General features: G+C 37.7%; 2 protein-coding genes and 1 long non-coding RNA gene across 4 annotated transcripts; all 3 read left to right on the top strand.

Moving 5' to 3' along the window:
* The first annotated feature begins 15,859 nt into the window (after positions 1-15,859).
* On the top strand, positions 15,860-34,302 carry LOC104096116 (very-long-chain aldehyde decarbonylase CER1-like). Of its 2 annotated transcripts, XM_009602428.3 has the most exons (10): positions 15,860-16,024; positions 16,729-16,955; positions 17,427-17,659; positions 17,751-17,970; positions 18,066-18,441; positions 18,564-18,671; positions 18,884-19,084; positions 19,162-19,263; positions 19,354-19,527; positions 19,611-19,957. In XM_009602428.3, the coding sequence occupies exons 1-10, from the start codon at positions 15,875-15,877 to the stop codon at positions 19,791-19,793; spliced, it is 1,974 nt and encodes a 657-aa protein (XP_009600723.2). In that variant the 5' UTR covers positions 15,860-15,874; the 3' UTR covers positions 19,794-19,957. The 2 variants fall into 2 exon arrangements, with proteins under 2 accessions (XP_009600723.2, XP_070033009.1); XM_070176908.1 differs by lacking the exons at positions 18,884-19,084; positions 19,162-19,263; positions 19,354-19,527; positions 19,611-19,957 and adding an exon at positions 33,973-34,302.
* LOC104103711 (uncharacterized) lies at positions 24,385-25,243 on the top strand. Its single transcript, XR_687960.4, has 3 exons — positions 24,385-24,569; positions 24,663-24,882; positions 25,092-25,243. It is a non-coding gene; the product is annotated as an uncharacterized lncRNA (long non-coding RNA).
* Positions 34,303-36,452: 2,150 nt separating the features above from the next.
* LOC138896992 (uncharacterized) lies at positions 36,453-37,987 on the top strand. Its single transcript, XM_070182947.1, has 3 exons — positions 36,453-36,641; positions 37,121-37,173; positions 37,405-37,987. The coding sequence occupies exons 1-3, from the start codon at positions 36,453-36,455 to the stop codon at positions 37,985-37,987; spliced, it is 825 nt and encodes a 274-aa protein (XP_070039048.1).
* The last annotated feature ends 29,194 nt before the right edge of the window (positions 37,988-67,181 follow it).

The raw sequence follows: 67,181 nt of genomic DNA, 5'->3' as shown, positions 1-67,181 counted from the left end.
AACATTCTAAATTAAGAAAGGAAACTTAAATTCTTCAAGCGGAAGGGATTTATTCTACAAAACAAAGTGTAATTAGTCAAAGGAAAATTAAAGAGGCTGGAGGGTTCTAGGAAGGGAACAGTATAGTTGAGTAGGATGTGATAGCATTAATGGAAAACAGGGATAATAATTTTTGTGTAGATTAGTAAATAGAGTCTTCTTCTTCCATCTTTTTATTTACTGCAATTAATTGCTTTATATAGGTTGTCAACCTGCTGTCACCTATATGTCTGCTAAGACGTAGTAATAAAAACAAATAGTAATACTATAATATCTTGGATATATATGATCCTTATATTCAATAGCAGTAAAACTTTTGTTGATTAAATTTATAAAGAATATCTGATGTACGTTGTACAATAAACTTCGAGGAATAAGTAAAATAATATTTTCGGGTCATTAATTCGTCATTATTAAGGAGATACACATATATGATATAATATGAAACATAATATACATAATTGGTTTTAAAGAAAACTTGTATGTTACCCTAAGATAGACTATGATTGTTACAAAGACATATGACTATAATATTAAAATAATCTGATCTTTAATGATCATTTTGCAAGGGCAAAAGCACACCAAAATAGTTTTCTAAAATAAATACCACCCCTTTCTCTTCTTTAAAAATAAAAAAATAAAAAACGCCCCACTAACACAATTGGTTCCATCAATTCCAGCGCTAACGTACGTATAATAAGTCCATCCAACAACATCCAGTTCTGTGGAGAGTACGATTGTGATCGTCCAATATATAGGACAAAAGTTACTGCATCAATTTGGTCAATTGGTACTGTCCTTTTTGTTCAACAAAATTTAATAACCATGTGACAAGTTAGCTTAGTACTCCAGCTATGTATATAGATTTCAATACGAGTAGCTAACGATGGTTGTGGTAGAGTGAGAGATGTTTTCGTCTTTAACTAGAGTTTTTTTTAGTTCGAATCCTGAGTGAAAAGTCGTCTTCATTAAGGAATACTTTATTCCATGTGAGATTTTCTGACATAAATTTAGATTTAGTCAAATCTAATGTGTGGATATCAAATATCGGGTGAAAAAATATTAAAGAATTCAATGTGAGTAGTAATTAGTTTCTCTTCACCAACACTCCAACCACCCCCTACTTCCCATCTTCCTATCGCCTTCGCATATTCTTCATCCCCTCTATAGAATTAGAACCCACTACCTCAAAAAAAGAACAACAATTAAAAGAAAATAAAAATATGTTTTTAGAATTAGGGAACATGTAATTAACGAAACGAATACAGGAAAAAAAAACGTGTTGTTATATTAGTGAAGACCTAGACGGATGATATCTCTTTCAAAGTACGTTGTACTCTTAACCTTAAATTAAATATTTTCATTTTCATGAAGTTAAAAGTTAATTTTTTGCTTAGTGAAATTTTCGTTTCCACTCCGTAGCAGGACACAACAAGTCTCACTTGGTTCTCAACTTCAAGTCAAGAAGGGATCTTTTAATTTGTCACTACTGAAACACCAAGCAGTATATGTTCTTTTCTCAAAAGTTAAGGGATATTTTCTAGACATTGAAACGGAAAGAGAGAGTAGAGAATAAAATATGAGAAATTACTAGTGCAGTTTAAGGAGGGAAAGGAGGGAGTCTACTAGACAGAATTAGGACCAGATGACAGAGATATAAGTTTCCTTTTCAAAAAAGAATCTTGGGTGAAGTTTTGTGATGAATAAATAGCCAACTAATGAAGTTTCATAGTAAGATCCATAGCAACATATGATTCGTTTCCTTTCGTATTTTTGTGTAATTACTGTTTATTAATTCATTTGTTCCATTTTGAAAACAAAGATTTGGCCATGTGATGAACATGGTCGAGTAAATTTGCAATAATAAATATAGCACGCACGCGTCTCATTAATTTCTAGGGGATCTTCACAAAATATCCCGCTAATTTTATAGTTTTATTTTCCTAGCTAGTTGACATATATAGATTATACATTAATTATACACGGTTATATATATATATATATATATATATATATATATCCGTCAACTATTTTTAATATAAATAGTTGGATGAATAACTACGCTAATTCGTATCTTTTTTTAGAGGTGTAAACAATATGGCCATGGTATATATGAGAAAGCGATAACACAACCGAGAATGACAAAGAAGAGCATAAATTCTTCTAGAAATCGTTAAGAGGGGGTGGTGACCGGTGATCACAAGGAGCCGAGTCCTATATATATGAGAGTATATCATGCTTGTTATTAAGTCGGACATAGAGTATAATAAAAATATCCCAAGAGATTTATGATTAATATAGTATTATTCATTGTCTGTGCTGCACTCTTTAATTACATTTATTTAGTAGATTAAAATCAGAACCCTTATTATCAATCTCTAGTCGCCAATCTTTCACTGCATACGAACGTTTGATAGAAAAGATTAGGAAAGAAGGAAAAGATATTATTAGAATAACATATAGTATCAGTAGTAGATTAAAATAAGGACTAGGAGAGAAGGAACAAATATTAATGTGAACAATGTAATGGAGAATATATTGTTCTCTGTGTGTACTGTAGTCTTTAAGTTTATTTAGTTGATTGAAACAAGAAGCCTTATTAAGCAATCATTTCGTATTCTTCTATCGCTGACTACGTTTTGGCCTGGTAGAAGTATAATTAGGAAAGTAGGAGAGATAATAGGTACTAGATGATACATGATACTACATATATATGTTTAGAATGAGTATTTAAATACATTATTTTCATTATTTTCATTTGCTTTCACTTTCTTCCTTTTCTAAGAAGAGGAAGCCTAATACCACTATTCCTAATATTATAAACTACTCTGCGAGGCAAAAATGCATCAGTTATCATGTGCTTGAGGGGCGGGAAGTGAAGGCTCATCTAGTAGACAACGAGCGATCTGGAAGTCGCTACTTCTATCATTATGAAAAGCAAAGCAGCACTTGAACTTGAAGAAGCGAGCCAATATTGAAGAAAGTCATTGCCCGCAAACAGTGGTGAAACTAGAAAATATTTCAAGGGTATTCAAACTTGAACAAGAAAAGTAAAAATTGTGGAGAGTGGAGCTCGAGAACCCGCGACCATGAGGCCCTCTTGACCACCCTTTGCCACTGAGCTATGATTCTTCATTGTTGTAAGGGTGTTCAATATGTATTACATGCATGTAAATTCAAAATTTTACCTATGTACACAGTGTTAATTTTCTGATATTTTCCGACGAAGGGTGGTCAGTTGACCACCCTTGCTACACTGTAGCTTCGCCCCTGCTCGCAAACCGCTTGTATATGGTGGAAAAATTGCACACGTCTAAACCACAAGCTTTCTTTGAAGCCCCTATAATATGATATATTTGAAGTCATTGGAATTTGAATAATGTCAATCATATGTCAATGTCAGTATTTTAAAAGGCTTTCTCGAGCTCCGGGCCGGGGCGCTATCATAATGCCTTGAGGCTCGTGTGTAGGGCTTAATTCTACGAGGCCTGACTGTGCGCCTGAAACACGTCTAACACTCCACGCTCGAGGTTCGCCTAATAACTCTTCACGCAAATCATGCATTGAATTCCCTAATTAGCATTGTTGATCCTTAAAATCATTAAAAATGAATGATTAAAGTTCTATTTCATATGTAGAAATATGAAGATTATATAGTAATTCTCCAAATAATTAATAAGCCATACTAGTGCATATTTACTAATTAAAAACATCTGAAGATAAATATCATTTGAATATTTTTTTCTGAATAGATAGCCAAGATTTACATTTTACATACTATAAATCTTTATATCTTACTTCTATATCTCTCAAAATTATTAGATTTACTATTTTTCTATTTGAATTAGTAATTTTATATTAACTCTAAAGATTAATATTTTAAATTGCAGTACTAATAAAGTTTATTAATTATTAACTTTTGGATAGGTAAACAATGTAGTTTGATAATATTCTTTAAGAGATTATATTTTTTTTAATTGTTTGAAAGATAAGACGATATAGCTGATCATTTTTATTTCATATTAAAATTTACACTATTGCATAATATATATTTATTAAAAAAATACTATATATTTAATTTTTTATGAGGATTTTTAATCCTTTTTATTTATTTTTTAAAATATAAATATATTTTATGTATTTTCATGGTTACTATACTATTTTATTAATTTATAAGATATTTATGTATCTCGAGACTTACGTCTCGCCCCATATTAAGTAAAACACCCCACTGTACGCCCATGCCTTTTACAACACTGGTGGGTGTATGACCCAAAAAATAGATTTTGTTTTATACAATTAAATTACTAGAAAATGGGGGTTAATCATAGTCAATATCAATATTCAAGGACAAATCTAGTATTTTATGATAAATATGTTAAAGTGTAACATTAAAGAAGATAACTTTAGATAATAAAAAAAGCAATAAAGACCTAAAAGTGCAAGTGATAGCAATAAATGATAATAAATGACTTCTAAATAATAAATAAAATAAAGACAACTTGACAAAGATGAGATTTTCGGATGTCTTACTGTCAATGATGGATAATGATGAGCAACCTGCTGTCCAATCCCCCTTCTGACATACATCTCTTCCTATTTATAAGAGCACATGTGCCACAAAACACTAGATAGTACAACAGAAAGGAATATTCATTAGAATATTCTCTAGGAAATCTAAATCCTAAAACTGGCCGTCACTTCGTACCGAAGGCGGATGCTCTTCCTCGTCCTCGTCTTCTGTTAAGCCATTTCGACCTTCAACAGTGATTTATCCTTCACATTTGACCTCGGTCTTTTGGAATAAGGTTGATATGTCACATGCTTCAGAGGCTCTATTACCATCAACTGGGTCAAACACTCAAAATAAAGTTTTCGCCCATACAGTCAGTCCCTCCACTTGTTGAGGTCGTCCTCAGGGACATGCTTGATAAGTGGATAATAGCGATCGTGTTCGTCATCAGAGGTGGATGATGTGGCGCTATAAGAGCCACATATATATTTCAAACTCTTGTCGTCTTAATTTTCCTGGGTGACCTTTGGAGAGAACCTGACGAGGATGAGATGTGACGTCATTCATCGTGATGACATCTGTTCCCAATGCGTTGCATCAGAACACGCGTAGCTCGTGGGTTGGCTCTGCCGTTTTGACTGCGGCTGCCATTATGACTAGTCACTTTGAATCCCAAGGTTCCTTCTTTATAAAAAGGGGGGATGATCACCCTTTTTGGAATCTTTCCTTCACTTTCATTGCTAGAATTATCTTCGTTCTGCATTTTCTTTTCTTGCCCACCATTCTCTAAAGCTTTTCTTCCAATAAACTCTCTTTCTTCCTAAACTCTATAAACCACGCAAGTATGTCTAACTTACCTTCTGGCAATCATGGTGGAAACTCCTCTAGTGTAAATGAGGAGGTTCTGGCCACCCCGCCGGTGGTTGCAGCCCCTGTCCGTGGGGAAGATGTCACCGCCGCCGTTGAAGCGGAGGTTCTTCCGTCGGTGAAAGAGATAATTTCCTGTAACCTTGAAGCAAAACTGGATTTGCAGCAACAACCGGAGGCGGTGACTGAGGTTTTTCGATCTTTTTTAACGTCCAAGCATTTGGCGAAGTTCAAGGCCAAGTACTACATTCCTGATCAAGAATAGCTCATACCCGCGCATCACCCTGGACGTTGAGTATACACTTCGTCTTTGCCCGCGGGTATGAGCTATTCTTGATCAGGAATATAGTACTGGCCAACATCAAGATCACTTGATCTCGTCCAAGTCACATCTCAAATTGGGGTTGTGAAGCGGTCAATTACAATAATAATACCCAACTAGGAGTCGGGATCGAATCCACAGGTATGTATTTGGTCTAAGCACGTGAATTGTCTAAGTTGTACTTCCACAAACTTTGTTTTGATTTTACTTCTAAAATTATACTAAGGATTGCAATAAAAAAATATAAAACTAGAGAAGAATGTTTTTGTTGTTGTTTTTCAAATATGTAAAAGGTCTAGGGCTATGACTTCCACCTAGGTATTTGCCTAACGGGTTGTGGGCTTTAGAGAGAGTTTCGTTGGTCGGGGTATATTATAGCAATCGAAACTCAAATACCCACTCAATACCTCTCAGTAAGAGAATGGTTTTACCCAATTTGACTTTCTCAAGTCCAAATAGGTGTTGAACTAAACAATTGACAAATTGCTCAAGTCGGGTTTTACTATCTCTAGGTTCAACACTTTAATTGGAACTATCAATCTCTTGATTTCATCCCAAACTCTTGTTAGTCAAGTTTTCCTAGACTAAGTCTCTCTTTATCAAGTAGAGACCAAGTCAAATAGGCTTGAACCAATGTTTGCAACCATTAATTCTACAATTATAGCAAGAACTAGGCTAAATAATACACACCCAACCATAAAAAAGCCCTAAATCAAACAACCATTAGGTTCCCACACTAGGGTTGGGTCACAACCCTATCTAGAAATTTAGCTACTCATAGTGGGTAATGAAGAAAATAAAGAAGAAAAACTCACATTGAAAGATAACTAGATGAAAATCCAATGTAAAATCAACAAGATAAGCTAAAGTTGCCTAAAAGAGTAAAGCAAAATGACTACAATCTTTATGGTAAAAACTTGACCTAATTTCCTGAAAGTAGTCTATTTATACAAGATGGAATTTTCGGATAAAATTGCCCTTTTCGGAGGTTCTACGGCCGCGCAATTCTATGTGTGGTCCGCACTTTGCTTCAGCTCTTGACAGGAGTTGGATATGCGCCCGCACAATTCTGCATTGCAGCCGCGTCTCTTGAGTTCTACATTCCTGATCAAGATTTTGTCTAAATTCGCCGAACTGGCCAACGTCGAGATCACTTGATCTCGTCCAAGTCACATCTCAAATTGGGGTTGTGAAGCGGTCAATTACAATAATAATACCCAACTAGGAGTCGGGATCAAATCCAAAGGTATGTATTTGGTCTAAGCACGTGAATTGTCTAAGTTGTACTTCCACAAATTTTGTTTTGATTTTACTTCTAAAATTATACTAAGGATTACAATTAAAAAATATGAAACTAGAGAAGAATGTTTTTGTTGTTGTTTTTCAAATATTTAAAAGGTCTAGGGCTATGACTTCCACCTAGGTATTTGCCTAACGGGTTGTGGGCTTTAGAGAGAGTTTCGTTGGTCGGGGTATATTATAGCAATCAACACTCAAATATCCACTCAATACCTCTCGGTAAGAGAATGGTTTTACCCAATTTGACTTTCTCAAGTCCAAATAGGTGTTGAACTAAACAATTGACAAATTGCTCAAGTCGGGTTTTACTATCTCTAGGTTCAACACTTTAATTGGAACTATCAATCTCTTGATTTCATCCCAAACTCTTGTTAGCCAAGTTTTTCTAGACTAAGTCTCTCTTTATCAAGTAGAGACCAAGTCAACTAGGCTTGAACCAATGTTTGCAACCATTAATTCTACAATTATAGCAAGAACTAGGCTAAATAATACACACCCAACCATAAAAAAGCCCTAAATCAAACAACCATTAGGTTCCCACACTAGGGTTGGGTCACAACCCTACCTAAAAATTTAGCTACTCATAGTGGGTAATGAAGAAAATAAAGAAGAAAAATTCATATTGAAAGATAAATAGATGAAAATCCAATGTAAAATCAACAAGATAAGCTAAAGTTGCCTAAAAGAGTAAAGAAAAATGACTACAACCTTTATGGTAAAAACTTGACCTAATTTCCTGAAAGTAGTCTATTTATACAAAGCTAGAATTTTCGGATAAAATTTCCCTTTCGGAGGTTCTACGACCGCGTAATTCTGTGTGCGGTCCGCACTTTGCTTCAGCTCTTGACAGGAGTTGGATATGCGCCCGCACAATTCTGCATTGCAGCCGCGTCTCTTGAGTTCTACATTCCTGATCAAGATTTTGTCTAAATTCGCCGAACTGGCCAACGTCGAGATCACTTGATCTCGTCCAAGTCACATCTCAAATTGGGGTTGTGAAGTGGTCAATTGCAATAATAATACCTAACTAGGAGTAGGGATCGAATCCACATGTATGTATTTGGTCTAAGCACGTGAATTGTCTAAGTTGTACTTCCACAAATTTTGTTTTGATTTTACTTCTAAAATTATACTAAGGATTGTAATTAAAAAATATGAAACTAGAGAAGAATATTTTTGTTGTTGTTTTTCAAATATGTAAAAGGTCTAGGGCTATGACTTTCACCTAGGTATTTGCCTAACGGGTTGTGGGCTTTAGTGAGAGTTTTATTGGTCGGGGTATATTATAGCAATCGACACTCAAATACCCACTCAATACCTCTCGGTAAGAGAATGGTTTTACCCAATTTGACTTTCTCAAGTCCAAATAGGTGTTGAACTAAACAATTGACAAATTGCTCAAGTCGGGTTTTACTATCTCTAGGTTCAACACTTTAATTGGAACTATCAATCTCTTGAATTCATCCCAAACTCTTGTTAGCCAAGTTTTTCTAGACTAAGTCTCTCTTTATCAAGTAGAGACCAAGTCAACTTGGCTTGAACCAATGTTTGCAATCATTAATTCTACAATTATAGCAAGAACTAGGCTAAATAATACACACCCAACCATAAAAAAGCCCTAAATCAAACAACTATTAGGTTCCCACACTAAGGTTAGGTCACAACCCTACTAAGAAATTTAGCTACTCATAGTGGGTAATGAAGAAAATAAAGAAGAAAAACTCATATTGAAAGATAAATTGATAAAATCCAATGTAAAATCAACAAGATAAGCTAAAGTTGCCTAAAAGAGTAAAGAAAAATGACTACAATCTTTATGGTAAAAACTTGACCTAATTTCCTGAAAGTAGTCTATTTATACAAAGCTGGAATTTTCGGATAAAATTGCCCTTTCGGAGGTTCTACGGCCGCGCAATTTTGTGTGCGGTTTGCACTTAGCTTCAGCTCTTGACAGGAGTTGTATATGCACCCGCACAATTCTGCATTGCAGCCGCGTCTCTTGAGTTCTACATTCCTGATCAAGATTTTGTCTAAATTCGCCGAACTGGCCAACGTCGAGATCACTTGATCTCGTCCAAGTCACATCTCAAATTGGGGTTGTGAAGCGGTCAATTGCAATAATAATACCCAACTAGGAGTCGGGATCGAATCCACAGGTATGTATTTGGTCTAAGCACGTGAATTGTCTAAGTTGTACTTTCACAAACTTTGTTTTGATTTTACTTCTAAAATTATACTAAGGATTGCAATTAAAAAATATGAAACTAGAGAAGAATGTTTTTGTTGTTGTTTTTCAAATATGTAAAAGGTCTAGGGCTATGACTTCCATCTAGGTATTTGCCTAACGGGTTGTGGGCTTTAGAGAGAGTTTCGTTGGTCGGGGTATATTATAGCAATCGACACTCAAATACCCACTCAATACCTCTCGGTAAGAGAATGGTTTTAACCAATTTGACTTTCTCAAGTCCAAATAGGTGTTGAACTAAACAATTGACAAATTGCTCAAGTCGGGTTTTACTATCTCTAGGTTCAACACTTTAATTGGAACTATCAGTCTCTTGATTTCATCCCAACCTCTTGTTAGCCAAGTTTTTCTAGACTAAGTCTCTCTTTATCAAGTAGAGACCAAGTCAACTAGGCTTGAACCAATGTTTGCAACCATTAATTCTACAATTATAGCAAGAACTAGGCTAAATAATACACACCCAACCATAAAAAAGCCCTAAATCAAACAACCATTAGGTTCCCATACTAGGGTTGGGTCACAACCCTACCTAGAAATTTAGCTACTCATAGTGGGTAAAGAAGAAAATAAAGAAGAAAAACTCATATTGAAAGATAAATAGATGAAAATCCAATGTAAAATCAACAAGATAAGCTAAAGTTGCCTAAAAGAGTAAAGAAAAATGACTACAACCTTTATGGTAAAAACTTGACCTAATTTCCTGAAAGTAGTCTATTTATACAAAGCTAGAATTTTCGGATAAAATTACCCTTTCGGAGGTTCTACGACCGCGTAATTCTGTGTGCGGTCCGCACTTTGCTTCAGCTCTTGACAGGAGTTGGATATGCACCCGCACAATTCTGCATTGCAGCCGTGTCTCTTGAGTTCTACATTCCTGATCAAGATTTTGTCTAAATTCGCCGAACTGGCCAACGTCGAGATCACTTGTCTCGTCTAAGTCACATCTCAAATTGGGGTTGTGAAGCGGTCAATTACAATAATAATACCCAACTAGAAGTCGGGATCGAATCTACAGGTATGTATTTGGTCTAAGGACGTGAATTGTCTAAGTTGTACTTCCACAAACTTTGTTTTGATTTTACTTCTAAAATTATACTAAGGATTGCAATTAAAAAATATGAAACTAGAGAAGAATGTTTTTGTTGTTGTTTTTCAAATATATAAAAGGTCTAGGGCTATGACTTCCACCTAGGTATTTGCCTAACGGGTTGTGGGCTTTAGAGAGAGTTTTGTTGGTCGGGGTATATTATAGCAATCGACACTCAAATACCCACTCAATACCTCTCGGTAAGAGAATAGTTTTACCCAATTTGACTTTCTCAAGTCCAAATAGGTGTTGAACTAAACAATTGACAAATTGCTCAAGTCGGGTTTTACTATCTCTAGGTTCAACACTTTAATTGGAACTATCAATCTCTTGATTTCATCCCAAACTCTTGTTAGCCAAGTTTTCCTAGACTAAGTCTCTCTTTATCAAGTAGAGACCAAGTCAACTAGGCTTGAGCCAATGTTTGCAACCATTAATTCTACAATTATAGCAAGAACTAGGCTAAATAATACACACCCAACCATAAAAAAGTCCTAAATCAAACAACCATTAGGTTCCCACACTAGGGTTGGGTCATAACCCTACTTAGAAATTTAGCTACTCATAGTGGGTAATGAAGAAAATAAAGAAGAAAAACTCATATTGAAAGATAAATAGATGAAAATCCAATGTAAAATCAATAAGATAAGCTAAAGTTGCCTAAAAGAGTAAAGAAAAATGACTACAACCTTTATGGTAAAAACTTGACCTAATTTCTTGAAAGTAGTCTATTTATACAAAGCTGGAATTTTCGGATAAAATTGCCCTTCCGGAGGTTCTACGGCCGCGCAATTCTGTGTGCGGTCCGCACTTTGCTTCAGCTCTTGACAGGAGTTGGATATGCACCCGCACAATTCTGCATTGCAGCCGCGTCTCTTGAGTTCTACAGACCGCACAATTCTGGGTGCGGAGGCACATTTGATTTTTGCGGCCACACAATTATAGTACGGTCTGCAGTTCTTGCTGGGCTTGGAGTTGGAACTCTCTAAACCTTGACTTTTGTGGGCGTACAATTATTGTACGGTCCGCACCTTACATTGCAACTCTGTTAATTCTTCTTCATGTTCAGCTGCCGCACACAGAATTCTGCGGTCCGCATTTTAGCTTTTTGTGCTTGATTTTTGTCCTTGTTCAAAAGCACTCCTCTTGAGTTTGATTTCATCGTAATGGATCATTTTCCAATACTTCTGTAGGTAAGCATATTTCATCAGTTTTCGGGAATACCTTTAAACCTTTTTCAACTAAAACAAAAGACAAAAGGCGCAAATAAGTAGTCAAAATCCCCACTTATCAACTCCCCCAAACTTAAGCTTTTGCTTGTCCTCAAGAAAATAAGGCAATTCTCGGCTCCACAAGAAAAGATCTATTCCAGCTAATCTAAGATGAAGCAAACACACATCAATTGGGAGCAACAATTACCCACAATACTTATGAATTATCAACATGGCAATGATTTGAAGTTTTAAGTACAAATAGTTCTAATGTGACACTTGAGCATCAAAAATTGACTTACTCATCAAGGAAGTTCGCTCTTTCATGTAGGTCACCGTGGATCCCAAACTCCTCCTTCTCTACTCTCTATTATCTTATCTTATTTAAGAATGAAGCACTCAATTCAAGGATTTGTGAAAAGTTCGCTCATCTCTCTCAAAAGAATATCACAAGTACGGCTCTAAGTACCATATGCTTGCCCCTCATGTAAATCACCACTAATGTAAGCTCACTCAACTTGAAATCACGTAGGGCTTTTTCGGCATGTAATGAAGGCTTTTGGACTAAGGTAGGAAATATTAGAGTAGAACGGGTTCATCTTTCCTTAAGCACTCTATTTTCTCTTTTTGGCTCATGCTTTGTAGAATCTTTGAGACATTTATTTTTCCTTAGGGAACTAGAGAAACTTGACATCACTCTTTCTTGGTCATGATATTCATTTTTTTCCTTCTTTGTTTCCTTCATGCTTTGCACTTTCGCTTTTCTTTGAATCTCTTCGACTCTTTAACTTATTCACTTTATTTTTGTATCTTTCTTTCTTTTTTCTTTGCCTTTCCTTTTCTTCATTTCTTTTCTCTTTTTGTACCTTGATACCACTTTCAAATTTCTCGTCTCTCCCCCAAACTTATGTTTTAGCCAATTGTTTCTCAAGAGTGTTAAAAAAAGCTCGGGTGCCAAGAGAGGATGACTACAAAATGGGTAAATGCTTGTAACATGGTTATCAAATGAGAAAGGTTTTAGGCTCAAAAGGGTTGGCTAGGTATAACAACATTGGTGGGTCATGAAAAATTTCAAAACGGGTCAAGGAGAGCCTACAATCACTTCTTAAGCCAAGCAAAACTTAGAATTTCACTTAGAAACACATTCAGGGCAAGTTCTAGACCATTCGCACGGGTACTTGGACTTACAACAAAACATCTCACCTCTCACACATCTGGATTGTTCAAGAGGATAGAGTCGAGGTCCCACAACAACCATATTCGAGATTGAAAATCACTAATGGTTCAACTAAACCACTCGATGATTGCTCAAGTCAACACAAGAGTCAAAAGGTCACTAACTAGAGCTATTACTTTCCAAGAACTTATTTTTAATCATAAGCATGTCTTTAAGTGTGTTGGTACCAAGTGAATCATGCTTGACTCTTCTAGTTCGACTCAATTAGGTCCTCTTATTTATTATTACTATTGTTCTTACCTAAACATCAAATACAGACTCAATCCCTTAAGAAGGTTGTCACGCCACCCATCATTGGGAAGAGTCACCCGGTTCACACAAAAATCACCTTTGGAAAGAACTGTGGCATTAAGAAAATCAAAGGCTTATTGATCACTTAAACATGAAAAGAAACTACTAAATTAAAATGAAGCTATTTAAGTAAATAAGAAGCTATTAAACTAAACATTGACTATTGAGAAAATAAAATAAAGAAGCTATGAAGTAAACTGCTGAAAGCATAAATGAATATACAAACTGAGAAAGGGAAAGAGAATATATACATCAATAGAGAGAAGAATATGTACATAATGAAAGTAAAAATAAAAAGAGAATGTTATCATTTATTACAGGTCAATGTCAAATGCCATATCAATTCAAAATAGACCACCCCCCTGAATACGAATAAGCATTGTCCTCAATGCTTAACAAAAATCAAAATAAGGAGGGGAAAGAGTAGAGAGGACTCCCTATATGGTCTTAGTGTCCATAGCAGTATCACCTCCCTCAGGCTCCTCCAATTGGATCTCATCATCCTCTGCTCGGAGATTAGCTGGGTTGGTGAACATATGTAGCACTGCCTCAACCGTATGGACAACGAGGTCTGGCTCCTCAGACTGGCTAGCTGGTTCCACTGGTACTGATGGTGCTGTTGGGTCTGCTGGTACTGATGGATCTATCTCCACCAGTAAGTCAAATGGAAGATCTCCAGCGGCTGCTATCTTGGTCACCTCTCGTCTCAGTTTGTCAACTGATTTTCTCGAGGCCTGGGATTTTCTCATCTTCTTCACCTGTTTACCTAGCTCCTCAATTGCTCCTCATGTGCCACCAAGGTATCAGTGATGGTCTTCTGATTATCCAATATCTTCTTCAATGTTTCCTCCACCGACGGAGGAACCTGTGGTGCTGGGGCAGAAGACTGTGTTGCAACAACACTGGATAGGTCGGACAACTTTGCAGTAGCTGTCTGCATCCAGTTGTTGAGACTCGTCAGTGTCTGGGAGACTCGCAGCGCAGTGAGTGGATAACTGGAGGAGGAAGTCACTGATACTGATGCTGATGGCCCTAAAGATGAAGGTGGTGGCATGGTAGCTGTATCGGTAGAAGGCCCGATTGCTGTGGAAGCATGGCAGCTGATTCTGCAACTACTACCGATGGCTCATCAGACTGGCCTACGGTAGTAGTCGACTTACCCTTTTTCTTCGTGTTCCTTGGTCCTTTAGAGAGTACTAGGAGAAGGGCTGCTTAGCCATAACCTTCGTATAAAAGCTCTTGGGATCCACCCCCGCATCCATGAGATACTCCGTGATAATGTTGGTATACAGATAAGAGCTTTCACCCTGCCTGACAACTAGAGACATGTTGGCCGACATGATGGCACCCACATTGATTGGGTACTCGGCCATGATGGAAGCAACTAGGACTACCCTAGGGATTGGGAGATTATTTTCATTCCGGCTTGGGTCTATGCGACTGCATGCAAATGTTTGCCACCCTTTTGCTTTAATGTTGAGGGTGTTCCACAGAATAGGAACCCCTGTTGTGATCCATGGTTGTGGTGGTCCTGGAGCTTCTAGTATCTCAGCTAGCCAAGGGCGAGCTGCATCACCCAGTGTGAACTTCTCTAAATACTATACCAGCTCCATATCCTCAAGCCCCAAATAAGTGTTCAAGGTGCTCTGATCAAATCATACTTTCAAGTTTCGCACCTTAGTCACCTTAGTCCCCTCCTTGATGTGCGCCACATTAGCGTAGAACTCCCGGACTAAGTGCTCCTTGGCATCCAATACTTTTTTCGTGAACCACTTCCACCCTTTTCTTTCCCGAAATTGTCTTAACACATTAAGGTTGTATCTATCCAAGTCCTTCAACAGGAATTGACGCTCAAGTGTGAGCGATCTCTGAGGCCACCACTCTCGGAACCTGTTGAATGCAGTCAGGCTCGCAAACCTATCTTCCTAAACTTCCTTCTTCTTTAACCTCTCCAGGCCTGCAACTCTAGTATCACCCCCCAACCGTCATCTGGAATATCATCATCATCATCATCAGCTGTGACTGGTACGGCGGGGGCATGAGTATATGTGGGCTCCGAAGCCTGGCTGTTCCCTTCCGAATCCTTATAAGTACTCTCAGAAGAGGTAGACTCATCTCTAAGTCGGTATCTTTCCTGGGGTAGTTGTGGCTGTGATTGCATAACAGGCTGCCTTTGCACTGAGTCACCCTCTGATGCTTCCCTAGACGGGGCATATGAACTTGATTCAGAGTGCTCCGATTGTCTACTTCGGCCTATTATTGCCTTCTTACTGATCGATTTTTGCATGGAGAGTGGTAGGGTACCCCTGCCTCGGCCTCGGGAGGGTTCACCCCTTCCCTTGGATGTATCACCACGTCCCCGTGAACTAACCATTGTCTGCATTACATAGCAAAAAGAATCAATTATAGTTAAGTTCAGGTAAGCATATAAAAACAATTAACCTAAATAGTTATATATAATATATGTATAATTTATATATAATATGTATATAACTATGTATAATTTATTTATACTAGTTAAAAAATTAAATAATGAATTCTATCCGGCTATTTATATATAGATTCCAAAAAGGAATTCTTTGCAAGTTGAAGGAGAAATATGTATTATATCGTCTTTAGTAAAACACACATGTATACTAATTGCATTTTTTAGGGAACATGTGCTTGTGCTCCTGGGTGGGTGGTGGGTGGGGTGGTGGGGGTGATTTTGTACGTAAGGCCATTAATTGGACGGTTAATAGATGTAATAGAGTTCTCTATATAATGCAGTGGAAGCAAAGGCTTTTAAGAGAAGACAGAGGAAGAACAAAACTACAAGGACTTTATTTTGCGAAGAAGAAGCTGTACAAAAGCATGGCTTCTAAACCTGGCATTCTCACTGAATGGCCATGGACATTTCTTGGAAACTTCAAGGTACTCTTTAATTTCTTGAATTCTCCAACAAATTTTTCCCCGTTATTCTTTTCATATCTTTAAATTAAGTATATTCAGACATAGACGGACGCAGAAAATTAACTAAATAAGTACAAATAATAGAATCCGAACCCAATAAATCAAACTCATAGAATTTCAAACTTGAATCCATAAATTTCAAATCCTTGATTTTTGTTAAAGTAACTTAACAACTTGCTTCTCTTCTTTCTTCTTCTGTTGTTGGACTTGGAAATAACTTATTCATTTAATGCATCAGATGTCTCCAACGTTGCACTGAGTTCTTTCAGTCCAACATTACGAGAAGATTATATTGTGTTTAATTGTTTGTGTTTTGCCTTTTCATTTCCGTATCATTTCTTTGAAAGAATATTCATGTTCGGGAGCTAGTTAGGGAGATGAACGGTTGGCCAAAAGAGAAAAAAAGAATTCTTTTGAGCCTTTTTATCTTTAATAAAGATTTACTAAATGTGACAAAGTTCCAGGAAAACATTGTAATATTTTCTTATTAAGATAAGTACGTAGCTAGTGTTTTATAAAGTTAATTCTACAAAATAATTACGGTCTGTTTTGGTATTAGTACTGGCAACTCATTACCTTTTTGTTTTGATTTTGTTTTAATCATTAATTTATTATAGTAAGGATTCTGCTAACTTTTTAACAATATTGATTTATATGGGATGAAGTACTTGGTTTTGGCACCATTTGTGGGTCACAGCATATACACATACTTTATGAGCAAGGATGAAAGCCAGAGGGACATTGGATACCTAATCATACTCCCACTTCTACTTTCGAGAGTGATTCACAATCAGATATGGATATCTCTATCTCGTTACAGGACTGCCAAGGGTAATAATCGAATTGTTGATAAAAGCATCGAATTTGATCAAATTGACAGAGAAAGCAACTGGTATGAGTACTTCCTAGCCTTACGCCTTCATTCATCTACTCCATAATACATAGTAGTAGTAAGTGACTTCAAACTAAAAGGAAAAAAATGACCTCACTTCTTAAGGTCAGATGTTAATTTTATTGTAATTATTTTAACTTTTAACTTTGCTCCACTAACACTAAGATATTATTATACCACTAAAAGATGTGATGGAGTGATAAGTACTTCTCAAGTAAAGATCTTGATATAACCCAACCCGCATGTATCCAACCCAATCCGCCCATTTGACATCCCTGCTCATAATATAAGCTTTAATTACTTATAGAATTAGTTTTGGACTCGGTAGGCGCATACCTAAACCTTGTACTCCATTTTATTATGTTCTTGGACTCTTAACTAAAAGGGTCGATCCAATAAAAGGCAAGCAAATGCAAATTTAATTGTACATGGCAGGCATGACTGATTTAAGGTTGAATATATGATTTGTAGGGATGATCAGATCATATTTAATGGACTGATATACTATATTGGATACCTGTTGCTGGAACAAGCTCATCATTTGCCTTTGTGGAGAACTGACGGCATCATTATTATTGCGTTGCTTCATATTGGTCCTGTCGAGTTTCTCTATTATTGGCTTCACAGAGCTCTGCACCACCATTTTCTCTACTCTCGTTATCATTCGCATCACCATTCCTCCATTGTTACTGAGCCCATCACTTGTACGTCGTCCTCTCAAAACCGTTTTACCATCATCTTTTTTTATATATTTTGTGAGGTCTTATAAAAGGATATTTTTTTGTATTTTGGCAGCTGTAATTCACCCGTTTGCCGAGCACATATCATATTTCTTGCTCTTTTCCATACCATTGCTCACCGCTACACTCACTGGAACTGCTTCTATAACTGCATTTGGTGCGTACATCACCTACATTGATTTCATGAACAACATGGGGCATTGCAACTTTGAGCTCATTCCTAAGTGGATATTCTCTATATTTCCCGCTCTCAAGTACTTGGTGTATACGCCCTCGTGAGCCTTCTTGCCCTATATTTCAATGAAGTTTTGTATTTGTGAAGATTTTATTTGTTCGTTTGCCACTAAGATCATTTGTGTTGATGGCACAGGTACCACTCACTACATCACACTCAATTCAGGACAAATTATTCACTTTTCATGCCAATGTATGACTATATTTATGATACACTAGACAAGTCATCAGATACATTGTATGAAAAGTCACTTGAGAGAGAAGCTGAATTGCCTGATGTGGTGCACCTTACACATCTAACAACCCCAGAATCCATTTACCATCTCCGTCTAGGGTTAGCATCCTTGGCTTCGAAGCCTCAGTCCTCTAAGTGGTATTTCTGGTTAATGTGGCCCGTCACACTATGGTCTATAATGATTACTTGGATTTATGGTCACACGTTTATTGTCGAGAGAAATTTGTTCAAGAATCTCAAATTACAAACTTGGGCTATCCCAAAGTATCGCATACAAGTAAGTAAAGCAATATTATTCAATCATGGAAGCAGATCAGAAAGACATAAAAGTTTGGATCCAGCTACATTTCATAATTTGGATCCAGCAATTATTTATCCTGATTCTTGATTTTGTTGCAGTACTTTATGAAATGGCAAAGAGAGACTATTAACAATTTGATCGAGGAAGCAATCATGGAAGCAGATCAGAAAGACATAAAAGTTTTGAGCCTTGGACTCTTAAATCAGGTAGGTCAAAATATATTAGAGACTTACATGATTCATATTCAACGTGTGATTTTCTTGCTTACATCTAGCAAAACGTCTGTTAGCTATTACAAACATTGACTATTAGGGCAAAAAAGAATTCTCCTCTCACCCTATATCCAATGTTTGTTGGCTGGACCAAAGGGGGTCTCAGTTGTACTAATTAATGCTTCTGAACAAATGTAACATTCTAGGAAGAGCAACTGAATAGTAATGGTGAGCTTTACATAAAAAGGAATCCTCAGCTGAAAGTGAAGGTGATAGATGGAAGTAGCCTGGCTGTTGCTGTGGTCATAAACTCCATTCCTAAGGGAACTTCCCAAGTTGTCCTTCGAGGCCGTTTGTCCAAAGTTGCTTACTCCATTGCCTTAGCCTTGTGCCAAGGAGGAATTCAGGTATATTTGATCACTATTAATCTCCTCCACAATAGTCGTTTTCCTTTCTTTTACTTGTTGTAATTTTTTATTTGTAGGTTGTCACGTTAGACCAAGAAGAGTACAGGAGACTTAAAACAAAGCTAACCCCCGAGGCTGCAACTAACTTGGTCCTGTCGAAATCTTATAATATTTCAAAGGTATGTAAAAACCAAAATACATGGAAAAGTATACAGTCCTGAATCTTGATAATTCATAACAATCAAAAGAGGTTCATGATTATGCTGCAGACATGGCTAGTAGGGGATGGATTGAGTGAAGATGAACAATTAAAAGCACCAAAAGGAACATTATTCATTCCTTATTCACAATTCCCACCAAGTAAAGCTCGAAAGGATTGCTTCTACTTCAGCACACCAGCTATGATTACTCCAAAACATCTTGAAAATGTAGACTCTTGTGAGGTTAGAGACGGTTATCTAATATCCTTAATTTCTCTTTAATTTTGTTGATCTTCTTATTATAGTAATTCACAATATATATCCAGAATTGGTTGCCACGAAGAGTGATGAGTGCGTGGAGAATAGCTGGGATTTTGCACGCGTTGGAAGGTTGGAAAGAGCACGAGTGTGGTAACATGATGTTTGATATTGACAAAGTATGGAAAGCTAGTCTTGATCATGGTTTTTGCCCATTAACCATGGCTTCTGTTACTGAATCCAAGAACTAGAGATACAGATTGTTTATATATATATATATGATCATATCTTGGATCCGTGGTCAAGTATATCAGCCATTTGCATTAGGTGATCTTTCCAGAACTCTGTATGCATTATATAAGATGTAATATGAACAAATTTTGGAGCATGAATGGTGACTTCTATTGATTAACAATCTTTTTGTTAATCTCCCTTTTCTTTTCCATTAACTTTATTTTCCTTCATTCTTCATTGGATTTCCAGGTTTCCTTCGTGAATTGAGAACTCTCAATTAATTACACAAAGAGTATCCATTGTTATTGGTTGTAACCTTCACCTAGCGATAGTCTCATCCACAGTTGAGAGGTATGCCCAACCTACATCAAACAAAAAAAGAGCAAGAGTTAGCCTGTGAACAAATCATAAAAGTCATTTATAAGTCTTACTGGTCGCAACAATTATAAGCTAATAAAAATGAAAGCTAAAATTAATGCTCAAAGAAAAAGAACAGGGTATGGTTTTCAAGGGATATGAGTAAAAAAAGTTGGCATGCCAATGTCAATTCCCAATTGCCTGAACCTAAAAAATCTACAATAATAAATGCAAGTATCCATTGTTAACTTTGGCATTCACTTAAAAGATGGCAAGCCAAATTAAACTTATCGCAAATGTCAAGAGACATTCAGAGCATTACAATGCAACCAATTATATGAACATCCAGAATGATTTGCAGGCTTCAAAATCTGTCCACCCTTACCACATAGCCACAACTATCGGTCACCATCGTTAGTTGCTGTCACGCCCCAAAGCTGGGCCTGGACGTAACACGGCATCCGGTGCCTGACTACATGTGACCAAGCGAACCAACTGCCTGGCTGGATCAACACGTAATATCATAACATACTGAATGCGGAAGATAAACTAACACATGCTGATATACCGGAAGTTTGAATGATATAAGTCAAAGTGCGAAAACACTAATACAAGTCTAAAATATATCTATGGCCAACAATGCTTAACATGAAAAGCCTGCGACTCTACCTAACTATTACTCTAGTCTTGACTATTTGTATGGACAGTAGTGCTACAAAATAGGGGTGAACAAAGAAACCGATAATCCGAGTCAAACCGGACAAAAAAATCCGATGTGGTTTGATATTGGAAAATAAAACCCGACCATAATTGATTTGGTTTGGTTTTAACTAAAAAAGTCAAACCGAAACCAAACCAACCCGATAGTACATTTATATAATTTTTAAAAATATTATATTTATATATATATATATATTTCTTATATATATATTTATTGTAATGTAATTTATAAATATTTCTTAAACTTATTCACAGTTTTATCTTTTAACATACTATTTCAAGTTTAGATTTAACATTCTTGAATGGTAAATAAATTTTAAAACCCATAAATATAGTAACTCAAACAAAGTTCAAATCAATACTAATGCTAACAAAAGAAATTCAATTCAATACTAGGAATGCTGATAGTGTTGGATAATATTTTTAGTTTTACATTGGTTTATAATGAAAATGCATAACTTTATTTATCTTTTTCTTTAGTGCTTAGTTATGTAATTAATACTTATTAGCTATACTTATTTTAGCATGACATATATAATATTTTTAGATTATGTTAATTTCATTATGGCTTATTAATTAGCAATATTTGTTTTATGTAATTTTATTATTTTTTCTTTGTTATTGAATATTTTAGTATAATGCTATGACTTATCTCATATTATTGTGTTAGTTTCTTGAAAAATACATTATATAGTTGTATTTTACTATGACTTAAGAAATATTTGGAGCACAAGTTACATATTTTATGCTACGAAGACTTTATCGAAAAAAACCCGAAAACCTGAAAAAACCCGAGAAAAATCGAAATTGAAAAATCCGACTTTGTTGATTTGGTTTATAAATTTAAAAACTCGACATCATTTGTTTGATTAATAAATTGAAAAATCCAAAATATGAAAATGGTTATTTTTGTATGCTTTCACGCACTTTAATACTTTTTTTTGCTTAACACGCGCTTGTCACGTGATAGTGGAAGGGGGTCTAGCTAGTGAGTGTGTAACAAGTCATAGCAAAGTTAAAGTGCCTAAGTAAATTGAGTTTTTGGTCAAAATTATCCCTTATCTTTGAGAGTAGATTCATTTTTATTTTTTAAATATTGCACCGAGCATTTTTAGTCTGTTATTTTTGCTAAAGTAGAGCATTTTTAGTCCACTAACAAAATTTGTTTAAAAACTAAGAGGTCGTTTGATACACGTACTAAATTATCCCGGAATTACAATCCAAGTATAATTTATACCACATGAGAGATAGGATAAAATAATCTCACATTTGATGGGATAAGATTGAATATTCTAGATTAAGTATGAGATTAAATTTATACCTACATCTTATCCCACCTTATACATAATACCAAACGACCCCTAACGGTACTACCTAGCAGTAAAAAGAAAAGCCAATCCCGATTTTCCCAACTCTGATTAACACCAACCACCGCTAACGCTGCTACTACAAGGAAGGTTCAAGGGATTCGTTAAATAAGTTTGGTAGTTGAGATGGCGTTTTGCAACTGCTCCAACAATACCAGTTGGATGTCGACCTGTCATTTCACACCATGTAAGTCTGCAAAAAAAAAAAAGTTCAATTCCATTGTCGTTTTCTATTTATTGTAATTCAGATATTATTTTATTGATCATCTTTGGCTGAATATAATTTTTTGTGGTTTTCTTTCAGACTAAGACAATAAGGATGGAACTAAAAAAAAGACAGAAAGATCAAATGAGGGTTTAGTGGCAGCCATTGGACAAGGGTTGATAGAAAACGATGAACATAATCAAAGAAGTGGTAAAAAATCAAAAGTTTGTACGTTGAGAATCAGTTATGGAGGGACTTAGGCACAGACAAACAAACCAACGACAATTTCAATCTTAAGGGGAAATTTTACTTCAGAAGGTTGGGGTTCTTCGTGAATCATGGTTGGGGGAAATCCTAAATGGCTTTTTCTTCTTTTAACTGCTGGGTTTTATTTTTTGTACAGTGTCACATGGTTAGTACCGTTAGTTTTAGACAGATTTCGTTAGAAGACTTAACAAACGTAGGTATTAAAGATGCTATATTTAAAGGACAAAAATGAATGACCAAAATCTCTAAGCAAATTTCTTTGCAAGCTAAAGTACAAAAATAATTAAGTAGTCCATTTTTAATATTCCAGGTTAGCAAAGTGTCGTACGAACCCGTCTGGTTACATCATGTGCTTACTGATCCTGAGTAGACTTTGCAGGAGAGGCCATTAATTGGACGGATATTAAATTACAATGCAGTTCTACATAAGGTGGCCAAAACTACAAGGACTTTATTTTGCGAAGAAGAAGCTGTACAAAAGCATGGCTTCTAAACCTGGCATTCTCACTGAATGGCCATTGACATTTCTTGGAAATTTCAAGGTACTCTTTCTTGAATTCCCGACTATTTTCCACGTTTCTTTTGCAGTCAAACAACATATATATGTTTTTCAAGTATATATATTCGAGAGCATGTGGCTTTCTTGATGTATCTTAACAATTTGCTTTCTTCTTTCTTCTACGGTACTATATATTGCTCTGAGTTCCAGTACAACATATGTTTTTGTTTCGTTTTTCCTGTTCTTTTCCTTTTTTCTTTGGAAAAATGGTACTAATATGGAGCTAGGGAGATGTACGAGAAAAGGAATTCTTTTGAGCTTTTTTCCCTACCGATTTATTAAATTTGACAAGTTACAGGAAAATATGCCTTTCTTATAATAAGAGTAAGTGCGTAGTTTGTGTTTTAAAAAAGTTCTACAGAATAATTAATTGCGGTTTTTTGGAATTCTCTTGTAGCATATACCGGTCCACAATAAGTGATCAATTTGTTTTGGCACATCCATTAAAAAAATACAAAATTTTAGATGAAAATATTAGTGTGACTAAATTATTCTTAATTAAATGTTGTAACATAGTTAATGTGAGGAATAAAAGATTTTTTAGGAATACGTAAATAAATTGAATTTTTTCTTGATTATATAAATGAATACTTATTTTGGATCAAAATAAAAAAGTAAATTAATTACTTATTGTGGACCGGAAAGCAAAGAGTAATGCAAAGTAGCTCCTTACCTTTTTCCTTTTAAAGGCGTGACTTTTCAGGTAAATAAGCTTGTCCCTGCTTTTCAGGTAAGGGACAAACTTATTTACTGGAATTCTCTCAAGCTTATTGGTGTAAAGGCGTGACTTTTCAGCACCTAAATTGAAAAATATAAACGAAAACTTAAAAAAATGAGATAAAAGATAAACCCAAATTCCGACTTGGGAAGAGTGCCACATCACCTCCTCTATAGATAGATAACTACTATACAATATATCAAATATTTGTACTCTTAACAAAGACATAATTGCGTGACGTATTTTATTCTTGGACAAAACAAATTAAATTGTACATGGCACTATTCATTAAAGGTTGAACATATATATATATATATATATATATATATATATATATATATATATATATGGTGTTGGCATGTTGTAGGAATGATCAGATCATACTTAATGGGCTGTTATATTATATCGCATACTTGATGCTGGAACTAACTCATCACCCGCCTTTGTGGAGAACTGATGGCATCATTATGATTGCGTTACTTCATATTGGTCCTGTCGAGTTTCTCTATTACTGGCTTCACAGAGCTCTGCACCACCATTTTCTCTACTCTCGTTACCATTCCCATCACCACTCCTCCATTGCTACTGAGCCCATCACTTGTAAGTTGTCCTCTGAAAAACGTCGTTTTGTATCATTTTTCTATATTTTAGTGATGAGGACTTACAAAGTACTTATTGTATTTAATTTGGCAGCTGTAATTCATCCATTTGCTGAGCACTTATCATATTTCTCGCTCTTTGCCATACCATTGCTCACAACTGTATTCACTGGGACTGTTTCTATAGCTGCAGTTGGTACTTATGTCACCTATATTGATTTCATGAACAACATGGGGCATTGCAACTTTGAGCTCATCCCTAAGTAGATATTCTCTGTATTTCCCCCTCTCAAGTACTTGATGTATACGCCCTCGTGAGTCTTCTTCCCTATATTTCAGCGAGCTTAATTCTACACAATATATTTACCCAATCAGCTCACGATATGGCAATTATAACTACACTACATTCTTATAACAAGCAATGTAAAATTCCTATAGAATATCTGGCACATTTGTAATAGTTACATCTAAGTTTCAATGATGACAATTGTGCAAAACTAAATCCTATCTATATTAATTGTAGGAATCAAGACATCAACAGAAGGAAATGGAATCAAATCAAATCAAATGAGACGATGCCTGGACAAAAAGAAAACTGAATCACAGAAGATTCAGCAGAAACTCAAGCCAAGAAGACCAAGAAGGACGAAAGGAAGGACGAAAGTAATAGGAAACAACTTGAGTGGGAAGCATATCATAGTAGGAGACAATTAAAAGTGCTGCTCCTTTATTTGATAAAACATGAAGCACTCCTTTGGATTAATTAATCCACTCCACGGAGACAAATTGAAATGCTGCCCATCTCCTCAATAAAGCATGGAGCATTTCGGTATGGAACAAGAGCACTCTTTGGAATAATAAATCTAGCCCATCTCTCTTGAAGAGATCAAAGACACCTTTCTCGAAATACCAATACACAACAATACTCGCCTATAAGAACACTGGCAAGCTCAAGGATTGAAGGCACGCAACTACAAACACTGTCTTCTTAGTCTCTCTAGTTCTCAATACAAGCACTGTTTTCTTAAGTTTACAAGTGTCATAAAATATAGAAAGAGTTAGAACACAAAAGAGAGTTGTGTCAACATCCAGAAATTATTGTTTCTAAACATCGTTGGTGGTGAACGAGCTAAAACTATCACTATTGTAATTCTTTCTCAAGATCTAAGAGAACCCTTGTGACCCAAGGGAAACTGGACGTAAGTACCACACCGGTACCGAACCAGTATAAAAACTGATGCGTCATGTTTTACTTTAAATTCATTGTATTCATCCTTATTCTATTCGTGTGTTGTACGAAAACTAGTCGACTAAACTCAAACTTAGTTAACTAAGTTTTAATAGTCCACAATTCATTCCTCCCTCTTGTACTTTCAATTGGTATCAGAGCGAGGCTCACTAACTTTGTTTAACAACTAGTGAGGAAAAGATCATGGGATCAAACACAGTCGTCGGTGTATTATTTCAAGAAGGAACCTTTCAAGTACGACCTCCGTATTTCAACAGACAACATTTCAACATTTTTCTCACTGAAAAGTTCGTATGGAAACATACACTATGTCATATGACATCAAAGTTTGGCGTGTTATCAAAAAGGAAAATTTTTCAATTCCGCCAAAGAAAGATGCGGATTGTCAAGTCATTGTATCAACTGATCCACTTGAATTAGATGATTACACTGATGAACAAACTGTTGCTATAACTGTTAATGCCAAAGAAAACAATCTACTGTATAATGCTATCAATGGAGAAGAGTATGAAAAGATTTCAAGCTGTAAAATTGTCAAGGAAATGTGAGATAAATTGGAGATCACATATGAAGGAACCAACAAGGTGAAAGAAACAAGGATCAATCTTCTAGTTTATGACTATGAGCTATTTCAAATGAAGGATAAAGAATCAGTGGAAGAAATGTTCACCAGGTTTAGCAAAATTCTTGGAGATCTAAAATTCTTTGGTAGATCAATAAAGAGCCGAGAACAGGTCAGAAAAATCCTTAGAATTCTGCCCACAATTTGGCAGCCCAAGGTTATTGCTCTGGAATGTCAGGACCTTGACAAAATATCTTATAATGAACTTAGAGGTGATCTAATTGCCTTTGAGAAAACTCAATTGGACATGCAAATTCAACAAGAAAAGAAAAAAATTGTAGCCTTTAAAGCAACCGTGGCTGAGCCAGAAAATGAAGAGGAAGAGGAAGAAGAAGAACATGATGAAAACATAGCCATGCTTTCCTAAGTTGTAGCAAGCATGATAAGGAAGAACAGAAATAGCAGAAGAGGGAAATCAAACTTCAGAAAAGGAAGGACAAATAATGAAAATGATAAAAATGATGGAAGATGCTATGAATGTGGAAAACATGGACACATTCAAGCTGATTGTCGTGTACCGAAGAAGAAACTCAGTAGAACTTTCAAAAGTTAAAGTCTTTTGGAGCCTGGAGTGATGAAGAAGAGTCTGACCATGAAGAAATTACAAATATGTATTTCATAGCCATAAAAGAAGATAGCAATGGGGACTCAGGAGAGCTTGGGCTCATGAAAAATGAAGGAGCAGATGAAGAAGAAGACTCAGGTGAACTTGGTCTTATGGCAGTCGAGGGAACTAGTGCGGTACGTCTTCCTACATGTTCCAACTGTTATGAACTTCAAAAATTTGTTGATATTACTCTTGCAGATATTGAAAGAGTTTTAAATGAACTCAGAAAAATCCAAAGAGAAAAAACGGACTGGGCCTTGAAACTGGAAGTTTGTGAAATTGAGCATGACATGCTTCAAGATGAAGTAAATGAACTTCAACTTTAACTGAATGGATTACAAAGATCCACTAGTCATAGTTCCGTCAAATCAAATCAGACAACATCTCATAACTCTTTGATTAGAACTAGAAACTCTCATGCATGCTCTTACTGTGGTAAAAATGATCACAACATTAACCAATGCAGGAACAAAATCAGAATAGAAAAAGGCTCTAAAAATACCAATAATCCATCATGTTTTTATTGTGAAAAACATGGTCACACTTCTAACCATTGCAAGTTCAAGGACAATAGGAGATGGCTCTGGCGACCTAAATCCTCTAGTCAAGCTAACACTCAAAAATCTAACCATTCAGGACCTAAGCAGGCTTGGGTACCTAAAAACAAATAATCTTGTTTTGAAGGAACACCGCAAGATAAATCGAAAAGGAAAATCGTATCTTGACAGTGCGTGTTCCAAACATATGACTGGTGATAAACAATTGTTCAAAACAGTCACCAAACTAGATGGAGTAACAATTACCTTTGGAGATAAATCAAAAGGAAACGTAATTGGAGTTAAAAAAGTTGCTCTAAGCTCAACATGTGATGTGGATGAAGTATACATAGATGATAAGCTCGGTTGTAATCTTCTAAGTATCAGTCAACTGTGTGACAATGACTATGGGGTTCATTTTAAGAAACATGGCTAGTTTATAGAAGACAAATCAGGTAAAGTTATTCTCTCAGGGAATAAAGACAGGAATGTCTATACTATCAGTAATATAGATAGTCTTGGTAATCAAATTTGTCTTGTTTATGTGATTGATGACCCTTGGGTTTGGTATAGAAAGTTTGGACATGCTAGCATGCATACTATTTTAAAACTTTCTAAACATGTTCTTGTCATTGGTCTTCCAAAGCTAGATTTTTCAAAAGATCATATTTGTGTTGCATGTCAATTAGGAAAACAAACTCGCTCATCAATCAAAATAAAAAATATTATTTCTATTACTAAACCACTTAAACTATTGCATATGAATTTGTTTGGTCCAACTAGAACTGCTAGTATAAGTGGTAGAAAATATACTTTTATCATTGTGGTCTCGATTTACGTGAGTTATTTTTCTAAGTTATAAAGATGAAGCCCTAAAAAATTTTGAAGTTTTATGTAAGAAGGTCCAATATGAAAAAGGATACTACATTTCCACTATCAGAAGTGATAACGGAGGAGAATTTGAAAGTAGAACCTTTGAAAACTTTTGCAATGACCAAGGAATCTCTCACAACTTCTCTTCACCAAGATCCCCTCAACAAAATGGAGTGGTGGAACATAAAAATAAAACATTACAGGACATGGCAAGAACCATGATTGTGAAAAACTCTCTACCTCACCATTTCTGGGCAGAAGCTGTAAGCACAACATGTCATATTATCAACAGGTGTTTAATTCGACCCATTCTTAAAAAGACTTCATATGAGCTATGGAATGGTAAAAACCCCAACATTAGTTACTTTCATCCTTTTGGATGCAAATGCTTCATTCACAATAATGGAAAGGACAATTTGGGTAAGTTTGATCCAAAAAGCGACGAAGGTATATTCCTTGGATATTCTCCCTCAAGTAGAGCATATAGAATTTACAATAAAATAACCTTATGCATTGAAGAATCAATTCATGTTATTTTTTTTTATATTAACCCTCGCTCAAGGAATGAAAAACTTTCTGAAGATGAGGAAATTTCTATTATTCCAAAGTCTGTTATTGTAGGAAAAGACTGTCAAAAGGAGTCAATGTTCATCGAAATTAGTCAACTGAGGAACATAATGAAATCCAAGAATCTTCTTCAATAGAATAATCGACTACTGAGGAAAGGGAACCAACCACAAATATTCCAAATGAATGGAAAAGTGAACCTGGATATCCTTACAAATTCATTATTGGAAATCCACAGGAAGGAATCACTACCAGAAGATCTCAAAAACTCAACTCTCACATGACTCTAATTTCTCAACTTGAGCCAAAGAAAGTGGATGAAGCACTAAAAGACGTTTACTGGATCAAAGCAATGAAAGATGAACTTGATTAATTTGAAAGAAATAAAGTGTGGAAAATTGATCCAAAACCTTCAAGTACTTCTATTGTAGGAACCAAACGGGTTTACAAAAATAAGCTAAATGAATCCGGACTAGTGGTACGAAATAAAGCACAGCTTGTTGCGCAAGGTTATTCTCAGCAAGAAGGAATTGACTACGATGAAACATTCGCACCTGTAGCAAGATTAGAATCTATTCGAATATTACTTACCTTTGTTGCTCATAAAGGATTCAAACTATTCTAAATGGATGTAAAAAGTGCATTTCTAAATGGATACATCTCTGAAGAAGTTTACATAAAGCAACCTCCCTGATTTGTAAATGATACTCTCCCAGATCATGTATACAAGTTGACTAAAGCTCTATACGGACTCAAGCAAGCTCCCCGAGCCTGCTATGAAAGATTAAGTTCCTTCTTTCTAAATCAAGGTTTCAAACGAGGTAATATCGATACAACTATGTTTATTAAGTGCTCAAATTCAGTTAATCTTATTACTCAAATTTATATTGACGATATTATTTTTGAAAATCCTAGCTCTGTTCTATGTGAAGAATTTGCTCAGTCTATGAAAGGAGAATTTAAAATGAGTATGATGGGAGAGCTAACTTACTTTCTTGGACTACAAATCAAAAAATCTCTCAAAGGGATCTTTATCAGTCAAACCAAGTACATCAAGGAGCTTATAAAGAAATTTGGCATGGAGAACGCAAAGCCCATTGGGACTCCAATGAGTCCAACAACTACACTTGATGAAAATAATAATGGAAAAAGTATTGATGAAACTATGTATAGAGGAATGATTGGATCCTTATTATATCTCACTGCCAGTCGACCAGATATAATGTTCAGTGTGTGTAAATGTGCAAGGTTTCAGTCAGCTCCAAAGGAATCCCATCTTACTACCGTTAAACACATTATAAGATATTTTATTGGGACCTTTGAATTAGGATTATGGTATGTTCACTCTAACAATTTTTTCTTGAAAGGTTTTTCAGATTCAGATTTTGAAGGTGATAAGATCGACAGGAAAAGTACTAGTGGCACATGCCAACTTTTGGGAAATGCATTAGTTTCCTGTCATAGCAAGAAACAAAATTGTGTTGCCCTGTCAATAACTGAACCAGAATATTTAGCTGTTGAAAGTTGCTGTACACGAGTTCTTTGGATCATGCATCAACGTTTAGACTATGATTTATCTCTTACCTCTACTCCTATATTTTGTGATAATACTAGTGCTATATGTTTGGCAAAACATTCTGTGCATCACTCCAGAGCAAAGCATATAGAAATCAAGCATTATTTTATCCGTGATCATATTGCTAAAGGTGATATTGTATTAGTATTCATTAGTACTGAATCTGAACTTGATGATATTTTTACATAACCTCTTTTAGAAGAAAAATTTTGTCTACTACAAAAACATATTGGCATTATGTCTGTTATATAAAACAAATATTTTGTATATGTTTAAACTATTTTATTTTCTTTCTTATGTGTGTTTAATTTTACTTTGATGTAAGTGTAATTATTACACCTCCATCAGTACCGTCAAAACATCTCCTCAGAAGAGTCACTTCTTTTTGAATCCGTTCTTTCCTTTAACTAATGCAACCCTTCAACCTTCCCAACGTCTAGATAAGAACCCTCTTCTCTCCCTATCCAAAGAAACCCTCACCATGGTGAAAAGAAACCTCTAATTTTTCACTGCCACTAGAAGAAGCAGAAGGTTAAAGAAAACCCTCAACCCTGAAGAAACTGTAGACTTGGAATCATCCATCGACTCAGATTTCCTCAAGACCGACAATGAAAGCAGTAAATCTTCTGAGGACCTTCCCATTAGCCAGAAAAAGGCAGGAAAGAGGCCCATGGAGCAAACCCCTAAAAAATCAGCATGCAAGAAAGGAAAAGTGAAGAGTACAAAATTTGGGCCAGAGGACAAATTAATCTTCTATGGACCAAGTGAGAAATCAAGATTTGAGTCCTATAAGTCGAAATCTATGGCTTATGGATGCACTATAAGTCTCTCTCTTTTAAAAAATTTGCACTGTGATGTGATTGCTGTTTTTGATTTTCAACGACTTTCCTCTCTGTTCGATACTATTGGGAGCTCCGTGTATGAAGAGCCTGTGAGAATGTTATACGCAAATTTATTTGTGAATGATAAAGATGACTTAGAGTCCATGGTTCTAGGCACTCGAGTTGTTCTTGACGCTTATCAATTTAAGAAGATTTTTTCTGCTAAGTTTAACGGGTATGAGGTTTTTGTGCAAAATTCCTGGCCAAAAGATTTTGAAGTTTTCCTAGAAGAAGCAAAAACCTTCATGTCTGATAATCCTCCCGACATTGGTCCTAAAAATTTAAAGTTTGAACACCGGGTTTTGGCCCACATGATAGCCACTACTTTACTTCCTAAAACTTGGTCCCTCAGCACTTTGTCTACCAGAGATATCCTTGTTCTTTACTGTCTAGTGAACGACAAAAGACTCAACTGGTTTGTATGGATTCGTCAATATATGCTTGAGAGTATCATGGATATATCCTCTTCTGCTGCTTGTCTACCCTATGGCCTTCTTATCTCATATATTCTTGGAGTAATGAAGGTTGATTTGGCACCTTTCACACCCAAGCATATTACCAGTACCTATGACAAGAAAGCCTTCTCTATGATGGGTTACACTTTAAGTGATGATGGATGGGTCAAGCGCGCCAAAGTTGAAAGTGTCCCAGCGCAAGTTGAAGCTCCCACTGAACCTCCAGAGTCTCAGTCAACTGCATATCTAGATAGTGTAAAATTTATGCTCGTTGAGATGAAAGAGCAGGTAGACAAAATCAGGGAAGTCACCAAGGAAACAGGTACAGATGTGGCAAAGATTAGGATGAATATGGGAGCCACACGGAGACAAGGAACCAGGGCATTTAACTCCATGACAGAAAAAATGGACAAGCTCGTCAAAGTTGTTGAAACCTCCTATGACTCCTTTTGTACCAAAGTGATCAATACCTTCAAGTACTTCCTGAGGAGAAATTAAGGCGTGTTTGTGTGTGTTAAAAATAATCTTTTTGGTGCTTGCTTTTGTTTTTAGACTTATTTTTGTATTGGTGTGTATGAATCATCACTCTATGCCTCCGCTGAAGGCATTACTTATGCTGCCCTAACTAGTATGCATATTATCTATATATTATTTCCTATGTTGTAATATAACATACAAATACTTAAGTCTTCTAACCATTACACAACAATACTCGCCTATAAGAACACTAGCAAGCTCAAGTATTGAAGGCACGCAACTACAAATACTGTCTTCTAAGTCTCTCTAGTTCTCAATACAAGTACTGTATTCTTAAGTCTACAAGTGTCATAAAAGATAGAAAGAGTTAGAACACAAAAGAGAGTTGTGTCAACATCCAGAAATTATTATTGCTAAACGACGTTGGTGGTGAACGAGCTAAAACCATCACTGTTGTAATTCTTTATCAAGATCTAAGAGAACCCTTGTGACCCAAAGAAAACTGGGCGTAAGTACCACACCGGTACCGAACCTGTATAAAAACTGTTGTGTCATGTTTTACTTTAAATTCATTGTATTCATCCTTACCCTATTCGCGTGCTGTATGAAAACTAATCGACTAAACTCAAACTTAGTTAACTAAGTTTTAATAGTCCACAATTCACCCCACCTCTTGTGCTTTCAGTAATTGCTGAAATTCTGTACTCCATATGTGAAGATCCTGTTTATTCTTTGGCCACTAATATCTACGTTTTGATGACACATATACCACTCACTACATCACACTCAATTCAGGACAAATTATTCTCTTTTTATGCCAATGTATGGCTATATCTATGATACAGTCGACAAGTCATCAGACATATTGTAAGAAATGTCACTTGAGATGGAAGCTGAAGTGCTTGACGTGGTGCACCTTACATATCTAATAACCCCAGAATCCATCTACCATCTCCGTCTGGGGTTAGCATCCTTGGCCTCGAAGCCTCAGTCATCTAAATGGTATTTCTGGTTAATGTGGACTGTCAAACTATGGTCAATAATGATTTCTTGGATTTATGGGCACACATTTATTGTCGAGAGAAATTTGTTCAAGAATTTCAAATTACAAACTTGGGCTATCCCAAAGTATCGCATACAAGTAAGTAATGAAATATCATTCAAGATTGTTTCATATTTTCGATCCGCTGTTACAAAGATTATTCGGCATGATTCTTGATTGTGTTGCAGTACTTTATGAAATGGCGAAGAGATACTATTAACAAGTTGATTGAGGAAGCAATCATGGAAGCAGATCAGATAGGCATAAAAGTTTTGAGCCTTGGACTCTTAAATCAGGCAAGTCAAAGTATGTCTAAAAAGTCTAATAATACTCATCCTTACTTTATCTATGAGAAACGTGCGTGACATATTCTTAACTAGTAATTTTGTTGCAAGCTTCTGTAAAATTTTATGTAAGCTATCACAAAATTGTTGTTATGGAGAAAAAGAATTAAACAAAATTCACCCCTCACCCGATATCACGGTTTGTATGCTTTTTTATACGAATGTAACTTTCTAGGAAGAGAAGCTGAATAGCAATGGTGAACTTTACATAAGGAGAAATCCTCAGCTGAAAGTGAAGGTGATAGATGGAAGTAGCGTGGCTGTTGCTGTGGTCATAAACTCCATTCCTAAGGGAACTTCCCAAGTTGTCCTTCGCGGCCATTTATCCAAAGTTGCTTACTCCATTGCCTTAGCCTTGTGCAAAGGAGGAATTGATGTATATTTGATTATTAATCTACTCAACAATATTTGTTTTCCTTTCTCTTATTTTGAATGTAATTTTTGTGTATATTGTTGTCATGTTAGACGAAGAGGAGTACAAGAGACTTAACACAAAGCTAACACCCGAGGCTGCGTCTAAGTTGGTCATGTTGAAATCTTATAATGTTTCAAAGGTACGTGTTTACCCGAAAAACGGATAGAGTTGAATTTATACGTAATTCTAAAGATACGTGGTATAACTTGGTACAAATTGAAAAAATAAATAAAAATATATCGAATTTTAACTGTAAAAAGAATGAATAAAAACCCAAATGGAATAAAGAGTGATTGATAGGAGAACATGATGAATCAATATCAAAGTCAAAAAAAGGATAATGTTTGCTAGATGTTACGTAAATCTCAATGTGTGAATGAATAAATGTCCCTTTGTACAGATGATAACCACTCTTAATATAGTGAGAGAATCCTACTTTAGATATAATTAAAAATACAGAATGGGGATCCCATGATAGATAAATTAATAAGCTTTTCCTTAATTCAAGCCGTGATTTCTGCCGAGATTCTATCCCCAAATGCGGTTATAACGGCTTTTTTGTTCTTTGGCTCGGTCTCGATCTTGGCCGGTCTCGGTATCGATCGGTCTCTGGGTCTCGAGCTCGACCTTCCAACTTCACATCATAACTCGATATTATAATAATGAACCTCGATCCATCATGCTCCAATCTTGATTAGTTACACGAAGGGCAAACTCGGTTTTGACTGTATACAAATAGTCCCCTCGTTTCTCGGAAAGAAGGTTGCGAGAAACTATATGATCTTTCAACCTCCGACTAGATGAATACTGACGTCTGCGATGAGCCCGATTATGACGTATGTGACAAACATCCAGTCGGTCCAGTTACCAAGGTATTAAATACGCATCAGTCGATGGTCGGCCACTGCTAATTTTGAACCGTACTGTGAAATCTATAAATAGCCCCCTTCTTCATTATTTCAAACTTTTACCTTCAAATCGTTTTCATTCCAATCTTCACAGTTCTTCGCCTTCCCAAAGCTCCGTATTTCCAGGTTTTGGAATTTCTTTGCTTGTTCTTCTCAAAGCACCAAATACTTTAATCTCCTTTCTTATTTGTTCACAAAAATTTAGATGCAAAAATATCTAAAACCGTTCCGCAGAAAGAGGCTGCTTCCTCATCTCGGCCGGCCGGTGAGAAAACAGTGGTGGAGCCACGCCTTGAAGAACTTGTTCTCGAGGGGTGCGTTATTGATTCCGACTTTAAGGTCGAGAAACCCTCATCGGTTGCTGGTTGATGTGAGCTAGTATCGAGATATATATGCTCGATACCAAAAATTCTTCTTGATCTGTTGAAAAACGACTGCAATTGGGAAAACAAAGAGGTTGTGATACCGACACCGGAGGAGGCGATCACTACCCACGTAGAAGGGTATCTGAGTATTTACACTTATCCTTTCATGCTGGTCCTCTCGATTCATTTATCGTCAATTTTTGCAAGAAATACCAGGTGACCTTCGGTCAAATTTACCCTTCTTTCTGGAGGATTGTGATACTGCTTCGTTTCTTTGTGAGCAAAATCAACGGGCTTCCCTTCACCCTTGACCACTTCGTAAGATTATATAGCACTCGACTTTACTGAGGTGGGCTGATAAAGCTTCAATGCCGGGCCACTAAGGCGTTCACCTCGAGCATAGATGAAGATAAAGATCGGGGTTGGATGGGCCGGTTCGTTCGAGTGAAGACCTTAGACCCAATCCCGGCTGAGAGTATACCATTTCCCGAGAAATGGAATATGAATCGTAAGTATGATCCCGTTTTTAGTTTTTGTTGTTTTTACTTCTTCATCTTTTCTTATCAGTGTTTTTCTTGATGCAGCTGTTGCTTGAATGTCGGGTGCGGTTCCCCACCTCACGAACTGGGTCAGGAGACTGTTTCGACATCAACATACGCCGAGCGCACGCGGCGCAATTTGTCAAAGGGTCGGTGGGAGGCTCATACTCATAGTAAGCCTTCTTCTTGGCTTACCGATTTGCCTATCGTTCAAGCATTGTTTCTCAAGTATGTGTTTATTTACTTTCTCCTTTTGTAGGTCTCAGAAAGGATGCGGTTATGAGACCCTCGCTCGGAGATGAAGAGGATTTACTGCCTATCTCGAAACCGGCAATAGAGATTAAGAGAAAAAAGGCCTCGAACCCCGATTGTCAAAAACCAAAGAAGAGAGCGGCCTGTAAACCCAGAGGAACACAATCCCATTGACTATGGAGTCAGTCCTGAGTCTAAGGGATGAAGAAGAAGAAGAAGAAGAAGAAGAAGAAGAAGAAGAAGAAGAAGAAGAAGAAGAAGAAGAAGGTGACTCTGGGCTGGTGGCCCGTGCACGAGCTAGCACCGATATTCAAAAAATTTCGGTACCGGTGGAAGTTGATATTGCTCCGTCCAGGCTTGATGAGGTTGGGAAGGAGACTTCGACCCAAGTTCTCGAGCCGAGGGGGACCGAGGATGTTTTACCTCGGGGCAAAGAGACCGTCGAAGAGGCGGTGGATGCCGGTGTAGGAACTGAGCTTGAGGATCCCCAAGACGGAGGCTGCGCCCCGAAAAACCTACTTAGGTCAATAGAGATCGGGGATTCCCCCTCGTTTCCTTCATTTTGCAGTCGATGATACGTGACGCTCAGGCCATGGAGGCCTATCACGGGGAAGGAGCCCATAAAGAGGTAGACCCTTTTCGTGGTTATTTTGTCGGGGTAGAAGATGTCACCGGTCTTGGTGACTCAGAGGCTCCAAATAAGAGCTCGAGTGAGGTGGGAGTGTCATATCTTTTCAAAGAAGCTCAATAGGCCCTAAAACGGGTAAGTTCATATTTTCTCTTTGTCGATTTTCATACTTGTATTTTTATTTCCTTGTATAATTCCTTTTTTCTATTCTTGTAGGCTTCTGCGCTTCATCACGAGGCATTCCTCCGATCCCGAGGGGAGCTGAGCCGGTACAAAGCCTAAATATGAAAGCTTATTGAGGAGAGACATGCCTTCAAGCTTCTCAGTGAGAAGAGAGAAAGAGAAGCAAAAGGACCTCGGGCTGAGCTAGAAGCAGCTCAGAAAGAACAAGCCGATCTGACCGAGCAGGTAAAAAGAAATTTTGAAGTTATTGTCACTGACTCGGGCGTGATGGCTAACAGTTCAATTCCATAGGTCTAGCAAAATTTCAACTTTATTAGGAAGCTTCGTGTTGAAGTGGACAAAGTGAAAGAAGAGGCCGAGGAGCGGAAAAAAAATATGGACCTCCTTGCCTCAGAAAAGGAGGCTGCCCGAGCTCAACTGGCCTCGACTGGGACTCAACTCCGAGGCTTGAAAGAGAAGGCCTTGGTGCAAGCCAAGGAAATCGAGGAGTTCCAGAATTGGTTGGGCTCAACAACTTTTGATCGAGAGAGACTGGCCACAGAACTTGCAGCGACCAAATCGGAGGTCGAAACAGCCACGGCAAATGCTGACGCAATGGTGGCCGTGTACTGGTACGATGTTAGAGCTGCTCAGGTTCGATCAAAGGAGGTTGCCGAAGCTGCTCAGGCTCGAGAAAACTGGGTTGCCGATCATGCTAAATTCCAGTCTCGAAGGGAGACTCTCAAGGAGATCCATGCTCGTGGCTTCGATCTTACAGCCGAGATCGAGAATGCTAAGGAGCTCGAAGCCGAAGCCATAGTGTTGGCCTTTCTTGATGATGATGATGATACCGAGAGTATGCGCAGATCTGAAAGCGAAGGGGGCCTCGAGGGCGAAGATACTTCTCCCGGAGAGGACTAAGTCCTTTAGGATTAGTATGTTTTGTGTTTCTTTTAAGAACGTTTCGGTCTTTTGTAGAGAACCTTGATCGGGCCATGCTGCCCTTGTAAATGATTTTTGACATATATATAAAAAAACTTTCTTCCTTTCTGCCTTATAGAATTATGAAGTTATATTCTAAGGTCGGCGTTCAGATAATTTGATCAAAACCGAACTAGTGTAGCCCTTAGGCCTTTTGATCGAGTGAGTGCTTACTCGAACTCGAAGTAAAGTAACCCTTAGGTTTTTAGTTGAGCGAGGACGGTCTCTCGAACTCAAAGTAGAAAATAGCCCTTAGGCTTTATGGGTGAGTGAGTGCCTGCTCGAACTCGAAGTAAAGTAACCCTTAGGTTTTTAGTTGAGCGAGGACGGTCTCTCAAACTCAAGACAATAAACAGCCCTTAGGCTTTATGTTCGAGTGAGTGCTTGCTCAAACTCGAAGTAAAGTAACCCTTAGGCTTTTGTAAGAAAGATTGTTTATGGCTTTGTCCCCTTTTCGGCTTGAAAGAGTTTCTTATCATTCGTATTTATGAAACTTGTAATGCCTTAGCATGAAATACGGAATTGTTCGAGAGTTCGAACAATTTTGTACTCATTAGAGTTTTTGAGGCTTGATATTATCGAAGCCTTTTATGATTTTGCCGGGGGGTAGCTTTTTTAACCGGTTTATGATTGATTTCGAAGGCCTGTTTTGTTACGGAATTTGGACGTCTCCGATTCGTGTTAATTCGGTCGTAGCCTCTTTAGTCCGGGATTTGTGTCTTAGGCTTATGGTCTTCGGAGTTTGCCTCTTGGGCTTATGATCTTCAGAGTTTATATAATTCGATCTTGTTGATTTTTCGGACGGCAGTCCCCGATTTGTGGGGGTAATCATTCGAACTCCGGTCATAGTTGGCCCTTAAGCCTGTTTGCATAATAAATCGAGTAGAAGAACCTTTCTGAGGTGTGAGATATCGGTAAAGTAGAAATTTCTCTTTATAAGTCATTATACATGTGTACATGTTTTGTGCCAGGGCTCGAGCAAACTGCGCAGGCATGGTTCGTTTGACCATTTGTCCCTTACAAACCTTTCCTATCGAGACCCTGTTTCCATGAAGTAACTTACTTGCATCGAACTTGATATTCGAGGGAAATGCCCCCCAGTATTCAAGGTTAATTGTAAAGAGGCCTCAGATACTGTTGAATTGTTCTAAGTTAGCACGATCAATGGTTGCCTCATTAAAAACCTCGCCAGAAAACCCATTTGGGATAAAACTAGTCTAAGGGAAAAAGAGTGCAATGCATGCTTTCAGACCAAAAGGCTTCGTGTTGAAGAATCCATCCCTGTTTCCGGTCGAACACCTGCAAGGGTTAGTTTTGAAATACAAATGAACATGGGAGGATCGTACCTTAGCAGTAGTATCATTTTAGGTGCGATACATTCCAATTGCTCGGTAGTTGTTTGCCGTTTATCATACCGAGCTTGTAGGGTCCTTTTCTGACGATTTCGAGAACCTGATACGGCCCTTCCCAGTTCGGACCTAGTTTCCCTTCATTTGGATTTTGGTTGTTAAGAGTGACTTTTCTTAGCACCAAGTCCCTGATTTTAAAATATCGAAGATTGATTCTTCGATTGTAGTACCTCTCGATCCGCTGTTTTTGGGCGGCCAATTGGACGAGAGCGGCTTCTCGTCTTTCGTCCAATAATTCTAGGCTCGTATTTATGGTCTCGTTATTCGACTCTTCTGTTGCATATCAAAACCTGATGCTAGGTTCTCCGACCTCGACCAGGATCAAAGCGTCGGCGCCATAAATAAACGAGAATGGTGTTGCTCGGGTACTGGATTTGGATGTTATGCGGTATGCCCATAGGACCTCGGGTAGTATTTCTCTCCATTTTGCTTTGGCATCGATCAATCTCTTCTTAAGATTTTGGATGATGGTTTTATTAGTCGATTTGTCTTGTCCGTTCCCGCTGGGATGATAAGGTGTTGATAGGATCCTTTTGATCTTGTGATCCTCGAGAAATTTAGTTACTTTGTTGCCGATGAATTATTTTCCATTATCACATACAATTTCGGATGGCATCCCGAATCGACATATGATGTGGTCCCAAATGAAGTCTATCACTTCTTTTTCTCTGACTTTCTCGAAAGCCTGTGCTTTAACCCATTTAGAGAAATAATCAGTCATAAACAAAAGAAACTGAGCCTTACCTGGGGCCGATGGGAGGGGGCCAACGGTGTCCATTCCCCATTTCATGAAAGGCCATAGAGATAGGACCGAGTGGATCAGCTCCATGGGTTAATGAATCATGGGCGCATGTCTTTAGCATTTGTCGCATTTTCGAATGAACTCCCTTGCATCCTTGCCCATATCGATCCAATAATACACTGCTCCGATTACTTTGTGGACCATCGAATCGGCACTGGAATGGTTTCCACAAGTGCCCCTATGAATTTCCCGTAGGATGTAATCGGTATCTCCTGGTCCCAAACATATTGCCAATGTTCCATCGAACGTCATTCTAAACAGTGTTCCGTCTTCGGACAAGGTGAACTGTGCTATCTTTGTGCGCAGAGCTCTCGATTCCTTTGGATCTGCTAGAAGCTTCCCGTTCTTGAAGTACTCTATATATTTGTTTCTCCAATCCCAGGTTAAACTTGTGGAGTTTATCTCGGTGTGACCTTCTTCGATTACTGATCTCATGAGTTGTACGGCAGTCCCCTAGTTGAGTTCGTCATCTTCGACTGATGAACCTAAGTTTACAATAGCGTCGGCCTCACTGTTCTGTTCTCGGGGTACATGTTGCAAGGTCCGTTCCTTAAATCGATGTAGAGTCACCTGTATTTTATCCAAGTACCTCTACATTCGATCTTCTCGGACTTTGAAAGTCCCGTTAACTTGGTTTACCACGAGGAAGGAATCACACTTAGCCTTTACGACCTCCGCTCCCAAGCTTCTAGCTAGTTCGAGACTTGCAATCATGGCCTCATACTCGGCCTCATTGTTAGTCAATTTTGTAGTTCTGATAGACTGTTTAACTATATTACCTGTGGGTGATTTTAGTACGATGCCTAGCCTAGACCCCTTCGCGTTTGAGGCATCGCCCATAAAGAGGGTCCAGACTCCCGAAGAGGTACCCGATTTTATAAGTAGTTCTTTTTCAATCTTGGGTATGAAGGCCGGCATAAAGTCAGCCACAAAGTTCGCCAAGATTTGAGATTTGATGGCGGTTCGGGGTCTATACTCAATATCGTACCCGCTGATTTCTATGGCCCATTTGTCCAATCGACCCAAAAGCTCGGGTTTCTGTAAAATATTTCGAAGAGGATAAGTTGTTACAACATATATCGGATGACACTGGAAATATAGTTTTAGTTTCCTAGAGGTGCTTATTAAAGCAAGCGCTAATTTTTCTAAGTGTGGATATCTAGTTTCGGCCTCTCCTAAGGTCTGACTGACATGATAAATAGGGAATTTCGTACCTCGCTCTTCTCGAACCAGGACTCCACTTACCGCTATCTCCGAGACAACTAAGTACAGGTAAAGTTGTTCATCCACTTTCGGGGTATAAAGCAGTGGCGGGCTCGATAAATACCACTTTAGTTCTTCCAAAGCCTACTGGCATTTCAGAGTCCATGCAAAGTTTCTCTTCTTCTTAAGTAGTGAGAAAAATCGGTGGCTCCTATCTGATGATCTCGAAATGAATCTTCCTAGGGCGGCTATCCATCCCGTTAGCCTCTGCACGACCTTTACATTATCCACTACCGTGATATATTCGATAGATTTAATTTTATCGGGGTTGATCTCGATTCCCCGATTGGACCCATAAAACCAAGAAACTTGCCCGAGCCAACCCCGAATGCACATTTTTTGGGGTTGAGCTTCATATTGTACTCCCTCAGTATATCGAAAGTTTCCTTCAAATGCTTTAAATGGTCCTCTGCTCGCGGGGACTTAACTAACATGTCATCAATATAAACTTCCATTGATTTTCCTATTTGTTTTTCGAACATTTGATTTACTAGGCGTTGATAAGTTGCACCATCACTTTTTAGACCGAATGGCATTACGTTATAACAGTAGGTACCGTACTTAGTGATAAACGAGGTCTTTTACTGGTCCTCCGGGTTCATCTGTATCTGGTTCTACCCGGAGTAGGCATCGAGAAAACTGATAGTCTCGTGGCCGTCCATTGCATCGATCATACGATCGATATTAGGCATAGGGAAAGAATCCTTAGGGCATACTTTATTCAGGTCTTTATAATCTATACACATTCTAAGTTTGTTTCCCTTCTTAGGGAATACCACCACGTTTGCTAGCTATTCGGGGTATTTTACTTCTTGAACGGATCATATTTTAAGAAGTTTGGTTACCTCGTCCTTGATGAAGGCATGTTTGACCTCAGACTAGGGCCTTCTTTTTTGCTTTACTGGATGGAACTTCGGATCCAAGCTTTGTCTATGAGTGGTTATTTCCTGTGGGATCCATGTCATGTCAAGATGGAACCAAGCGAAACAGTCCATGTTAGCTATAAGAAATTGAATAAGCTTTTTTCTGAGCTTGAGATTTAACCACGTGCCCAGGTATACCTTTCGCTCAGGCAGACATTCGATTAGCGTGATTTACTCCAGTTCTTCGACCGTTGATTTGGTAGCGTCGGAATCATCGGGGACCATGAAGGATCGAGGGATCCCATAATCATCATCTTCGTCAGTCTTCTACTTCTCTAGTTGGGTCGAGGCCGACGTTTATGATTGCTATTTGGTGTACCGTTTCTCCTTCGAATATGATCCCTTTGTCGATGATAGTGATGATATCAGAATCACTTCATCGACGGCAAACATTTCCTTTGCGACCGGTTGCTCCCTATAGACCGTTTTGATTCCCTCCGGCGTTGGAAATTTTAGAACCTGGTGAAGGGTCGAGGGTACTGCTCTCATGTTATGGATCCATGGCCTCCCGAACAGGGCATTATATCTCATGTCGCCCTCAATCACGTGAAATTTCATTTCTTGGATGGTCCCGGCCACATTTATTGGAAAAAATTTCTCTCCCTTAGTAGTTTCACATGCCATATTGAATCTGTTTAGTACGAGGGTTGTAGGCATGACCTGGTCCTGTAGATCGAGTTGCTCTACGACCCTTGATCGAATGATGTTGGCCGAACTACCCTGATGAATTAACATACGCTTAACTTGAGTTTTATTCATAAGTACAGATATTACCAGTGCATCGTTACGGGGCTGCATGATTCCTTCCGCATCTTTGTCACTAAAGGACAAGGTTCCTTTAGGTATGTAATCCTGAGTCCGAGATCGCTTTTCTCTTATAATCGACGTTTAGTGCATTTAAGCACCGGCCCCTGGGGGGACATCATTCCCTCTACTGATCATGTGGATGATGTGTTGTGGCTCTTCTTGTTCATTTTTTCTATTGAAATCTCTGTTTTTGAAATGGTTTTTGGCCCGGCCACTTAAAAACTCTCGAAGGTGCCCTTCATTGAATAACCGGGCTACCTCCTCTCTCAACTGCCTGCAATCTTCAGTTTTGTGGCCATGAGTGCCATGATACTGGCACATTTGATTGGGATTTCTCTGGGCTGGATCGGTTTGCAGAGGTCGAGGCCATTTAGTATCTTTGATGCGTCTGATAACCGTGGTGCTTCCTTAGGTCCGATATGCCTATCGAACCCATTCTTGTTCATCAGCCCCCAAGACCCTTGGCCTCGATCACTTCTCCTTTTTCCTCGTACGGAGTTGCGTCCGGGTTCGCTACCCCTACGATCTCCATTATACGACCGATATCGGTCCTTGTTCGACCTTGGTTCTCGGTCGATGTCCCTTTTAATAACGGACCCATAACCCAACTGGTTATTTTCAACTCTAATCTTCGATTGATATCGATTATGTACATCGGCCCAGGTAACAACCGGGTAGTCGATCAACTTCTGCTTCAACTGTCATGAAGCCATCGAGCTTCGTTCATTCAATCTTTGGGTGAAAGCTTGAACGGCCCAATCGTCTGTGACCGATGGTAGATCCATTCGTTCCATTTGGAAACGAGATACGAGCTCTCTTAGCATCTCGTTATCTTTTTGCCTTATTTTGAATAGCAAAAATATCGATAGAGTTAGGCGGTAAATTATGATATCATATCATTGCCTCATTTGACAGGGTTTCCCCGAACTTCTTCAATAATACAGATTCGATCTCGTCGTCTTCTAGATCGTTCCCTTTAATGGCACATGTGTAAGAGGTGACATGTTCGTTGGGGTCGGTTTTCCCATTATATTTAGGAATTTCGGGCATGCATAACTTCTAGAGGATCAGTTTGGGAGCTGCGCTCGGTGGGAAAGGCTTTTGTACCAAATTTTTGGAATCCAAGCCCTTCAATATCGGCGGTGCCCCCGGGATTTGATCAACCCTGGAGTTATAAGTTTCTACTTTTTTGTCGTTTGCTTCAATCCTCTTTTCTCCTGACTCAATTTATTTTGTCAGTTCCTCGAGTATCCTAATAATTTCGAAATTAGTCCCCGATTCTTGTTCATTTTATCTTACTACAGCTGGCCCCGTTTTGTGGGTGACTTCTCGGGGTGGGCCGGGCTCGGTCCTGCTCGTTGCCTAGGTTTGGCTCTGTAACTGAGCTATCGCTACCTGTTGAGCTTGCAACATTTCAAAAATCATACGGAGGCTGATCCCGTCTTCTCCAACATTTTTGATTTTTCGAACTACAGAACGAGTTCCACCATGAATGTTATTTTCGGGGTCGGAACGTTGGTTCGCCTCAATGGCCACATGTGAATTAACGTCAATTAGATCTACGGCCCGAGTTCCAACGGGGTCAACGAGTGGCCTTTCATCCCCGGGTGTCAGGTTGTTATTCTCATCTTGAAGGCCAACTTCGTTGTCGATAGGTAGGGCCATTAATTGAGAGTTCGTCGTTTTAAACCCAAAATCAAAGACACTTCCAAGAGCAAGCATAAAATAGTGTGTTTTACAGAGATTTGTACCAAATAACCACTATTATTCTCAGCCCCACGGTGGGCGCCAAACTGTTTACCCGTAAAACGGATAGAGTTGAATTTATAAGTAGTTCTAAGGATACGTGGTATAACTTGGTACAAATTAGAAAAATAAAAAAAAATATATCGAATTTTAACTGTAAAAAGAATGAATACAAACCCAAATGGAATAGAGAGTGATTGATAAGAGAACGTGATGAATCAATATCAAAGCCAAAAAAGGATAATGTTTGCTACATGTTATGTAAATCTCAATGAATCTCAATGTTGAATGAATGAATGTCCCTTTGTACAGATGATAACCACTCTTAATATAGTGGGGGAATCCTACTTTGGATATAATTAAAAATACATAGTGGGGATCCCATGATAGATAAATTAATAAGCTTTTCCTTGATTCAAGTCGTGATTTCTGCCGTGATTCTCTTCCCAAATGCGGTTATAACGGCTTTTTTGTTCCTTGACTCGGTCTCGATCTTGGCCGGTCTCAGTATCGATCGGTCTCTGAGTCTCGAGCTCGACCTTCCAACTTCATATCACAACTCGATATTATAATGACGAACCTCGATCCATTATGCTCTAATCTTGATTAGTCACACGAAGGGCAAACTCGGTTTTGACCGTATACAGTACGTATAAACCAAAATATATGGAAAAGTATATTGTCCTGAATCTTGATAATTCATTACAATCAAAAGAGGTTCTTGATTATGCTGCAGATTGCTTCTACTCCAGCACACCAGCTATGATTACTCCAAAACATCTTGAAAATGTGGACTGTTGTGAGGTTAGAAACGACTATCTAATATCCTTAATTTCTCTTTAATTTTGTAGATCTTCTTATTATAGTAATTCACAATAATTCCAGAACTGGTTGCCAAGGAGAGTAATGAGTGCCTGGAGAATAGCTGGAATTTTGCATGCGTTGGAAGGTTGGAAAGAGCACGAGTGTGGCGACATGATGTTTGATATTGACAAAGTATGGAAAGCTAGTCTTGATCATGGTTTTTGCCCATTAACCACGACTTCTGCTACTGAATCCAAGAACTAGAGATATAGATTGTTTTTATATCTGTGATCATATCTTGGATCCATGGTCAAGTATATTAGCCATTTGCATTAGGTTATTCTGTCCAGAGCTCGGTATGCATTATATAAAATGTAATATGAACCATTTGGGAGCATTAGTGATGACTTCTATTGAACAAGATAGAGCTTCCCTGGAAGAGCTTTGTATCTTTGCATTTAACTATTTGCCAGTTGATTTCTACCTGAATACAGTTGTCACTACTTTCATAAATGGATCAGTGACTTAGTGTGGGAACCGCAGGTTGAACGTACAGGCTTCTGGAAATCAACTAGAGCGTTAAGTTTTTAAGGATGCTTATGAAATCAACTAGAGCGTTAAGTTTCTTTTATTTTTTTATTTCTTGTTCCTCTTCTAATTTCATTTAACTTCTTTTTTTATATTTTTTTCTCTTCATAATTTAATTTCATTTACTGTTTTTACTATTTTTTATTATTCTTGTTTTTATACGATAAGAAAAAATAACTGATATAGTAAATATTTGTTCACCTTTTAAAAAAAATATATAACTAGTATAATTTACCTTTTGTCTTTTTTCTCATTTTTTATTCAATTATTAAACTGAAATAATATCAGTTGTCACTTGATCTAATTCACTGAGTATCACACTGACTGCTGCCGAGCACCATAAATTACATAATCAGATTCTAAGAATCAACACGTGATTGTCATGCAAACCTTGATCTCCTTCCCTACAAATATCAGTACACACTCTACCATTAGCAGCAACAACCAGTTATGGAGCAAGAAAACATAATTAATGGCCACCAAATCTCTATATATACTAGTTAGAATAGAAATGATAATAAAATATTAAAAAATGCAATAAAAGAATAAGTAGCAAAAAAGACTTGTAGTACCATATGATACCAATATGGTATACATGTATACCAACATAGTATATGATTGCTATAGAATATTGCTACAATTATCTGTGACTATACTACTGTACCAAAACATTAAAGGATGCAATAAAAGTATGAGAAAATTACATGCTCGCATTGCAAGCTAAATATTCGTAAAGTAACTTGCTCATTCCGTATACTAACAGGATATATAGTTGTATGGAGTCGTTCCAAAAATTGCCTATAACTATAAAAACTATTACATAATACACATAATCTATGTCCATCGGCACAAACAAATTCCAGCATTGTAAATCATGTTCATATAAATAATTTCAGAATATAATTCACTTAAAATGCAGCTAAAACGACTAAAAAAATGTTCAAACTACCATATTATACCAATATAGAATATAACTATACCAACATGGTATACAATTTAACTTGTTAATTCCTCGCAACCATATGACTATACTACTATTACATAACACATATGCATAAAGAGAAAAATTAAAAAATAGTGTACCACATATTAATATAATAAAGTATTTCAAGATATTGTACTATATTACTATTATTAAAAGAAAATCAAATAGTGTACCAATTAAATGCAGCTAATACAACCGAAAAATGATTCAACTAGCATATGATACCAATATAGTATATAACTATACTAATAGAGTATATAGTTGTACGGGGTCGTTCCAACAACTGCATATAACTATAAAAACTATTACATAATAGACAAAATCTATGTCCATAGGTACAAGAAAATCCAACACAGCAAAACATGATCATATAAATTATTTCAGAATAGAATTCACTTAAAAATGCAGCTAAAACAATTAAAAAATATTCTAACTACCATATGATACCAATATGACATGTAATTATACCAACAAGGTACACAGTTCTACTAATTAATTCGAGGCAACTATATATGACTATACTACTATTACATAATACACATGCATAAAGAGAAAAATAAAAAAATAGTGTACTACATATTAATATAATAATGTATTTCAAGATATTGTACTATAATACTATTATATAAAACAAACGCATAAAGAATAAATCAAAACGATTACATAATACACATGCATAAAGCTAAATTTAAAAAATTCAAGATACTGTAGTATTCTACTATTACTAAAGAAAAATCAATTAGTGTACAATTAAATGTAGCTAATACAATCATAAAATATTCCAACTAACATATGATACCAGTATAGTATATAGCTATACCAACAGGGTACACAATTGTACGCAAAGAGTTTAATTTTTTTTTTTAGTTCAATTATTAAACTGAAATAATATCAGTAAATTATATACTGTTAAATTATATATTATATACTAAAATACTATACAATATATCAGATTAATATCTTGTGTTCTTCATTCAACATTATACTATTATATTATACTATATACTATAACACTATATAGTTGTAATTAATTATATACCAAAATGGTATATACTAATTTTCGAAAATTATAATTAACATCATAATCTACACATCAAAGAACAAAACCAATAAATTCCAACAACAAACACTTCAAACACTAATGAAAATTCAAATCTTAGTTAGATAGTACATAATATTTTTTGTTTTACTTTTAGGAGATAAAATGAATTATGGAACACAAATAAAAAATGGGTGATGATAGCAAGAAAAAGGTACAATAAAAACAACATACAAAACATACAAATGCTATCTCTTTTGTGATTGAACTTCCGATTGAGAATTGTGATTTTTCATGGAGTAAAAGAGAAAAATTAATTTTGAAACTTTTAAAAGTGTTTGCTGCTTCTCCTTGAGAAATGGGTAGCGGCAGTAACGAGAATTGATGAGGAGATAAAAAAGGAAAGTTAATTATATATTAGGCTGGGTAATTAGTTGTAATAGAGTAGGTATTTGATGTAATTACTTTTAAAATGGGTAATCACTTTTGATTAGGTAGGTATATAGGGTAGTTTTCCCTTTATTAAAAGCTGACCATCTCAATGCCAATGTGTCCACATTTGTGTCTTTTACTTTTAATTTAACTTTTTTTAAATCTTCACTAGAATATATATTTACCACTTTGTACAGAAATATTGTTGAAATAGTAATTGATTGAAAGAGCAAAATTGTTACTTAGTTTTTGATGGGTGAATTTGTAAATTAACTTTTGACTTATAATGTTCCCATTTTTAATGTAGTACTATGATTAAGACAACAACCTATATTTTAACCCGTTATTTAGCGTAATCCTTTTTTTTTTTTTTTAAACCATTGACACTAGCCAAATCAAAACTTACTTCCTAAAATCACCATGGATGTCGGAGAACCATTTTTTGCTTCTACTACTTGTCTCCTTTTGAACCAGAAACCTGAAATGCCTTTAATTACGACAAGAAAGTCGGCTTTCACCTAACAGGGACCAGATGTCTCACTACTTTCACTTGAAATTAAATGCTCCATTAAACAACACGAACACTAAAAACGTGTCTAATTAACACAATGAATCTTATTTAAAAAGTAAAATTTAAAAATATTTTTCAAACATGTATAATATTGCAATAATAAAATAATTGAGCATAACACAAAATTTAATTAGAATTATTTATTCGTATCAACAATTGATAACAAACTCTCAAAAATTTATTTACACAATTGAGAGTGAAAAAGAATAAAAGCTTTTAAAACATATATTCTATGCAAGTAATACAAAAAATAATTATTTGAAATAGAGGCATAATTTATAACTGTAACGACCCGGCTGGTCGTTTAGAGTATTACATCCCCGTTTTCCCATTTACTGCTCAATTTGTGCTTTACAGTTGTTATATGACTTGCCGAGGTAATTGGTTTGGGTTCGGTGAGGTTTTGGAATGAATTGGAACACTTAGTTTCAAGGTTTAAACCTTAAGTTGAAATAGTTATCCGAATGTTAATTTATATGTAAACGACCCCGGAATAGAATTTTGATGATTCCAATAGCTCTGTATGGTGATTTTGGACTTAAGATCATGTTTGAAAAGTTATTTAGAAGTCCGTAGTTAAATTAGGCTTGAAATGGCTTAAATAGAAATTTAAGTTTGAAAGTTTGACCGGGGAGTTATCTTTTTGATATCGGGTTCAAAATCCGATTCTGAAAATAGGAATAGGTCTGTTATGTTATTTATGACTTGTGTGCAAAATTTGAGGTCAATCGGACTTGATTCGTTAGGTTTTGACATCGAATATAGAAGTTGTAAATTCTTAGTTTTATTAACCTTGAATTGGGGTACGATTCGTGATTTTAGCATTGTTTGATGTGATTTGAGGTTTCGACTAAGTTCGTATGATGTTTTAGGACTTATTGGTGTATTTGGTTGAGGTCCCGGGGGCCTCGGGGTGAGTTTCGGATGGTTAACGGACTTAATTTTGGACTTGGAAGAAATCTGGAAATTTCTGCATTCTGATGCAATCGCACCTGCGGAGTTTAGCTCGCAGAAGTGAGCCTGGCATTGCAGAAGCGGGAAGTCCATAGAATCGGAAAAAATCTCTCAGAAGCGAGTCCGCAGAAGCGACACCAAGGTCGCAGATGCGGAGGCAAGGGAAACTGGGAAAAACCGCAGAAGCGGGCGCTTCTTCGCAGAAGCGAGTCTGCAGAAGCGGACTTCTTGTTCGTAGAAGCAGGGCAGATGCAGCAGCGGTTGGTTTCTCGCACCTGCGAGGCTGCAGAAGCAACTAAGTGAGTCGCATGTGCGGAACCCCTAGACAATATACATTTCGAAGGGGTTCCGAGTTTTGCCATTTTTGGATATTTCCAATACGGTTTGGGGCGATTTTAAGAGGAAATTCACAGGAAAACTTGAGGTAAGTCACTTGTGATCATTGTTAGTCAATAATATTGGATTATCATTGAGTATTTTAACTAGATTACGTATTTTTAGGTGAAATTAGAGGATTTGGGCCTAGGGATTTCAAAATAAGAATTTAAGATTTGGAGGTCGAATTGATGTCGGAATTTGGTAACTTTGGTACGGTTGGACTCGTGATTGAATGGGCGTTCATATTTTGTAACTTTTGTCGGGTTATGAGATATGGACCCCACGGGTAATTTTTGAGTTAAATTTCGGATTTTGTTGAAAAATTAGTATTTTTATATGGAATCAATGCCAATAATTTGTATTGATTGAATCGAATTAATTGTGACTAGATTCTAGGCGTTCGAAGACCAATTCGCGAGGCAAAGGCATAGCGGAATAAAGAATTTTACGGTTTAAGGTAAGTAATATTTCTAAACTTGATTCTAAGGGTATGAATCCCAGAATCTCGTGTTATATCAATTGTTGGAGGTGACGCACATGCTAGGTGACGAGCGTGTGGGCGTGCACCATAGAAATCGTGACTTGAATAAATTTTGTGGAGTTGTAAAAATTAAGGAATCATGTTATTATCTGCATATTCTCCACGTGTTAGAGAAATTGAGCAGAGACTCGTATTAAAGATCATTATAGGCTATGTGCCGATATTTTGGGACCCATAGGGTCGTGTTGCTGTTGAATTTAATTGTTTTAAAGTGTACATTTCATACTCAGCTATGTTCATCCATTGTGAGGATATTTATGGGATCGGGGTTGCCCACATACAGCAGGCCATATCGGCTTTATATATTATTATTATTATTATATGGATTAGGGATGCCCACCTGCAGCAGGCCATATCAGCTTTATTATTATATGGATCGGGGCTAGCCGCCAACAGCAGGCCATATCGGCTTTATATCATGCTTGGGCTGAAGGAGCCCCTCTGGAGTCTGCACCCTCTACAGTGAGCGTAGATGATTATATTCGGGATGGACTTCCTAGGGCATGGACTTGCCTTATTTATTTATATTTGTGATGAATTTCCTCGACATGAATTTTATCCGAATCATTATAAATTGGGGATAAATTTACCCCTGGGCTGAATTTGACCTTATACGGTACTGAGTCACTGACTGTCAGTTGATGTGTGTGTGTGTGTGTGCGTGTGTGTGTGTGTGTGTTATATATATATATATATATATATATATATATATATATAATACGAGATGGAATTTCCCTGGGCTGGATTGGCCATATACAGTATTGAGTGACCGGGTAATTGTGATCGTGAGTATACGAGGTTTTTCCACTGAGATGTTATATTTCTCATATCATTCAGTATCAATTTATTTTTCTTGTACTAAGTTTAACTGTTGAACTTGAAAGCATGCCTACATTTCTATACTGTTATTTCTATACTGGACTGTACCTGCTGAGCTCGTCACTACTTTCAGCCCAAAGGTTAGTCTTGTTATTTATTGAGTTGGTTGTACTCATACTACACTCTACACCTCGTGTGCAAATCCAGGTGCTTCCGGACATGGCGACTGTTAGATCTCAGAGTGTTATCAGTTGGAGACTATCAAGGTAGCTGCCTGGCGTCCGCTGACCTTGACTCTCTTCCTTTCAGTTATTGTACTATTCTATATTTTCAGACAGTGTTTTTATCAGTCAAACTTTGTTATCATTTAGATGCTCATGTACTCAGTGACACCAGGTTTTGGGAGTGTTTTATATCCGTATTTGTGAGGTTTTCTATTGAATTCAAATATTATGTTTTCAAACTTAAAAGTTATTGGGTTTTATTAAGGTTGTCGGCTTGCCTAGTATTGAGATAGGCGCCATTACAACATGCAGATTATGTGTCATGACAAGTTGGTATAAGAGCCTAGGTTACATAGGTCTCACGAGTCATGAGCAAATTTAGTATAATCTTGCGGATCGGTACAGAGACGTCTGTAATTATCTTCGAGAAGTTGCCGAACCCTTACGAAAATTTCACTTTCTTATACTCTGTCGTGCGAATTTGTTGATTTCGGAAACAAAATTTCTGTTATTCTATTCTCTCATAGATGGTGAGGACACGTACTACCAGATCGGACGGTCAACCACCAGTGCCACCAGTTAGGGCCGCGAGAGGACGGGGCCGTGGTAGAGACCGGGGCCGAGGTAGAGGTCGAGGTGTAACTCGTACAGCAGTTGGAGCAACACCTGTAGCACCACCAGTTGCTCCAGCTCAGGAGCGAAGTCCAAATATAACTGAGCCGACAGGACCAGATTAGGCACCAGTTGTGCCTATTGTGTTTCCAGGCCTTCAGGAGGCTCTAGCACAGATATTGATAGTTTGCACTGGCCTTGATGAAGAGGTTTCTGCTCAGGCCGCACCAGCCACTTCTCAAGCCTGGGGAGATACTCATACCCCTATTTCCCGTACTCCAGAGGAGGTAGTACAAGGACTTTAGATACCGGAGGGACTACCGGTCCAGTTCACTACTTTTCAGTTTTTTGGGGATGCCTTGTCACGACCCAAAATCCAACTAGTCGTGATGACACCTAACCCAACCCGCTAGATAAGCCAGTTATCAACTATCCAATTCCAATGAAATTTAACAAGACAATAAAGTAAAAGAAAATATCTAAATCTTATACATTCCCCAGGACTGGTAGTACAAATCATGAGCTTTTAAGATTAGAATATACAAAGCTGGTATGAATTAAATACAACATCTATTCGAAATGTACATAAACAAATCTTTATAAATCTAAGGCTACCATGAACAAGAGGCAGCTACAACCGGAACGCGGGTATATCTTCAAATCCAGCTCCCGTCGGTATCAACAATGTCATCAGCCAACATCTGCACGCAAGGTGCAAAAGTGTAGTATGAGTACAACCGACCTCATCTACCCAATAGGTAACAAACCTAAACTTAGGTTAAAAGTAGGGACGAGCTGGAACAAAGGTTGGGTCCAACACCAATTGCCAACAACAGTCCATAACAATGTAAAGCAAGTAATAAAAGAAGTAACTCAGAGATAAAATGCGCAACTTAATTATGATTTCTGAAAATAGTTCTGCCTTTCAAGTATATCAGTGAAAACCCAAATCATTTACCGAAGTTGTCATAAATATTACTAAGTTTGAAAACAATAATTTTTCCAAAAATCCTTTCAAAAATAAATAAGATGTTTCATTTTCTTTCTAGATAGCCAGTGTAAAATGCATCACTATGCCCATATGCCAATATGTGTGAGAAGTCATGAATGACGTGATACCGTACAACATGAGGTAGATACATCTCTATGACTGTATATCATGTGTGCATGTCAATGCAATGTATCTCAGAGATGAATTCATGTACTCACACTCTTAGAGTACTCAATCTCACTGTCTCACACTTTCAATTCATCATGCTTAATTACTCAGTACTGTATATGGCCAATCCGGCCCAGGGAAGATCCATCCCGGAATATATACATCAATTGACCATCAGTCACTCAGTACTGAGTAGGGCCAATCCAGCCCGTGAGTAGGACCATCAGTACTCAGTACAACAGTAATGACCTCAGTGGGTCCCAACAGAATAATCATGTAGCCTAGACATGGTTTCTAATACGAATCACAACTCGATAAATCTAGTACGTAGAGATTTCATGATTTCAGATAAGTTCAGGTAACTACACAGTACCACAAAAATAACGGAGTCATAGTTCACATAGTGCACGCCCACACGCCCATCACCTAGCATGTGCATCACCTCATTACCAAACACATAAAACATATAGTCAGGGTTCATACCCTTAGCTCCAAGATTAGAAGAGTTACTTACCTCGAACAAGACGAATCCAATGCTGGGCAAGCTAAAAAATAATCCGAAAATTCCATTCCGCTCGTATCAACCTCCGAACGCCTTCGTATCTCCTAAATTCCACGCCAAATGATACGAAACTAGTCAAGCAACATGCAAATTTATCAAAATATACTCCAATGCTTGCAATTTAACAATTTATAAAGATTCCTAACTCCGCACGAAAAATCGACAATGGGGCCCATGTCTCAGAATCCGACGAAACTCACAAAATCCGACAACCCATCCTATTACGAGTTCAACCATACTAATAAAATCCGACTACGAATCGGTATTCAAAACTCGAAAATTCATTCTATGAAATTATAGAAATTTTGTTCGATTTCTCTTGAAGATTCGATAATCATACACCAAAATGAAGATTAATTCATAAAGTATAATCACAAGGGAGTCAATAACACTTATTCCAAGTTTTATGGAAACATTCCTCTCCAAAGTTGCCCAAATCGAGCTCCAAAATCCGAAAATGGATAAAAATGTTGAACCTTCGAATATAAGGCATTCTGCCTAGCGTTTTCGCATTTGCAGACACTAGGTCGCATTTGCGAGATAGCCTTGTCCAGCACTGATCGCTTTTGTGATGTCCAGGACCGCTTCTGCGATCGCGCTTTTGCGCGTAAAGTTCGGCATCTTTGGCTCCTGCCCAGCAGTGCCCAGTTCGCTTCTGCGAAGGGCTGGTTGCTTTTGCGGCCGCACCTGTGGTTCCTCATGCGCAGGTGCGAAGACACCAGCAATAGAAAAATTCTAGCATTTCCTTAAGTCCGAATTTGATTTGTTAATCATCCGAAACTCACCCGAGGCCCCGGGACATCAACCAAATATACCAACAAGTCCTAAAACATTATACGAACTTGGTCAAGGCCTCAAATCACATCAAACAATGCTAAAACCACGAATCATACCCCAATTCAAGCTTAATGAAATTAAGAATTTTTAACTTCTAAATTCGATGCCGAAACCTATCAAATCAAGTCCGATTGTCCTCAAATGTTGCACACAAGTTATAAATGACATAACGGACCTATTCCGATTTCCAGAATCGGATTCCGGCCCTATATCAAAAAGTCAACACCCCGGTCAAACTTCCAAACTTAAATTTCTATTTTCGCCATCTCAAGCCTAATTTAGTTATGGGCTTCCAAACAAAAAATTTCTGGACACTCTCCTAAGTGCAAAATCACCATACGGAGCTACTGGAATCAACAAAACTCTATTCCTGGGTCGTTTACACATAAGTCGATATCCAATCACTATTTTAACTTAAGCTTTAAACCTTGGAACTATGTGTTCCAATTCATTTCAAATCTCACTGGACCCGAATCAATTACCCCGACAAGTCATACAACAACTGTAAAGCATAAATTGAGCAGTAAATAAGGGAACGGGGCTGTAATACACAAATTGACTGGCCGGGTCGTTACATTCTCCCCCACTTAAAAATATGTTCGTCCTCAAACGTGCCAAGAGTTGTTTCCAAGCCATCAAATCACTATTCCATCTTACCATGCACATACTCGGGAGTGATCCCACGCCACCCTATTCCATATAGGCATACAAATACAGCATAATTGAAGATCATTACTTTAACTTTAGTACGTAAAACTTAGAACCCATATTTCTAACATCCAGAATTCTTTTCAAGACACGAATCTCACATATACACACTATATGAGTCTGAACATCAAGCCATAACCATAACCCCCGATATAATCACATAACATACTACACAACTCGTATGCTCGCAGCACCATTCCCGATCATAATAACTACCCCAAACTAACCTTGTACTAGTATTAAACCCCATATCAAGCCAAACCTATTTCCAAAACCTTCGTACACTGCTGATAATAAAAGAAACATGCGAAATCCTGTAATCCCTTATTAGATCAACAAGTCATGGAGCTCTCTCGCCCCAACTGGTACCATAATCACTTTCTAAGCCGACTTTCAATGTCATCCTCCCAAATATACCGTAATCAAATCTGATAGTATCCATTCTAGGTCCAATGACCATGTATTATTAAACATAACTATCACACAGACATGCCACATAAATATAACTAAAGCCACAACTGCGCAATCCGTGTACCCAAAAATGAAAATTGTCTCGAAGAAGAGAACCGTATTGCAAGTTCAACTAACACCAGCACAACTACAATGCTATAAGCTCATCATATATAGTATAACCAAGACACACGAATCTAACAACGGTAACCAGCTCTTCTAGAGCTCACATTAACATCAACTGCACGTCATGGTCACAGGCTTCCAATCCCAGCATATCATACATGAGCAATAAGTACACATGTATATGATAATGAAATAAGATTCTCATGCTCCTACAATGGTATAAATAACCTAGAGCTCTGATACCGCCTTGTCACGACTCAAAATTCAACTAGTCATGATGACACCTAACCCAACCCGCTAGGTAAGCCAATTATCAACTATCCAATTCCAATAACAATTATTAAAGCAATTTAAGCAAAGAAAAATCTTAATCTTATACATTCCCCAAGAACTGGTAGTACAAATCATGAGCTTCTAAGAATAGAGTATACAAAGTTGATATGAAGTAATACATCATCTGTTTAAAAAGTACATAAATAGAGTTTTATGAATCTAATGCTACCATAAACAAGAGGCAGTTGCAACCAGAATGCAGGTACGTCTTCAAATCCAGCTCCCGTCGATCACAGCAACCTCAACATCCAATATCTGCACGCAAGGTGCAAAAGTGTAGTATGAGTACAACCGACCCCATGTACTCAATAAGTAACATACATAACACCAAGGTCAGAGTCCAACTTCCATAAGCAACAAGAATTCATAACAACATAAAGCAAGTAATAAAAGGAGTAACCCAAATATAAAATGCTCAACTGAATCATGATTTCTGAAAATAGTTCTGCCTTTCAAGTACATCAGTGAAAAACCCAAATCGTTTACCGAAGTTGCCAAAAATATGAGTAAGTTGAAATCAGTAATTTTCTCAAAAATCCTTTCCACAATAAATAAGATGTTTCATTTTCTTTCGAGATAGCCAGTGAAAAATGCATCATTATGCCCATAGGCCAGTATGTGTGAGAATTCATGAATAACGTGATACCGTAAAACATGAGGAAAATACATCTCTATCCATGTATGTCATGTATGCATGTCAATACAATGCAACTCTGTGATAAAGACCATATGCCTACTCTCAGAGTATCAATTCACTCAATCCTCCCAATCACTCAGTCCTCCCAATCTCTCAGTCCTCTCAATCACTCACTCCTCCCAATCACTCAGTCCTCACACGCACTCAGTCCTCCCAATCACTCGGCACTCGCACACAGTAGGTACCTGCGCTCACTGGGGGTGTGTACAAACTCCGGAGGGGGTCCTTCAGCCCAAGCGCTATAAACCGCACGAACAACTCACGTGCTGCATGAACAACTCACGTGCTATAGTATAATTGTATGGATCCGCACGGACAACTCACGTGCTGCACGGATAACTCACGTGATGCACGGACAACTCACGTGCTATATAAAGCCTATAAGGACTGCTGCAGGCTGGCAGCCCCGATCCACATAATAATAATAATAATGTATATAAAGCCAACATGGCCTGCTGCGGCGTGCAGTCCGATCCCAAAAATATCCTCACAGTCAGGCCCTCGGCCTCCCTCAGTCATCAATCTCTCCGGTCTCTCTCTCATGGGCTAACAATGTCATGAAAATAGCCCGAAAATGATGATATGATGTATCAATAAATAACACTAGAGACTGAGATATAATATGTAATGAAATGAATATGACTGAGTATGAATTTTCAGTTTAAAACAAATAAATCACAGCAATATGACCTCTGTGGGTCACAATAATACTAGCAATTAGCCTCAACATGATTTTTAATATGATTCTCCGCTCAATTTCTTTAACACATAAAACTACATGGAAAATGATAGAATTATTTGACTACAAAATTCCACGGAACAATTACGTCATAATTTCTATAGTGCACGCCCATAAGCCCGTCACCTTGCAAGTGTGTCACCTCCAAACAATTCACATAATACGTATATTCAGAGTTCATACCCTCAGCTCCAAGATTAGAAGAGTTACTTACCTCGAGCAAGCCGAATCCAATGTCGAGCAAGCTAACCAATGCTCCAGAAATTGCATTCTACGCTTATCAATTTCCAAACGGCTCGAATCTAGTCACAATTAATTCGATTCAGTCAATAAAATTTATTGGAATTAATTCCATAAGAAAGTACTAATTTTCCAACAAAATCTGAAATTTAGCTCAAAAATCGCATGTGGGGACCACGTATCGGAACGCAACAAAAGTTACAAAATGCAAAAGCTCATTCAACTACGAGTCTAACCATACCAATTTTACCAAAATCTGACATCAACTCGGCCTCCAAATCATCAAATCTTATTTCCAAATCCCTAAGTTCAAATCCTCGATTTACACCTCAAAAACATGTAATCTAGTCGGATTATTCGATGATAATTCAATATTATGGAGTAGAAATAATGACAAGTGACTTACCTCAAGTTTCTCTTGAATTCTCTCTGAAAATCGCCCCAAAAACCGTGCTTGAATGTCCAAAAATGGCAAAACTCGGAACTCCTTCGAAATGTATACTGTGTTCCACACCTGTGGGAAACTTGGGGCGATTCAACCGCTTCTGTGGTATTGCCAAGCCTCCACTGGAGCCTCTTCTGCGGGCTCGCATTTGCGAGGCTCGCTTCGCTTCTGCGGCAAGCTCGCTTCTGCAATGGCTGGTGCGCACATGCGGCTTCGCACCTGCGATCAAACCTCCGCAGGTGCGAAAATACCAGAAGCAAAAATTCCAGCAGTGGTTTTAAGTCCGAATTTGATCCGTTAACCATACGAAACTCACCCGAGGCCCCCGGGACCTCAACCAAACATACCAACAACTCCTAATACATCATACGAACTTAGTCGAACCCTCAAATCACCTCAAACAACGCTAAAACCACGAATCATACCCCAATTCAAGCCTAATGACTTTGAAATTTCCAGTTTCCACAAACGATGCCGAAACCTATCAAATCACGTTCGAGTGACCTCAAATTTTGCACACACGTCACATTTCACATTACGGACCTATTCCAATTTCCAGAATCAGATTCCGACCCCGATATCAAAAAGTAAACCCTCCGGTCAAACTTCACAAAAATTCAACTTTCGCCATTTCAAGCCTAATTTTACTACGGACCTCCAAATAATTTTCCGGACACGCTCCTAGGTCCAAAATTACCATATGGAGCTAATGGAATCATAAAAATTCAAATCTGAGGTTGTTTACACATAAGTCGACATCCGGTCGACTTTTCCAACTTAAGCTTTCCATTACGAGACTATGTGTCTCAATTCATTCCGAAATCTCTCCGGACCTAAACTAACTAATCCGATAGGTCATAATACAGCTATAAAGCACAAATAGAGTAGGTAATGGGAGAAAGGGGCTGTAATACTTAAAACGACCGGGTCATTACATTCTCCCCCACTTAAACATATGTTCATCCTCGAACGTGCCAAGAGTTGTTTCCAAACCCCAAATCATTATTCCATATTACCTCGCACGTAGTCGGGGGTGATCCCACATCACCCTATTCCATAGAGGATTGAAAACGCAACAAAACTGAGAATCATTAATTTAACCTTAGCCCAAAAACCTTGGAATTCAATTCCCAACCTTCAGAATTTCTTTTCAAGACACGAATCTTACATTTACAAACTGTATGAGTCTGAACAAGATGCATCGAGCCTTTACCATAACCACAGATATAATCACCTAATATATTACACAACTCGCACGCTCGTAGCACCATTCCTGATCACATTAACTACTTCAAACCAACCAAGTACTAGTAATAAACCCCATATCGAACAAAACCTCATCCCAACACCTTCGTACACTGTTGATAATAAAAGAAACACGCAGAATCTCGTAACCCCTCATCAGATCAACAAGTAATGGAGCCCCAACCAGAACCATAATCGCTTTCTCGAGCCGATTCCTAATATTATCCTTTCGAATATACCATAATGAAACCTAATAGTATTCATTCTAGGTCCAATGACCTTACATTATTAAATTCAACTCTCCCACAGACACACCACATCAATATAACTCAGAGTCACAAACCGTGCCATCCGTGAACCAATACGCAACAATACAAATGTACTAAGTCATAAGAAATGACTCAAATGAGAGAACTGCCTCGCTATATTAACAAGTATTGCCACAAAGAAATGCTGGAAATCCATCACACACCGTAGAACCATCACACGATTCTAACACAAGGTACATACCTTTATATAACTCCACTGCAATACGTGACCCCATCCAAATGCTGGTCCATATTATATACCTCGAGCCACCCTGCTCAAAATCAATAACCACGGAGAGGCAAATGACACAATGCCACACAAAACCTGAAAGACCATAGCAAATATTCAATCAATCATGCAATACCCAAATACTCCTCTCGCTCACATTCCGCCATAAGGCCCCCAATAAAATTGTGCCATGTGTACATATAACCAATGAATCACAACTCCTCGTAGCATAGAAGAGTAACTCACAGATCATTTCAGAATATGAATAAGCTCAACATCAACCAAATGACATATCCCTCAACAATAGCAGTATGGAGCCAACCAATCCGACCCGATGTAGAATACACATCCTAATTGGGCCTACTAATGGACCCCCAAATCAACTATGGTCACCCATAAATAGATAAATAACCCTCTGAAAATCCACAATGACTGAGTCATAATACAACCATGAAACAATCTGCTCCTAACAACTCCTAGTCTCCCAATCCCTAGAATCCGCGAATCACCATTTCCGATCCAATCTCCACCGCCCGAATGACTATCACATCCTTCATGCACGATCATCCCACTCGGAATATTTCCATAATTCTTCCATGCCATATAGCAATAATTTGAATATTAGCAGTCTAACAACTAGGACAGTGCCGCAATACCTATGAAATATCCATGATTCAAAACATAGTGCGCCTTTTGAAATGTACACTCTACTCACACAATACCAATTAGTTATAGCATTCATCTAAACATCGAAAACTGTCCATGCCCTCTAAGAATTTATGACCTCCCTTTCAAAACTAAACCGTGAACTGGCACACGCAAACCTTAATCTCACACAATACACCGCATCTATCATGTCATCATATTTAAATCTCTCTAACTCAACGAAGACACGCAGGTCTCCAAACCCAAAAGTATTGCCACAAAGCACCCCTAGAAAACCCCCACATCATAAGCACCCAAAGAACCGATCATATCCATTACCATACTGATCCAACCTACTTCCAAGTTGTCATATTTCTCTAAGTCCCTTCCGAATTTATCTTCAGATTGATACTTCTCCTTGCTAAAATGCCACGATCTTTAACCACAACTCTCCCCACAAACCTTAGCATAGAACCACAACCCCCTACAACCCATAATCAACTGTATTCTTCTTAAGCACCTCCATAACTACCACAACTGTAACACTCATTTTGAAAATACCTTATGTGAATTTAAAATTGTTCTTCTTACCTTCCTAATACAAAATGTAGAATCCATAGTCATATAGAATTTTCGCAAGTCCAGACACCATCAAATGCAAATCTCAAATTTTATTCATACACAAGTTTGGAGAAATTCTCAATTGCTATATATAAACCTCAAACCTATTGGAACTTTCTCGAGAGTCACCAACTTTTTTCAAATCCAAATTACACCGCCCAAATGGGCTGAAAGACACGTGCCCCCATTAACACAACATCACTCAAAGAGGTAATTCTGCCTTAAGACCACCGATCAAATTCATACTCCTTGCGCACTACATCATTCACAAATAACAACTCACTCATCCCATGATTTTCATATACTCATAAAGCATAATATAACCCGTATCCAGGATTTTCCTTACACGAATCATTCTCGAACTCCACCTCTACAAGTCATCACTGATTCCTAAGTTTGCCTCAGGCCAAAACAAAAATTTGACACATAACCATGAATTGAATTGTCAATAGCAGACTCCCCCACTTGGCTCAAAGCCATAAATTTAAACACTCGATAACTCACAATATCCATACTCTATTACTGTCATAATACTTCAGTCAGTTCAACGAAAATTCTTCTCAATCTCATACAACACCAACCATAAAATACCTCAATCGTCCGCTAAGCTCGTATTCATTCTCTTAACACTCATGTCAACTTTCTCAACCAGATTCAAATTCAAATCTCAACACATACGCCCGCTGGCAAAAAAAAAAACTCTCCACTCACATTATAAGGAACACACCTATGTAGATTACTCCGCAGGGGATAACCCACCTGCTTAGCCTCAAATTGGTATCTTGTTATACCCTTTTGCAATCACAATTATTATGCAATCACTTAATCTTTCTGAGTCCAAACTCATTAACAAGACATGAGAATTTAATTTGTCCCAAAATTTAACAACGTGAAAGATCCTTCAAAACATTCATACTCGAGACTGTACGTCACATCAAACGAAAATCAAGCACCTAATGGCCCTTTCTTTACATTTCAAGGAAACACTTCTCATCACATTCAAATAGTCTTAACACATCCTGCAGTTACATCATACTTATTATATAACCATTCAACCGCTCATCGAGCCACAAATTCCATTCATAGGAACATTACCGAATATGTTAGTCCAGATGTACAAGTTACAACTGAAGTTACCGAGCTTAAGTTGCGGTTAAACCATGGCCTCAAGTCCTCCAGACTGGCTCATCACCAAAACATATAATACACCCTCGAACCTCATTCATAGAATCATAAGCCGGCGATGCACAACTGATACCGAGCGCTCCTGTGCGCATACGAATGCATGGAAGGAATTTAAAGAGTTATGTCTCAAGCTGAATCAATTTGGCATGATAAGGAACGTCATCATACCGATCTGCAAGACTCTACTAGACACTTGCTCATGACGTGTAGAATCTATGAACCAACAACTCTGATACCGCCTTGTCACGACCCAAAATCCAACTAGTCATGATGACACCTAACCCAACCCGCTAGGTAAGCCAATTATCAACTATACAATTCCAATAACAATTATTAAAGTAATTTAAGCATAGAAAAATCTTAATCTTATACATTCCCCAAGAACTGGTAGTATAAATCATGAGCTTATAAGAATAGAGAATACAAAGTTGATATGAAATAATACATCATCTGTTTGAAAAGTACATAAACAAAGTTTTATGAATCTAAGGCTACCATGAACAAGAGGCAGCTACAACCAGAACGCAGGTACGTCTTCAAATCCAGCTTCCGTCGATCACAACAACCTCAACATCCAATATCTGTACGCAAGGTGCAGAAGTGTAGTATGAGTACAACCGACCCCATGTACTCAATAAGTAACAAACCTAAACTTAGGTTGAAAGTAGAGACGAGCTTGTACCAAGGTCAGAGTCCAACTTCCATAAGCAACAACAATTCATAATAACATAAAGCAAGTAATAAAAGGAGTAACCCAGATATAAAATGCTCAACTGAATCATGATTTCTGAAAATAGTTTTGCCTTTCAAGTACATCAGTGAAAAACCCAAATCGTTTACCGAAGCTGCCAAAAATATGAGTAAGTTGAAAACAGTAATTTTCCCAAAAATACTTTCCACAATAAATAAGATGTTTCATTTTCTTTCGAGATAGCCAGTGAAAAATGCATCATTATGCCCATAGGCCAGTATATGTGAGAAGTCATGAATAACGTGATACCGTACAACATGAGGAAAATACATCTCTATGCATGTATGTCATGTATGCATGTCAATGCGATGCAACTTAGTGATAAAGACCATATGCATACTCTTAGAGTATCAATTCACTCAGTCCTCCCAATCACTCAGTCCTCACAGTCACTCAGTCCTCCCAATCACTCGGCACTCACATTCAGTAGGTACCTGCGTTCACTGGGGGTATGTACAGACTCCAGAGGGGCTTCTTCAGCCCAAGCGCTATAAACTGCACGGACAACTCACGTGCTGCACGAAAAACTCACGTGCTATAGTATAAATATCTGGATCCACATGGACAACTCACGTGCTGCACGGACAACTCACGTGCTATATAAAGCCTATAAGGCCTGTTGCAGGCGGGCAGCCCCGATCCACGTAATAATAATAATGTATATAAAGCCAATATGGCCTGCTGCAGCGTGCTGCCCGATCCCAAAATTATCCTCACAGTCAGGCCCTCGGCCTCCCTCGGTCATCAATCTCTCCGGCCTCTCTCTCATGGGCTCACAATGGCATGAACATAGCCTGAAAATGATGATATGATGTATCAATAAATAACAACAGAGACTGAGATATGATATGTAATGAAATAAATATGACTGAGTATGAATTTTCAATTTAAAACAAATAATTCATATCAATATAACCTTTGTGGGTCCCAATAATACTGGCACATAGCCTTAACATGATTTTTAATATGATTCTCCACTCAATTTCTTTAACACATAAAACTGCATGGAAAATGCCAGGATTATTTCACAATTTCTATAGTGCACGCTCACACGCCCGTCACCTAACATGTGCGTCACCTTCAAACAATTCTCATAATACGTATATTCAGGGTTCATACCCTCAGCTCCAAGATTAGAAGAGTTACTTACCTCGAGCAAGCCGAATCCAATGTTGAGCAAGCAAAACAATGCTCCAGAAATTCCATTCTCCTCGTATCAACTTCCAAACGGCTCGAATCTAGTCACAATTAATTCGATTCAGTCAATAAAATTTATTGGAATTAATTCCATAAGAAAAAACTAATTTTCCAACAAAATTCGAAATTTAGCTCAAAAATCGCATGTGGGGCCCACGTCTCGGAACGCGACAAAGTTACAAAATACGAAAGCTCATTCAATCACGACTCTAACCATACCAATTTTACCAAAATCTGACATCAACTCGGCCTCCAAATCATCAAATCTTATTTCCAAATCCCTAAGTTCAAATCCTCAATTTACACATCAAAAATGTGTAATTTAGTTGGATTATTCGATGATAATTCAATATTATGGTGTAGAAATGATCACAAGTGATTTACCTCAAGTTTTCCTTGAATTCTCTCTGAATATCACCCCAAAAACTGTGCTTGAAGGTCCAACAATGGAAAAACTCGGAACCCCTTCGAAATGTATACTGTCAAGGGGTTCCACACCTGCGACTCACTTAGCCGCTTATGCGGTCTCGCAGGTGCGAGAATTCAACCGCTTCTGCGGTTTCGCCAAGCCTCCACTGGAGCCGCTTCTTCGAGCTGGGAGCTGCTTCTGCGGGCTCGCATTTGCCAGGCTCGCTCCGCTTCTGCGATGGCTGGTGCGCACATGCGGCTTCGCACCTGCGATCAAACCTCCGCAGGTGCAAAAATACGAGAAGCAAAAATTCCAGCTGTGGTTTTATGTCCGAATTTGATCCGTTAACCATCAGAAACTCACTCGAGGCCCCCGAGACCTCAACCAAACATATCAACAAGTCCTAAAACATCATACAAACTTAGTTGAACCCTCAAATCACCTCAAACAACGCTAAAACCACGAATCATACCCCAATTCAAGCCTAATGACTTTGAAATTTGAAGTTTCCACAAATGATGTCGAAACCTATCAAATCATCTCCGATTAACCTCAAATTTTGCACACAAGTCACATTTTACATTACAGACCTATTCCAATTTCCAGAATCAGATTCCGACCTCAGTATCAAAAAGTCAACCCCCCGGTCAAACTTTCCAAAAATTCAACTTTCGCCATTTCAATCCTAATTCCACTACGGACCTCCAAATAATTTTTCGGACACGCTCATAAGTCCAAAATCACCATACAGAGCTATTGAAATCATAAAAAATCAAATCCGAGGTCATTTACACATAAGTCGACATCCGATCGACTTTTCAAACTTAAGTTTTCCATTACGAGACTAGGTGTCTCAATTCATTCCGAAAACTCTCTGGACCCAAACTAACTAATTCGATAGGTCATGTTACAGCTATAAACCATAAATAGAGCAGTAAATGAGGGAATAGGGTTGTAATACTTAAAACGACCGGTCGAGTCGTTATATCAACACGTTCCCCATACCGGTAGAAACTATCCGGTTCAAACCATGGTAGAAACCCTCAAGAACACTTTGAAATCCATTTGCACATAACCAAGCTATCAGAACTGAATTCCTCTAAACGCAACCAATCCATGCAGGTCATCCAACCTAAGAATATTGCCACCAAAACATCTGTAGAGCCTCACTACAACATAATCACCCAAAAGAACCGAGCATACTATTACCATACTAGTCTAGCCTACTACCCAGTTGTCCTATTTTCTCCGAGTTTCTTCTGAATTACCCTTAAGTTGACACTTCTCCTTGTCAGAACACTACGACCCTTACCCAAAGCTCAATATAAGACATCCTAATATAAAACCACAC

This window comes from Nicotiana tomentosiformis, chromosome 1, assembly GCF_000390325.3.
Source record: "Nicotiana tomentosiformis chromosome 1, ASM39032v3, whole genome shotgun sequence".
Taxonomy (NCBI): domain Eukaryota; kingdom Viridiplantae; phylum Streptophyta; class Magnoliopsida; order Solanales; family Solanaceae; genus Nicotiana; species Nicotiana tomentosiformis.
Note: the sequence above shows the minus strand (reverse complement) of the source record. Positions and strands in the feature narration are given on the sequence as shown.

Bases quoted from the DNA above. Each gene is read 5' to 3' on its own strand.
- LOC104096116 (XM_009602428.3), top strand. From the start codon at position 15,875: ATGCAGTGGAAGCAAAGGCTTTTAAGAGAAGACAGAGGAAGAACAAAA. The intron at 16,025-16,728 runs GTACTCTTTAAT...TATGGGATGAAG, and splicing joins CATTTCTTGGAAACTTCAAG to TACTTGGTTTTGGCACCATT. The intron at 16,956-17,426 runs GTATGAGTACTT...TATGATTTGTAG, and splicing joins ATTGACAGAGAAAGCAACTG to GGATGATCAGATCATATTTA.
- LOC138896992 (XM_070182947.1), top strand. From the start codon at position 36,453: ATGGAGTCAGTCCTGAGTCTAAGGGATGAAGAAGAAGAAGAAGAAGAA. The intron at 36,642-37,120 runs GTTGGGAAGGAG...CTATTCTTGTAG, and splicing joins CTCCGTCCAGGCTTGATGAG to GCTTCTGCGCTTCATCACGA. The intron at 37,174-37,404 runs GTACAAAGCCTA...CAACTTTATTAG, and splicing joins TCCCGAGGGGAGCTGAGCCG to GAAGCTTCGTGTTGAAGTGG.